At 41.1% G+C, this 71,588-nt stretch overlaps 3 protein-coding genes and 1 long non-coding RNA gene across 6 annotated transcripts; 2 read left to right on the top strand and 2 right to left on the bottom strand.

The window, feature by feature from the left end:
- Positions 1-4,577: 4,577 nt before the first annotated feature.
- On the bottom strand, positions 4,578-7,510 carry ARMCX6 (armadillo repeat containing X-linked 6). Of its 2 annotated transcripts, none has more exons than XM_057717439.1 (4): positions 7,390-7,510; positions 7,008-7,086; positions 6,554-6,683; positions 4,578-6,245 (listed from the first exon to the last, which is right to left on the bottom strand). In XM_057717439.1, exon 4 carries the CDS (start codon positions 6,097-6,099, stop codon positions 5,194-5,196), a length of 906 nt encoding a protein of 301 aa, XP_057573422.1. In that variant the 5' UTR covers positions 6,100-6,245; positions 6,554-6,683; positions 7,008-7,086; positions 7,390-7,510; the 3' UTR covers positions 4,578-5,193. The 2 variants fall into 2 exon arrangements, with proteins under 2 accessions (XP_057573422.1, XP_057573421.1); XM_057717438.1 differs by having other exon boundaries at positions 6,554-6,638.
- Positions 7,511-12,568: 5,058 nt separating this feature from the next.
- On the top strand, positions 12,569-15,978 carry ARMCX3 (armadillo repeat containing X-linked 3). Its single transcript, XM_057717436.1, has 4 exons — positions 12,569-12,717; positions 13,239-13,318; positions 13,617-13,677; positions 14,309-15,978. Exon 4 carries the CDS (start codon positions 14,461-14,463, stop codon positions 15,598-15,600), a length of 1,140 nt encoding a protein of 379 aa, XP_057573419.1. The 5' UTR covers positions 12,569-12,717; positions 13,239-13,318; positions 13,617-13,677; positions 14,309-14,460; the 3' UTR covers positions 15,601-15,978.
- Positions 15,979-40,534: 24,556 nt separating this feature from the next.
- Positions 40,535-45,064, bottom strand: ARMCX2 (armadillo repeat containing X-linked 2). 2 transcript variants are annotated; one of them, XM_057717431.1, is made up of 3 exons: positions 44,988-45,064; positions 43,308-43,390; positions 40,535-42,958 (listed from the first exon to the last, which is right to left on the bottom strand). In XM_057717431.1, exon 3 carries the CDS (start codon positions 42,827-42,829, stop codon positions 40,931-40,933), a length of 1,899 nt encoding a protein of 632 aa, XP_057573414.1. In that variant the 5' UTR covers positions 42,830-42,958; positions 43,308-43,390; positions 44,988-45,064; the 3' UTR covers positions 40,535-40,930. The 2 variants fall into 2 exon arrangements, with proteins under 2 accessions (XP_057573414.1, XP_057573415.1); XM_057717432.1 differs by lacking the exon at positions 43,308-43,390 and having other exon boundaries at positions 44,988-45,061.
- Positions 45,065-49,814: 4,750 nt separating this feature from the next.
- Positions 49,815-50,702, top strand: LOC130841327 (uncharacterized). Its single transcript, XR_009050219.1, has 2 exons — positions 49,815-49,931; positions 50,415-50,702. It is a non-coding gene; the product is annotated as an uncharacterized LOC130841327 (long non-coding RNA).
- Positions 50,703-71,588: the final 20,886 nt, after the last annotated feature.

The following is a 71,588-nucleotide window of genomic DNA, read 5'->3' as shown; positions in this document are numbered from 1 at the left end:
TCCATGTACTACTTAATTTAAAGGCCTGGATAATGAAAAATATAGAATTCTGGATATATAGTTACACACTGACAATTGCTCTTTTTGAGATGTAAATATTTACTCAGAGGGGGGTTGTGTGACATGGTTATTTGGCGTGCTTATTTGTGGTAATAAGTTGAGCCATCAAACTACCTTTCCTTCCTTTAAAATCATCCCACATCCAGATGTCCAAGAACAAAGAACAATAGAATACTGATGGCTAGACTTAATGGAGACCTTGTCAGGGTTAAAGAAACATGATTCAATAAACCCGAAGAACCTGTTTGAATTACTCCACTGCCAGGGTAGAGGGAGGAAGAAAGTATAAATGTAAAATGAAAAAAAATGAAAGGCCTGTAGGAAGAATTCTAAGAAAAGAACATTTGTGGAACAATAGGGCTTAATGCCTTATCCTTTTCCCCTTCCCTCCTCTTTATGAGTAATGATGGTGAGGCACTTGACCATCCCCACTTTTCACTGTTGTTCCAAAGCAGCAGAAACCACAGATATGTCCAGTGTGCTGGCACATGGGATTAGGACCTCAGAGTTGAAGTAGCACAGCATTGTAGAAGAGGTAAAGACCATGACCCTTCACAAAGCAACAAAGATAGACTCAAGAAGAAATGTGAAAGATTGTTACAAAGAAAACTTCACTAAGTGACAAAAAGGATCTAAGTAGATGTGCCTAGATGGGAATATAATAAACTTGCCAACCAATCCATCAACTTAGCACATTTCAATTAAAACATTAAAAACAGAATCTGCAATAAATGACATTAGTGTAATTAATTACATATTCAGAGAAAATTAAGGTACGGGGTTTACCTCAAACCAAATATACACATACACACACACAAACACACACCATGAAGAGGTTAACAAAGGAGCTTACTTTAAAATGGAAACTGTTTGTATTAGAAGCAAATATAGCCAAGCGTTTTCTAATAACCTTGGGCTGTCAAAGGGTGATTTAAGTAAAATAAAAATATAGAAGTTCAACAGGAATACCTTGAAAAACACAAAAAACATAAATTCCTAATTGACCAAACATATCACACAAAAGAAAAATCAAGGGAAGCTTTCAGAGAAACCATAGGGAGTTCAACATGTAGCAGTAGCATTATTTACAGTGTGGCTAATGACTACCATGTAAATTGTATGGCAAGTATATACAGAAAAAATAAACTAGCCTTCTCTCACAAAAATGAGGCAGTTTTGGTGAGGGAAGAAACCAGTCCCGTTTCCTTTGGTGCTAAAGCAGGCAGGGCAGGGGGTACCTACGTTTCCTGTGGGCCAGAGCAGGTCCTGAGAAGGCACCCAGGGCAGACGACCGCTCACAAGCACCAACACACCCACCCTGCCAACACACACACCCCACCTGCCACAGGCCACCCAGTGAGCAGAGGGTCCTCGAGTCAGTGAGGGGTTCCTGGGAGAAAGGGGTGTGCCCCAGGAGGAATTCCACAGCAGGAAGCCACAGAGGGGATGCTCAGCTGGGTGCATGAAGGTCCCAGAATGCACCAACTATACCATGAGAATGGAGTGGTAAGTGGTGCTGGGTTAACAGCTTATCCATTTGGAAAAGGAGTCAGTTTGGACGACAGCTCTCATCGTGCACAACAAGAAATTCCAAGTATATCCCTGAGACAACCCTTTAAATGGAAAGGTAGGAAAGAATTAGGAAACCACGTAGGAGACTCCTCTTGCAATAGGGAAGTGGCGGAGGCCGTCCTAAGCCACATGCAAAAGCAAGAGGCAATAAGGGGAAAATGAGCCTTCGGGGGGAAGAGGAGGTCATGAGCAAAGTGAAGGGGGAAGTGACATAGTGTGAGGTGATCCATGCAGCATGAGGAGCAGACAAGGGACTGGCCGATGCCCCGCAGGACTGCGCTGCAGTACCCATCGCATCTGAGACCAACCAGTGGCCCCTAGGAGGGAGGTGGGTTCAGTGCTCCACACAGCTGTCAAACTCTTAGCCAAAAGGTGCTGTGCCTGTCCCTGGCGACATTTCAAAGTGAGGGGATTGTGGTTTGAGTGGCACTAAGGGCCCCCGTGGGGTTGCAGGGTGTGAGGCTGGGTATACCCTCTGGGAAGCTGGATGTCTGCCACGTTGCCTGCACTTATGGCAGGGAGGGGTGGGGTGGGGTGTCAAATAACAAAAGTCCCAGGAGAGGTAGCAGGCTGGGAGGGCACTGGGAGTTAGTGCAGAAATCAGTACCTACAAGGCACAAAATGTAGACAAGATAATGAGATGAAGAAGAAGGGAATCCAGAGCCCTTTCTGGAACTGGAGGGCAGTCTGTGGAGGCAGTTCCAGATTTACCCAAGAGACAGCTTCGGCTGGGGCAGCCCCCTCAAGGCAGGCACCCCCCACAGAGTGTGACAAGTTCAAGCTTTGATTACCTTGTCTAATGCTTGCCATGGGGAAACCCAGCAAGAAACTCGTTTGGTTGCAGTAGACAGGTGGGTAAGTTTGTGCCTGGTGGTCCCCTGCTGTGTCATTTTTGAATTCAGCATGGGAGGGGGCACCTTAGTCTTTCCAGCGCTGAAAGCCTCTGAATGTCTTCATCGGGCCCTGACTGGCAGGCATGCCCCCTGCTCAAGTCCCCTCCACATCGGCAGGCAGAATCCACGGGGAACTGGGCTCCTGCCCTGGCACAGCCAGCAGCCAAGGGATGAAGGGCAGACCAGAGCCCTGAGCTTCCGCACACAGGGAGTGTTTTCGGGAGGGCAATGCCAGCAAAAGGAGAGGGGGCTCTTGACTTGGGCCGAGACCACACCATGGAGACACTTCAATGCTGGCAGGCTGCCCTGTGACAGAGTTGCTCAGCAAATGGGCAGAAGGTCTCCGAGGCCCTCCCTGCTATAGGAGTCAGCTGTGGCCTGAAAGCGCCAAGTGCCTGCCTCGGAGATGGTGGACCACTGCCTGTGGCAGGGCTCAAACGGGGACCCGGCAGAGTGCAGAGGAGGAGGGATGCACGTGTTAATTTGGGACCCCGAGCCAGGAGGAAGGAGAAATGCTCTGCCTTTACAGAGGCTGAGCAATAATGTGTCGCTGAAGACGCCATCGGCCAGCAGGCTCCGCCGGGACAAGTGGACGCGGGGCTGCCTGCAGGGCAATCCTGCGTGGGAAACAGACTGCCCAGCCCACCTGAGGCTGGCTTGGGAGAAAGGGGGGATCACGTTAGCAGCTCTCAGAAAACAAGGCAGGGCCCCAGAGCCAGCAAACGAAGCCCCAGCGGGGCAAACCTTGCTGGGGGTGTGGTGTCACAGCAACCACAGTCACATGCTGGCCAATCAAGGCCCCAGGGCCTGGGAAGGGGCAGAGTCCCTGGCAGGCACCCATGACTACTAGTCAGCCCAAACTGTGGGGTGGATGAGGACAAGCAGGAGAGTGGCAACCCACTTGCACCCCAAACTCCAGGAGAAGGGAGGAAAAAATTGAAATAAAACTACGCTCTACATGGAGGAGGGCAGTCAGAAGGCAGAGTACTTATACACCGGACTGATGCCCAGGGCGCAGTGGACCAGAGCCGCATCCCAGGGAGACCAGGAGAGGGCACCGGGCTCAGAAGAAGCACACTGCCCAAAGGAAGCTTCTTGTCCCCTCTGGTAGCCAGGGCTTTGAGGAAGAGGGCCATTTCATGACACATCAAAAACACGCAGGGAACCTGGCTTTGGTGATGCAGGGGCTGAGGCTTGCTGGGAGGGATCTGGAAATGGTGGGAGGGGGTGGTGGAATGAGTTGCCGGGATTCATGGAGTGGTTCTGTGTGCAGGGCCACGTTCTTCCTTTCCTCCAAGGGGTGCCAGGAGCTTGGCTGCGTGGCATGAATATGCCTCCTGATGGACGGACCAGCCATGGTCATGCCACGCCCCTCAGCATCTGCCCTCCCACCCCCTCGGGGATTCATGGAGGCCTCCATTGGCCCCTTCCTGGATCCCACAGAAGTACCAGGGATAGGGCAGAAAGGAGGTTCTCCAGAGGAAGCAAGGCCCAAGCCTTCTCACTCAGCCAGGAATTTGAGCTTGGCATCCCAAGGAAGGGAGGGGGCCGGGAAGTAGGTTTCACAGCTGCTTCTCACGAGAGAGAACAACACAAAGCAGGCACTCAGCAAGTAGCAACTGCTACTGCTATAACTGTGCACTAAATGTGCAGGGATGGTTTGCCCAGTGGCCCCCAAGGATGTGTAGACAAACCCCAAGGATACTGACCTTCCTCTCTAGGCCAGCAGGTGAGGAAAGACACCTTCATCGAGGAAAGGACTTCTCTGCATCAGGCACTGTGCTGCCTGCTTCACAGGTGCTGTCTCTTTTAGTCCTCCCAACAGTCCTTCTTAATTCCACCCTCCACCTCATTCCCCCGCCCCATCCCCACCCCTAGCCCCTTCTGGAAGCTTATCTTGAACCCTGCAGCCCATCTCCTCCCCTGCCTCCTGTGGGCGCTGCTAAGCGGGCATCTGTCAGGAGCAAATGCCCCAGTTAGTTGGCATTGATCATGTATTTTTGTCTTTCTCTTCACGCAGACTCTAAACTCAAAGACAAGTGTCGTGTCTCGTTTTTGCCAGTTAAAGCACACAGCTTTATTGATGATACATAAAAATGCAGACTTAGTGGACGAGGTTAAGTCAGTACAGCACACAGAAGGGGAGTGTCCTTCCCCCCCCCCCCCCCGAATAGGTTTACCATCCATAGGCTCGTGAAGAAAAGAGAGTAAATGAAAAAGAATTCAACCTAAGCAGCAACCAATGCATTTTCGGCACAAGCTCCCATATGGGTCTGGTCTCCACAACACGGTCTAGCTTAGACAGGGAGACCACCACAGGCAAGGCATCCCTTGTGAGGCTAGAATATGTTGTCCTTTAACCACAGCTGGCAGCTGAAATGATCCCTTTACCACAAGAAGAAGGCTGCAAGGGAGCAATTTACAATGTGCATTGCCTGCAGACTGCAAAACCAAGAGGTTACTCAAAGCTCTGTGGGAACCCCTGCCTGGCCAATAAGAGTGTGGTCCTGGATTTAGCAAGTGTAACTTTCACCCAGAGAAGTGGCGATTGGCTAAGGCTGGATCTTCAATAGCACCCACTGCAGAGTCTTTGAGAGCACAGGTGTGTGTTCACCTGATCGGGTTTTGATTCGGGGTGGAACAGTCCCGTGCTGTTGGAGGGGGCCATTTAAGAGGCCAGCGTTTCTGGGAGAAGCTGTCTGTTTGCGTTCCTGATAAAGAGGGACAGGAAGGAGAGCAGCATTTGGGCTCCCAGCAACTCCCCCGCCAAGACTGGCTTTTCAGACAAACCCATCAAGGGTTTCACAACCTGCCCCTCAGCACATTCACTTCCCTCTGGTATCAAAGGAAACTTCAAGTCTGAAACGGACTTGGCAAGCATGTTATTAATAACTGTCATGCTTATTAACAAATTTAATCCGGCCTGCTGCAGAAACGAGTTGCAGCAAAGTGACACAGTCTCCCGACACACCTCGTTGATGTACATCTTAATCGGGCCCTGATTTTCAACACTGGCATTCAAGTTATCCGGGGCACAGAAAGCCTTCCCCTCCTCAACAGCAGGGTCAGGAGTGGGGATTGTGTTTCCAGCAATGGAGAGGCTGGCCAAATGACTATTGATATCGTGGCTAAGTGAAAAACCAGCATCCCTGGGCTGAGCTAACAATGTTTTTCCCTGAATGAAAGGGCACTTGGAGAGGCCAAGAACACAACTGAAATTTTTAAAGCTTTGAGCTCTCCAAGTATTTTTATGTTCATAAGGGAATGGGCGCTGTTTTACTGGGTGTGTTCGGTTGGCTTTGCCCCCACCTGAAGGCCTGTTCTCGGTGCCACCAGGGGCCCCAGGTTCAGTCCAACCCCCATCCTCCCTCCAGGGCTGAGCCATAGTTGTGAAATCAAACCAAATCTCGGGCTCCTCCTCATCCAGCTCCTGCTCATCATCCCATTCCTCTTCCTCCTCCTCCAGCTTCTCACTGTCATCTCTTCCTATGGTCAGTTTGTAAACACAGTAGCAGGCACCAGCCCCAATCATCAGTCCTGCCGCCATCCAACCCACTTCCCGAGCCCGGCCCATGCTCAGGTCCTTGCCAGCCTGGGGGCAGGACAGGAGAGGGCCTTGCTCCACCTGAATGAGGACGGTCCTTAAGGCCAGGGTGAGTGATGGTGAAGGGGAGACGTCTGCAGCCTATCCCAGGCTCCTGAGGCTCTCTTGTGATGAATCTATGGGTGAAAAACAATATTAGGGCTTTGGGCAGTCCCTGGATTTGTGCCTCACCAGGAAGAGAGAGTGGAGTTTGAGTTCTGGTTGAGAGAGGTGGATTATCTGGCAACTATTTCTTTGTTCTTTTCTGTCATCCTCTGTTGACACTCAGGATCCACCATTTCTCTTCCAGGGCCTACAGAGGAGGGCAGGAGGTGGGACTGGTCTATGACAGCCAGGAGGGTGACGGGAGAGACTGACCCTCGGGCAGTCTCCTCTTCCACCACACTCCCACCCCCAATGACTCAGAGGCAGTCTCTCCACCAACCTGCACCAAAGTTAGGTAAATTCCTTCTTTTTCTCTTGTCTTCTGTGCTCAGTGCTCCTTCCACAGTGATTGATGGACATACAGTCTGGCAGAAGGACAGATGGAAAGACAGATAGGTGGCTTTGGAGAACTGAAAGTGTAGTGGATGTATCAGCACTGAGAACACAGGTCCCAATATCCGCTTTTCTGAATTTCCAGCCTTTGAGTTTAAAATATTTCTCACACCCTCCTGACTTTCCTAACGCGGGCTTCCCTGCCCCACCCCCCCTTGTCGTCCGCCATTTCCCCAGCAAAGGCCGCCACACCCCTTTCCCTGCACTGAAATGGGAGGGGGGTGTGGAGAAAGAAGGGGCCGGGAGAGGGCGACTCGGACCCCGCCCGCACCGATCCCAGCCCCCTCCGTCATCCCCCACCGCCACCCCCACCCAGGGGCTCATCCCACCTTCACACCAACCTGCACGGTCCCAAGGCACTTTGGTCCTTCCCTCGCCGCGACTTTTCCCGGCGACCTGCTGGCCAACAGATCTACAAACCTGCAGACAGACGGGGAACCGAGGGGACAGAGTGCTTGGTGGACGGAGCAGCACTCGGGACACGAGTTCCCCGATTGTGGAACCTTTCTTTCCTCGGAGTCTCTGTATAACCATTCACTCCCCTCACCCGCCACCCGAAGTCCGCCAGTTCTCTCTACTAAAATGGGCATGGGAGGAGGGGGTCGGCGGTATTTAGAAAGTAGGCGAGAAAGGGACACAGCCCCCATCGGCCTGAACCTGGATCCGTGGTGTTCTTGGCCTTCTCCCACCCCATCTCCCTCCAAGCAGAGCCCGTGCTCATACCGATCTGCACGGTCCGGGGCTACTTTCCTTCTTCCTTCACACGCCTGCAGAGTAATAGGGTGCTGGTACCCAGACGGAGGCGACTAGCAGTACTTCTGCTCTAGGCAGCTCTTGGTCACGTGACGACCACGTCACCAGTGAGCTCTGGCCCCCAATTTCCACTCCCACAAGCAGTGCGGCAGGCGCCAGCCTGCCCTGTACCTCCCTCCATCACACTGGGCCCTGTCACTCTTTTCCTCTGTAACAATACCAGAAACCAGAAGTGACCGTGGCTCTCTGGTGTTTGCATTTGCCTTTCGCTAATTACAGGAAGGGGCAGCATCTTTTCCTGGGTCTATCATTTACCTATACTTTTTTGGGGGAAATGTCTTACCCTTTCCTTGGCTCTGAAATGCCTGTTTCCTCTTTCTTAACTTCTACCCTTTCCCACATCCAGTCTCTGCACCAAAATTAAGCGGAGGGGCAGGAAAAAAAGCCCAAGTAGCAGTGAGATTTTTGTTAGTATTTTTAATATATGTATGTTCTATCCATCCATCCTTCCTCTTTTTATTGACTCAAGCTATACTATTTTGTTATCAGAAAATATATATATAAACAAGATATATATAAACAAATATATATATATATATAAGCAAGATTTCCTAGTTAATAAGGAGGTCTTATCCATTTAAGCTAATTTGTACCACATTGAAAATATTTTCTCCTGACTGCACAGGAAATAGCAGCTTTCAAACAGCATATTATAATTTAAAAACATACCCTTACAAAGCCAGTGTGCTTTCCATATGATTTATAAATTGATGGATAAAATAAATCTATAGTGAAGTGATCAGTGCTTTAATTGTGACCAGTTTAGATAAGTGAACCACTGTCCCTTTTGTCTTCCTGGCTGAACTCATAGTTGCTAGACATCACACGACTGAGATTGTCAGAGAAGACCACTGGATGGCTTTCATTCTGGCTTCAAAGGACAGACTTTCCGCAGACCCCAAATTCAGATGAATCTTATGTCTTCAGATGAACCTTACAAATTAGGAACTTCACAGATTAGCTTGCTTTTCATTCAAAGATCTTTATTTAAAATCTATTCTGAAGCTTCTTGGTATAACCCATAAATCATCCAGAAATTAGAGGATTCCCTACTATCCCATTGATGAAAATGAGACTCAGAAGATGGAATTTTCATTTCATCATGAGACTGGTGAAATATCTCCTGTATCTGTCATTCGTGCACTGTATGTCCCCCTAGCAGCGGCTAGTGGCAGCAGCATTTTCCAGTGGAAATAGTGGTGAGGGTCTGTGGGTGACTGTAAATCATTGCAACAACCCTTGAGATCCATGTCATTTTTCTTTCAGAAAAAGCACAGTTTACAGGATCCCAAGCAGTCGCCAGGAGAAGGAGACCTTTTCATTCCCTGCCTTCTGTTACGATATCACTGCACCACCCATACAAGCCCCTCAGAATAATCCCAGAACTCAGGGACAAAGTATGCAGAAGTTAGTCCCCAGACATCCAGCTGGCCCTCCCTGGGGAGTCATACTCTAAATATAGACTCTTCAGGCAGCCTCTTTCTTAGAACGTTGAAATTTGACACCCTAGCAGGAAGCTCCCTGTGTAAGGGGCCCCAGTGTGGGGGAGGTCCTTTCAGGAGGTGAGCCAGGAAGCCCAGAGTGCCTTGCTGGCGAAAATTCAGAAGTCAAGAACATGTCACAACTTTCTGGTCTTCCTCAAACTTTTACAGTCCAAACACACCAATATTACAATTCGTGTCTCTAAACCCCTATCTCATTTGTTTCACCATCATCTCCTTACACTGTTCTTTTCATTGCCCTTTATTTACTTTTCTGAGGCAAGTGAACTCTATTTATGAAGACTTATTAACAGAACTTACAGATTCAACTGTTTATCATTCAATTTTTGGCTGCTAAGAACTTATATAAGTGGCTTCTATTTATTTTGAATATATACATTAGAAAGAACTAAGGAGTATGTAAAGCTTAAAAAAGACAGGTGCTTGGGTGTCATCGATGTGGCTTTCCAGTATGGAGTCATTTTCACAATTCTTAGCCAGCTTTCAAGGACAAAAGCTCCACTCTTACCACTCCTCATTAGTAAAAAATGATCTCTCCCCTTTGGTATATTTTTCAATTATTCCAATGTATAACCCCTGACCACCATTCTCCCAGGCTGTCAGACCTTTCCTGTTTGGATCCACTCCTCTTAAACCCTCTAAACCTCATGGGAATGATAACGCTTTCAATTCTCTTACTTTGTAATTTTGATCCACAATTCCTACCAAGGAACCTGGGGACTAGCATTTAAAACCTACTTTTCTCTACATTATAAATCCACCAACAAATATTTATTTAAGGGCATGCTATTTGCTTGACATATTTCAACAGCAAAAATGGAAAATCCTTAAGCAATTCCTCAGACAAGGCTTCAAAAGACTATGTGAAGCCACTGCAAAAAGGAACCTTTTGGCTTAAATCAGTACATGGTCACATGTGTTGTGTGATTTATAAAGTATCCCAAAACAGAAAAGGATCAGCAGATGGTAACACTAATGGAATTTTGGAGGGTGAGAAAAATAAATTACAGGATATTATCTTAAAAAGCTATATTACTTTTTGTATTGAGTTATTTGTTTTTGTGTTGTGTATTAGTTAATTTTGTTTGATTGCAAGCAACAGAAACCAAATCTGTTTAACTTAAACAGTGAGGGAATGTTGAAGATCAGCATCAGCTCGTAGGTGACTAGGTAGGAGGAATTGATATATGGTCTCTTCAGGATGCCATACTTCCACTGATTTTTGGTTTTCTATCTCTGCTCAAAGTTTAAATTTCAGTAAGAGAGTATTGAGTCGGTCTGCTTTGGGCACAGTGCCCACCCTTTTGCTGGGGAAAATGACAGAGCATGTAAAATGTAAAATGTACTCCTTTCTTTTCCCAGAGAGAAATGTAAACTGTTTCAGATGTTATTGTTGATTTGCAGGAGCCCTTTAACTACTTTGGATATGAATCCTTTGTTCAGCTGTGACTGAGGTGCTGGGGGCCTATTTGCCACAGCATGCTTTAGTTGTCATTTTCACATTAACTGAACACTAGAGAGGTACAGTTCTGAAATGGTGATGCACAAGGCTGTCTTCTAAGCCAAAACTACCTGGCTTCCCTGACAGGGTTGTACACAAGGTTGCATCTACAGTTCAGAGTTTTGTCCTCTTCCCTTCATGATCAATACCTGATTTTGTCTGTACAATGAGAGCAGATGCCTCTGTCAAGGAAAGACTCCCATTCATAGAGACACAAATAAATCTATATCTGAGTGCCCAAACCCATGGATCTCTACATTCTCACCCTGTAAGAAGGCCACAAGGGAAGCTAAGTCTCACAAGGGAATGACAACTGAAAAAAATTATCCTGAGAAATACAACTGTCAGGGGGTACTAGAGGCTTCTGTCAGTTTTACCAGCCCATTCTCTCCCTGTTGGCAAGCTACTACATGGGAAACCACAACCTCAAAAGGTTGCGTGGTGAGCCTGCAATCAGAGCAAGGACATTGGTGCACTTTAAGAAGTGGCTTTCAGCTAAGAAACTTGAAGTACACTTATGCATCATGGGGATGGCTCTGCCAAAGAAAGCTAATTTTTCCATTCATCTTCGCCAAGACTCCCTCTCCTCCAGACAGTGCTTGGGTGGGAACTATCAACACTTTCCTCTGACTCTACTTTTCATATATTCCTATGCTTGAATAAGCCCCCTCGATGCACATGATCTTTCTCTAAACATAGAATCATATAGTTGATTTGGTTTCTGCTTACTAAATTTCAGTCATATCCTGTTCACCTTAAACTTACACAGTGCTATATATCAATTATATCTCATAAAACTGGAAGAAAACAATAAATTTTAGTTATATCCTGGTACTCTTTTCTAGAAGTTACATTGATATGAATTTCCCTGGAGTTTTGCGGGTTCCCAAACTTCCCAGTCTCTTGATTTACTCCCATGCTGTCTGTGGATCTTAAAATTTATACTCAGATAATAACCTTATATCTTAACTGTTAGGGCATATCCCACTGTATACCCCATATTTTGACATTATTTTATTATTTTTCCCACTCTTAAATAGTTTGCTCATTGCTGACAGGTGAATCGTTGAGTTCATGAAAGCAGTCGGTGAAAAGGTTTCACACTAATTGCTAGATGCTGAGTTCAGCCAATTTTGTCTTGGTCTCAGTGTTCCTCTAACACCTATTTCATTTAAAGATGGTATTGTCTATTTGTATATTTTGTCATGTTCTTTGTACGCTACTCACTTTGTCAGTGTTCATGCCTCTCTATTTGACAGATATCCATGACATAGTTGTGATTTCTACTCAACCTCTTATGTGTCACTGACTTCTGAGGGCTCCATACCTCTTCCTCATTGACTGATGGGAGTGAAAATCTGTAGCTCTCCTGTTTAGAAGACTGGCCTAGTCAGAAGATTTACATATTCTCAGGCACACTGATGAGCTCATTCAGGACTGTGTTATGTGCTAGGCCACAGAAGACTTTAAGATTGCTTTGAGTGAAGTGTGTAACACTCCCTACAAGTGAGAAAATGTGGGACTTTTGGAGGCCATCATCCAACATCACTCTCCAACTCCCACTCTTTTTTTTCCTCAAATGAAAATAGCTTTACAGCAAATTTTTTTTCTCACAAAAAGAATGCAGGCTGGGGTGGGAGAGGGCAGAACTGAAAGAACAAAAAAAGCATTAAGAAAGAAAAAAAAACACACTCACTCCAGATCTTTTCTGATGGCTTTTTCTTTTCAGATCTGGGACTAGATTTGCGAGGAAAAGGTAGACATTTATAGCTGGGAGGCTGGGAGGTGGAAGGAGAGGTTGCTGCTCCAGGAGCCTAGGGAAGGAAGAGGCAGCCCCAGGAGCCTGGGGAAGGAAGAGGCAATTTTTCAAAGAGTACAAGTGGCCAGTAACCCCAGGGGAAGATGCTGTCCCTTTCTGGTAATCAGAGAAAGGCAAACACAACTACAGGGAGATGGGATTAGCAAAGAAGAAAGAGTAACAAGGCCTAAGACGGGGGAGGGAATGGAGGGGGGCGGGCCCTCTTCTGCCGCACTGCTGGTGGGAGGGGAAATTGGGGACCCGAGTTGGTGGATGACGTAGCTCTCACGTGACCAAGAGCTGACGTGTGCAGAAGTCCTTCTTGTTCTGGTCGTTGTTCCCGTCTGAGTACCAGCTCCCCATTGCCCTGAAGGCAAGCGGGCCTGCGGCAGAGGGAAGAAGGAGGAGGAGAAGGAAATTGTCCCGGATCCCTGCAGGTCAGTGCTTGGGAGATTCCAGAAGGTGGGGGTGGCCGAGGGCGCAGGGCGGAGACCGTCGCGGGTCCTGGGGTGCCTCCGTCGTCTCTCACATTCGCTGCCGGCTTTCCAAGACATCTCTCCTGCCCGCAGCCCATTTCGATGCTGCGAAATGGTGAGCAGGGGGGTGTCTGGGGAGGAGCTCAGAGATCCGGGGGTGAGAATCTGGTGGGAACTGAGGCTATAATCTGGAAAGGGAGCTGTGGCCTGGGTGTTGGCCTCCAGTCCTCCAGGACAGTGCCGAAGGGGAAAGGCTGGACATGGGGAGGGGGTGCAACGTGATGTGTCAGCAGAACCCTGAGAGGGGTGGTAGGGGTGGGAAACCTTTGACAACCAGGCCTCCGAATTAGGAAAGAGTTTTCTGCCCTGGGGATCGGTCCGTCCACCAAGCACTCGGTAGCGGCTGTTTCCTGTCTTTCTGACTGTGTCTTCCTGACCATGGTTCTGTGTCTTGTGGGTCCGAGCCTCTCCTGGGTTGCCAGTTTTTCCGTAGGTTGCGGCACTACGCCAGGCTAGAGAAGAGGAAGGAAATTAACCCCGATCGGTGAAGGTCGATTTGAGGGTAAGGCCATCTGGAGACCCTAACAGGGGCGGTGGGGGGTGGTGGTGGTGGCGGGGAGAAACCAGAGATGGTAATAATCTAGGTTAGGTCTGAGTCTGAGTGTGTTTCTCGCACTCTCGGGACTGTGGCGAAATGGCGTGCGTTGTGTGTGTGTATGTGTGTGTGTGCCCGCGCGCGCGTGTGTGTCGCGGGGGAGGGTGGGGGAGAATGACAGAAGGGAAACCTATCAGATAGTTTGTTCATAATCCTCTTCTCTCAACAGCACTAGTCCCCATGTTTTCGATCTGTCATCCTGCAGGTCTGCTGTAGCAGGTGGCACCACTTGAAGCGAGAGAGGAAGTTTCCTCAGATCAGTAGAGGTCGGTGTGGGCGTGGGGGCTGCTTGAAATGGGAGAGGGGCTGGAAATCGCCCGCGGTTGGACGGGCTCACCCGATCCTACCTTGTTTCCCTAACATCCCTCCCATTTCAGGCTAGGGAAGGGGCAGGCATATGAATGTTTTGGATGGCATAGAGAGGTTTTTTTTTTTTTTTTTTTTTTTTTTTTTTTAAAAACCTGATAACCTAGATAGGTGAATCAGGAAAGCAACGAATGAACAGTCAATCCATCAAACCTTTAATTCTGAGTGGCTCTGGTCTCTCTGCGGATTGCAAGGGTTGTTGGGCGTGGCACGCCTCCAGGGGAGGGAAGAAGGGGCAAACCGCCTGTCTGAAGGAGGTTAGTGCAAGGGTGCCACTCCCTGGGAACACCCGAGGTTGGGGTGGCTGAGGGCCCAGCAGATACTATGGGCTCCGTTGCTTTTCATCTAGGCTTGGGGAAGGGGGAGTGAACTGGGGAGGGTAGGGGGAGAGTGAAATGAGGGGAAAAAAGTTAGTTAACAATCTACATTTCTTGCCAAGAACTCGTTTACTTGTCCCTCTGTGCAACTCTCTGCATGGGACAACACAAGGAGAAGAGAAACTCAAACCCCATTTCCTTCCTCCACCCCTAGGTCCACCTCCAGAATCAGCTATTGTGGCCTTGAAGTGGCTTGAAGACGATCATCCTCCGCAGGCCTGCACCCAGGCCAGGCCCATAGCCCTCCTCCCCCAGCCTGAGTGACTACTCTGTTCCTTGGTCCCTGATACCGTCAGGGACGATTGCATGGGCTACGCCAGGAAAGTAGGCTGGGTGACTGCGGGACTGGTGATTGGGGCTGGCGCCTGCTATTGCCTTTATAGACTGACCAGGGGAAGAAAACAGAACAAGGAGAAAATGGCTGAGGGTGGGTCTGGGGACGTGGATGATGTTGGGGACTGTCCTGGGGCCAGGTACAATGACTGGTCTGACGATGATGATGACAGCAGTGAGAACAAAGGTATAGTATGGTACCCACCTTGGGCCCGGATTGGGACTGAGGCTGGGACAAGAGCTAGGGCCAGGGCAAGGGCCAGGGCTACCCGTGCTCGTCGGGCTGTCCAGAAAAGGGCTTCCCCCAATTCAGATGATACTATTTTGTCCCCTCAAGAGCTGCAGAAAGTTCTTTGCTTGGTTGAGATGTCTGAAAAGCCTTATATTCTTGAAGCAGCTTTAATTGCTCTGGGTAACAATGCCGCTTACGCATTTAACAGAGATATTATTCGTGATCTGGGTGGTCTCCCAATTGTTGCAAAGATTCTCAACACTCGGGATCCCATAGTTAAGGAAAAGGCTTTAATTGTCCTAAATAATTTGAGTGTGAATGCTGAAAATCAGCGCAGGCTTAAGATATACATGAATCAAGTGTGTGATGACACAATCACTTCTCGCCTGAACTCATCTGTGCAGCTGGCGGGACTAAGACTGCTTACGAACATGACTGTTACTAATGAGTATCAGCACATGCTTACTAATTCCATTTCAGACTTTTTTCGTTTATTTTCAGCGGGAAATGAAGAAACCAAATTTCAGGTTTTGAAACTCCTTTTGAATTTGGCTGAAAATCCAGCTATGACTAGCGAACTGCTCAGGGCCCAAGTACCATCTTCACTGGGTTCCTTCTTTAATAAGAAGGAGAACAAAGAGGTGATTCTTAAACTTCTGGTCATATTTGAGAACATAAATGACAATTTTAAATGGGAGGAAAATGAACCTACTCAGAATCAATTCAGCGAAGGTTCACTTTTTTTCTTTTTAAAAGAATTTCAAGTGTGTGCTGATAAGATTCTGGGGATAGAAAGTCATCATGATTTTTTGGTGAAAGTAAAAGTTGGAAAATTCATGGCCAAACTGGCTGAGCATATGTTCCCAAAGAGCCAGGAATAACTTCTTGATTTTGTAGTTTAGAAGCAACACACATTGTAAACTATTCCTTTTCTCCACCTTGTTTATATGGTAAAGGAATCCTTTCAGCTGCCAATTTTGAGTAATGAATATCATATTGTATTATCAATGCTGATATTTATCTGAGTTGGTCTTCAGGTCTAAGCTGGATGAATGAATATCACTACCTGTTCTGAAAACATGTTTGTTGCTTTTTATCTCACTGCCTAGATTGAATTATTTTTACTATTTCTTCTGCGTGACAGTGAACCAATTCGTCATAAATAAGCTGCCTCCTGTCATTTGCATTGACTTCATTTGTGTATCATCAATAAAGTTGTGTGTTAATGCTTGAAAAAAAAGAAAAAAGAAAGAAAGAAACCATCCTTGTCTTTCGGTTTATAATCTAGTTGGAGAGATAAGAAACATACAAACAAAAAGATAACAGAATATCTCGAGCATATACTCATTGTCAAATATGCGTGTTTAGAGCACAGAGGAAGCAAAGATTTCTGTGGGATACAAAAGTCAGCTACAGATTTATTGAGGAAGTGGCTATTTAAAATGAGTCTTCAATAGGGTAGGTAGTTAGGGCATTCCACGTGATGGAAGTGAGGTGGGACTGCTGTGAGAACGGCATGGAGGTAGGACCTCTCTTCTTATAACAGTAAGGAGGAGACTAGTTTGTTTAGAGTGGAGACTGTGGGGATGGGAAACAAATAAATTTGGAAAGCTGGCTGAAGCCAGTTTTGTGGAGAACTGTTGAATATTATCCCACTGAACACTGAGAGCCACTAAATAATTTTGACTAGAAAGAATAATTGGAATTCATATAAAAGTCTCTCTCTCACCTACTGTGCAGTGTACACGAGGGTGGCAAAATGAACCCTTTCAAACTCTGGTAGTAGGAATGAACTTACATTGACTCAAGGTTTGTGAAGGGCCATTTGGTAATACATATCATATGCCTTAAAAATACGTAAACCCTTTGTCCTAAGGAAATAATTGAATCATTGGCCAAAGATTGTATGTACAAGGCTGTTCATCCCGGCACTGTGTGAAACAGCAAAAATTGGAAACAATTTAGCACACTGGATTGGTTAAACAAATTAAGGAATATTCACACAGTATAAGATAAATATGTCGATTGCAATCCATATTGCCAGGGAATGACATTCATCATGCATTGTTAAGTGAGAAAGGTAGGTTAGAGAGCAGTATTCATAGTATGAATCCATTTTTTTGAGACTGTAAGACGTTTAAGTAGACACTAAAAACTCTGGAATTACAGACACCCAAATAGTAACAGTGGTTATCTTTGGGTGAAAGGACCGAGTAATCTTTATCTTTTCACTTTTTATTCATCTATGTGTTCTTATTTATCTATAACAAATACTGATTTTTCAAAAATTTTTGAAAAAAGTGTTGGGAATGGAGCAAATGATTGATTGGAGCATGTACTGAGTGGAAAAAATACTTAAACATGACACGTGTTGAAGTTTTCTCTCAAATAATAATAAGTGCTGAAGATGGGGCTTGTGAGGATTAAATGAAGTAATACATGGAAAATACTTAGAATGTTCTGGCACACAGCAGTTAATTAAGAAAAGTGAGCATGCTTAATTCCCTAGAATTCAGGGTCGATACTTTTTTTGGTTGACCTTTGTTTTGCTGGGGGCATTCTGCCACATGTCAGCATCATTTAATAAATAACAACAATAAAGGTTAGCATTTATTAAGTGATTACTATGTAAAGTGATGTCATTCCTGCAAGGCAACTGTTACAATAATTTCTCAAAGATACAGGGTTTTCTTATTTCTAAGGACTCAAAGTGTTTCATCAGACATGATCTCACCCACCCTTACAACATATTCCTAGTCAGTTTGGGGATGTTATCCTGTTTTATACATGAGGCCAGGAAAGGGTAAAATCTCTGTACAGATATGATCTGGTTTTAGCCCCAAGCTTCCATATACTTGCGCTAATGTTGCCTTATAGTAGACAAAAGGACCAAGGACTAGTTGGCTTAAAGTTGTTGGGTATGGTGACCCTATTGAATCATGCACATATGGGGGCTAATTTGACATCAGTTTTAAAGGTGGGATGAGGGTAAAGGGAACTAACATTTTTCTTGCTCTATTATTAGGCAGGAGAAAAAGATTTGCGAAGGGAAATCTAATCTATTTAAAATAAGTTGAGTTTGAGGTATCTGTGTGACATCCAGATGGATACACCCTGTTGTCACTTGAATGTATTGATCTGGTGCTCAGAGAAGACTAGGCTGCAGATACAGATTTGGGGGCCACCAGAGAATGAATGATAATTGAGGACATTGGAGTGGATGTGATCCCCAGAGAGAAGGTGAGGAGTGTAAGAGTGGAGGGCTGCAGAAAGAACTGGGTAAGGGAATGTGGCAGCTGGGGAGAGAAGCATAGAATTGCAACTATGGATACCCTTCCAGACACTTTTACTATCCATATGCCTATGTATTCTATACATCAAATTGGATGATACTGTAGATAAATTTTCAGAGCCTGATTTAAATTTTTTCTATTTTTCTCCTAAAAATTATTCATTGGAGAAACTAAAGAAAAGAGACAAGAACAAACTTGTCCCTTGACACAGATCTGTATCTTGAACATCTAGAAAATATTCACATCAAGCCATGTTGAACTTGGGGCGCTGAGTGACTTTTCTACATGGGTGAAAATGAGGTTAACCTGGGTAATAAAAAGCCAGTGTGTGGCAGGGGCACAGGCCTGACCGGTGTCCATCTGCTCCTGCAGGTCTCTTTTCTCATCCCTTCCTACCTTCCCATTCTTCTTCCCTCTCCCTCCCTCGCACTTCTCTCTTTCCTCCTTCTGAGAGACCATTGGTGGTAGTGCCTTTGTGCTTCTGTGTCTTTTGGGGGTGACTGCTTAATTCCCGTGACACCAGGTCATGCACCTTTGATACAGAATAATAATTGTCGTTGCTGTGGTAATATGGTGACCCTGGGTGTGGCCGGATGCCAAGATTTTGGGGGCCTTTGTTGAACAGAGACTGAGAAGGCACCAGTCTTAGCGTGGCACAGCCCTATGTGCAATGCATGTAATTTTGATGTCCCACACCTGGTATTATTTGGCACGGAATCACCCAGACTCTGGGAAGTGCTGTGTGAGACAGATGTGTGACTGCCTGGTCCAGAGAGGCAACAGGGCCAGCCCAGCCACAGGTGGACGTCCTGATGCTTTCACATACAAGGTTGCCACTCTGAAACATTTTGGGAAGGGCACAGTTCTGTGATTGTGGCGGCTCACCGGGGCAGGGAGGAGGCAGTGTCCTCTCTTTAGAAAGGATGGCAACTTCTGGGAAACCGAGGAAGTTAGAAACTCAGAGGATATTCTGCTATTTTGGTTTTTCTCTCATCTAATGGTTTTAGGAATTTCAGTGGGTCTATTCCAGTCAAATGTGTTCAAAGGCGATATTACAAAGGTGGAGTATAGTTCTCTTATAAATTGTCACCCAAAGCATAACATTTCAAGGCTCAGGAAACTGGTTTTCTATTTTTAAATTCATATTTTACTTGCCTTGTTTCAAAAGAGATTCCAAGTGTAGGTTTAGCAAATTGATGTGGTTCAGGCAAATTTTGTGTTTATGCCTCTGTTTGGTTAATTTCTCTGCTAAGTTTCCTTGAGAATGTTTTTTTGAAGAATGATTATGACTATTTTCAGTGCTATGTCTTTACATTCATTTTACATCACATCCCAGGTTGAAGGTGTTTTTTATTTTTTCTGATTTCTCTGTTTAAACTGTGCCTCTTCCTTGCGTTTAAACCGGAACTATCATGCTGCCATCTCGGGGTGCAGAAGATTAGGATAATGGTCCCTGGGTTGCTCTGTCCTGAGGTGTGGTATCAAGCAGGATAACACATATTTACTTTCAGAGATGTGTATTGCCATGCTTTCTTCTCTCCAAAGGGTCCCTCTCGGGCCTTGTGTTAAGGGCTTAGGCAGTGTTGGGTTTGGGGATAAGCCTGAGGGGAGGAAGAAGGGAGGGTGTGGGAAAGAAGCCTTATTGGATGGGTAACTTTATCCTGACAGGTTCATGCCAGTGGAATTCAATCCAGCACTGACAGTGGGCTAAGGACAACTCTTTGGCCCTGTAGACCATTTACATTTTAAAACGTGTAAGAGTAAGTGTAAATACAAGTATCTTTGGGCATTAGAGCCTTGTGTTTATGGAGCATTTTTAAGTTTGCACATGGATGTAATATGTTATTAAATGGGGTGGAATTTTTTTTTGAAAATAAAAAAACAGAATGACCGTCTATGTTACTATAAGAAATGTAATTACCAAGTAGATCAGATTCTTAGTGTTGGTTGCCCAGAACATTCTGTCCCTAAGATCAATGTACATCAGAAAACAAATTATCATCAGAGGGTTGTTTATTTAGTGCTCAGGGAATCAGGGCAAGCTGACTTAGCTAGATGTTAGTGTTGTCAAAGTACAAGAACCTGGTGCATCCACGTCTGTTATGGGGATTGACTTGTGGCTAAAATCAAATATTTGTATTCAAGGGCTAGAGCATGTTTCTCCCTGGACACGATTAAAAATTTTGTCTGCCTAGATGCCCCTTTGCCAGAGGTGGATCATCAGTTGATGGTAGTTTTATGACTGTTAAGATATATTATCAATTAGCTTTCATACAGAATTTGAGAGATGTATACTTTTACAACAAGAGAAAACTGTAGTATTTGCAATGCATTCTCTCCTACATATTGATTAGTAACTTTCTTTTCTGGATTTTTTTTTGATGAGTAATGATAACTTATTGATTTTTTTGAAACCCAAGCAAAATGAATTGTCACCTCTTTAGTTCTTTTCCCCCCATTTCTATTTCAGTCTTCTGTTCGCTAAAATGTGGTTTAAGTATAATCTTGCTAATTTTTGTGGCTTTCTTTCAATAAGCTGTAATGAAAACCCTGACATAATGAAATGGATCAATAAAAGAAAACTTTTAATTTTTACCTTCTTCAATCATTTAAAATGAATTAAATGGATTCTCTTTTTGATATTAGAAAAGATGGAATCTAGGCAAGACCAAATAAAACAAACAATATTTAAAATATTTTCTAAATCTTAAATCCATTCAAACTGACTTACTTTGGGGAGTGATTCTTTATAATCACTTATTGTTTAATATCAATCATCAGCTCTTGTTATGCTGGTCTATGTGATCTATAGCCAAAATTGAAAGTATTAAATTGCACCATGTTGCTTATGACAATTCCATAAATTCTGGTTGATTTTCTTCCGATATTAAAGTTAAACCTTTATGTCATGAATGTCATAACTTGTGAATGTCTCTCTCTATATATGTCATACATATATCGTCACATTTGTTTAAGTGGAAATGAATATAATTGGGGAAATATTAAGATATTAGTAACACTCCAGAATTGTTTTTCAACTATTTTTAAGCTATCAATAGAAGTCCCAGATATATTTGTTTTACCTTAGGAAGGGGAAAATTAGTACCTGGGGAAGAAGGCCATATTATAGTCTCTGCATTGGTGGACAGGATTATGCATCCACCTGGGCATTTGACTACCACTCTGAGACAGATTTGGAAGTTAACAGCACTCTGAGAGATTATTTTTCATAGTGAACTCTATTTTAATCTTCTTTATTGTATTTTCTTAAACCATATGAGTTCTTCATGCCTATTAAAAACTGAAACAGGTAAAATATAAATTAAAACATATAACTGCTCTCTTCTCACCCATTTTTACAGTTACCTACTACTGTGTTCTATGCATAAACATAAATGATTCTCATATTCATATTTTTATCAGAAAATGAGATCACTGTCCATATACTGTTCTGTTCTGCAACTTTTATTTGACTTAAAATACATCGTGTGTATATTTCCATGCATATCCTACATCATTTAACTTTGTTCATGGAGTCTTTTTCTGTAGACGAGCTACATATTTAGGTAGTCATATCATTCAGGCTTTCCCTTTATGGCTTCTAGGATTCTGGACATGCTGAGGCAAGCTTTTCCTACCCCAAGAAGTTAAAATAATTTTTAATATTTTCTTCAAGTTTTTAAAAATAGCTATTTGTATGTGTGTGTGCTTAATCCTTCTGGTATAAAATTTTGTATGTGGTATGAAGTAGAGATGTAATTTTACTTCTTTTTCCCAGCCCCAGACATTTAATATTCCACCCTTTTCTCCACTTTTTGACAGAACTTTTTAGACATTATTAGTTATAGATTATTTACCATATGTTATTCTTCTCTATATATGGAAACATTATTGCTCTTTTTGCTATCTTTGAAGTATGATGCACTGAAGACTTGGTGAAGTCCTCACAGAACCTGTTTTATGAAAGATGGAATGAATAGCATTGGGTTGTGATACTAGTAATTGATTGTTTACTATTAATTGTTTAGTATTGGGTCTATTATGAAGAAAGTTAAAACACTAAAAGATAAATACAGTGCACTACGGGCTATGAAAATGCCACAATTTGTAAAAGGTAGTCTAGCAAGTGACTTACATGAGTGTGACAACACTTCACTCAAAACATGACAATGAAAAAACTCTGCTAGCTAACTCAGTCTTCCCAGCAGGAGAGTTATTACGTATTGTCACATGTGCCTCGGAACCAAAAATAAGAAACTGATCTTTTTGAAACATGGAGTGAACTGTCAGATCTACGGGGCTTGAGTACTATGAATTAAGACATTTTGATGGACACATACAAGGTAAAGTAATATTCTTATCAAAAAACTGAAAGAAATACAGATTTAAATTTATAAAAGACACGTGTACAAATAGAGAAAATAATATAATGAAAAAACAAAATCAGTGACACATTGACACTGAGACGGTTGAAGTAGCAATTGACTAAAACATTCTGTGGATGAGTTTGAGGATACTCCTTTCATTAGTAATATATATCCTTTTAAGCAAAAGAAATAAGAAAATAATGTTAGCACATGTTAGTTACAATGAGCTTTATTCTTCCTGAAAACTTGCTAGAATAGAGGAAAGCTATTGATTTTTTTGTTTATCTTTGCCTCACCACCTATTCTATTTTGCTTATTGACTTTGTTATTTTTAAATAGTGCTCTGTGTTTTAGATAAATACAGTCATATCAATTGTAAATAGAAATTGGTTTTAACTTTTCCCAATTTTACACTAATTATTTATTTTCTTACCTTACTGCAATAACTAGAATCACCAAAAATACTATTGAATAAAAATGGAGATTGTGGATGACCTTGACTTGTTTCTGATTTTAGTGGAAATGACTTTGGCATTTCATGGTTAGAATGAGGGTTGCTGTTGATTGTTGGTAAAAAGCACTTTCAATATTTAAGTTATTCCCTTCTGTTATTTTTTTTTCCTTCTAGTTAGTACCCATTAGGAGTAGCTGCTGATTTTTTTCTACTCTTACTAGGTCATAGTAAAGCTTTTTTTTTCAAGAACTTTTATTGAGACATAACAAAGCTTTTTATTGCCAAACTTCTGGGTTCTGTTTGTTTATAAGTTTTATAGTTTGTTAATGCTTTATTTTGATTTTTATATTTATTATTAATATTTGTTTATAGTTATCTTTTACGTACTATCTTTAGCAAGTTTGGGTCATAGCTTTGTTAGCTTTATAAAATTCATTAGTGAACTCTCAATTTTTATCCTCTTTTCTGGTAGAGTTTGAACAATATTGGTATTATCTCTTCTTTAAAGTTTAGATAGAACTGAACTGCAAAACCATTTGATCCTGATTCCTTTTTTAGTGGTAGGTCTACAATCACATTTCCAATCTTATCTCTGGTAATATGTTTACTCAAATTTTCTATTTCTTGAGTTAATGTTGGTAACTTCTGTTCTACTGGGAAATCATCCATTACCTTTAAATTTTTAAATTTGATGTCAAAGATGTATATGTAAAATTATAACTTTTAATCACGTCTATTTTTGTAGTGAAGTCCTTTATTATTCATAATTTGTATACTTTTGCTTTTTTTCTGTTATTCCTTAGTTTTACTTGTGAAGAGTTTATTTTATTGGTCTCTTCAAAGAGCCAGCCTTTTATTTATCATTTCTACAATGTTTTTTCTGGTCATTATTTTAACTTTACTAATTTCTTCTATCTTTGGATTTGTTCTATTGTATTTTTCTAATACTTCAAGAATAGGGGAATAGGGCTTATTTCTTTTATTTATGGTCTTCTTGAATAATAATGGTAATTAAGATTATGTGCTTTTCTCTGAATACAGCTTTAGCCAGGCCCCATAAGCTTTGATATGATGTATTCTCCTTTTCTTTGCTTTCTTTGTAGCTTGCAATTTTACTTTTAATTTCCTCTTTGACCTAGGGGTTATTTTGGAGAACAGTGCTATATTGTCAGGCAGTTACATTTAATGGTGATCTTTTATTATTTATTTCTAATTTTATTTTGTTAAGGTAAGAGCATGTGCCTATAAATTCCTTTTTAGAATGTATTTTCTCTTTCATTTAATCCGAGTTTTTAAATTTGAAAATCATGTCTTTCAATACCGGAAATTATTTTTTCTGCTTTAGTTGTATTCCTTTCAGTGCTGTTATTACTTATTTTGCTAAATATCATATCTGACTCCTTAAGTAGTTCTGTTTCAGTGGGAGATAATATGTTTTGAAGTGCACAGACAATGAATATGAATAGTCATCTATGGAAGTAATACAGGGGACTGGAGAAATTTGGAGAATAGAAACTCCAAGGAAGGTCTTCTGGGAGATATCCCTTGGAGGCAGGACTGGGATTTAATTGAATAAATTTTATGATTCTGCCTTTATTCTTCACTATATGTGCATTTCTTCAAACATTGTTTCTTTTTTTTTAATTTTATTTTATTTTATTTTTTTGGGGGGTACACCAGGTTCAATCAACTGTTTTTATACACATATCCCCATATTCCCTCCCTTCCTTGACGCCCCCCCCTCGATTCCCCCCCACCCTCCCTGCCCCAGTCCTCTAAGGCATCTTCCATCCTCGAGTTGGACTCCCTTTGTTATACAACAACTTCCCATTGACTATTTTACAGTTGGTAGTATATATATGTCTGTACTACTCTCCCGCTTCGTCTCAGCTTCCCCTTCACCCCCCGCCCCCTCCCATACCTCGAGTTCTCCAGTCCATTCCCTGTATCTGCTTCCCTGTTCTTGTCACTGAGTTCATCAGTACCATTTTTAGATTCCGTATATGTGAGTTAGCATACAATATTTGTCTTTCTCTTTCTGACTTACTTCACTCTGTATGACAGATTGTAGTTCTATCCACCTCATTACATATAGCTCCATCTCATCCCTTTTTATAGCTGAGTAATATTCCATTGTATATATATGCCACATCTTCTGTATCCATTCATTTGTTGATGGGCATTTAGGTTGCTTCCATGTCCTGGCTATTGTAAAGAGTGCTGCAATAAACATGATGGTACAAGTTTCTTTTGGGATTATGGTTTTCTTTGGGTATATGCCCAGGAGTGGGATTACTGGATCATATGGTAGTTCTATTTGTAGTTTTTTAAGGAACCTCCAAATTGTTTTCCATAGTGGCTGTACCAACTTACAGTCCCACCAACAGTGCAGGAGAGTTCCCTTTTCTCCACACCCTCTCCAACATTTCTTCAAACATTGTTTCTTAGACATACCTAGTGATGCCTACCTAAGTGGTAAATTAAAGATTTTTCAGAAAGTATCTTTAGACTGTTACCCATAATTCATTTGTTTTCTCACTCTCTCTCCTACCTCTTCCAGATTTGCAATGTATCTCGTTAACGCAGTGCTCCAGCTATCATTATTGTATTGTATTGTATTTTTTTTTGTATTGTATGTTGATTACCTTAGTTGAGCTTAAAAAAAGCTATGCTCAGAATTTAGTGTGATAGAAAGCAGGGTGCAGGCAGATAAGCTGTGTAGAGACTGTGGCTTGACCAACAGCTGATACCATTTCCCAATGGGCTAATCCTACTTATGTCTCCGAGGGAAACCTCTGAATAGTCAGAAAGAAAAAAAGTATACAATAATTTACTAAGGGATGGGGTGACAGACACCAAAAACTATTGAACATTTCCATGTACTTTTTCATTGGAATCCTGGAAAGAAAGTGCAATCTCCTCCTTTCTTTCAAGATGGATTCTTATTTATTCTTAAAACAGAGATTTAATATTGCACTAGAGATGATAAATATACACATATTTATGTGTATGTGTATATGATATAATGTTATGTTTTAGATATAAACTTATATTCTGGTTTTTCTCTCCCACAATATTTCTTACTTTTTCATTTTCCCCAATCCTTTCTTCAGGAAAGGTTTATGGAAGGGTTTTATCATTTCCCAAAGCCCAAATGTATGAAAGTATCATGCTAGGTGTAGTTGATTCTCTACACTAAGATGTGTCTAGTTATGGTTTTATTTGTATTCAACCTGCTCAGGAGTCAATGTGTTCAATATGAGGATTCATGTCTTGTTTCAGTTGTTGAAAATTCTGTTCCACCATCTCTTCAAATATTTCCTTTTGCTTATTCTCTCTCGTCTTTCTTTATGGAACTTCTTCCAAGCATATTTTGATACTTTTCATTGTTTCTGCCATGTCTTCTAGCTTCTTATTCATATTTTGCAACACTTTATATTTTTATGCTGCATTCTGGGTGATTTTTTTTTGAGATCTATCTTTGACTATCTTAATTATCTTCTTGGTTTTGAGTTTGCTTCTGCTAGGGTCATACAAGTTTAACCAGCTCCAGATTAATTTTTATGTTAGTTTGTGTCCTTTAGGTTTGCTAACATGTAGGAACTGTGAATTCAATCCCACACCTATGGGTGCAGCTGGCCTGGGTTCTGATTGTTCCCAGGGGTCTCTTTATCCACCCATAACCTCACATAAAATACAGACTTTCCTGTTATATATCTTTGCTGTGAGAAAAGATTTTCTAGTCGACATTTTAGGTACTGGTTGTGCTTCTATGGATCTGGATTTAGACAGGAGCTCAGTACCACCCTCCCATCTTCCACTGCCTAGAGGCATTGCCTCCTGTTGCCACGTGGGATTAAAACCCTGTTCCTCAGCCCTTAAAGCCAATATACATCTCTTTGTCTTTATCTCTTGCTCACTGTTGTTAGTTTCTTTTTTGTTTCTTGGGGATTTCCATTTCATGATTATCAGCTTGACTATATTACTACTTTTAGAGGGGGGTTGCATATTCTATCATTTCTGTGAGTTTTAAGTGGAAGAGGTCAGTTCTGAGTCAGTTAAATCTGCTATTGACTGGAATTTCCTCAGATAGTTTTGTTGGCTGGATTGTGTAGGTGACTTTTGTGATGCCTCTTAAGAGACATCTCGAGGAAATGCTGTTTTATATTTCTTCCAGCTGGATAGTATAGGGTCTTACCAAGCTTTCTGTATCCCCAAATGGCAATGGCAGGGAAGCAGCAGAGAAAATCTTGATCATTCAATGAAGACACAGAAGCAAATAGAGAGCCATCTTTTCTGAAGGGGCCACAGGAGGGAATGAAAGTGATGAATTATGTAGAACAATACTAGAACCACATGGACTCCTTCCTTCCAAGAACTCTAAGGCACTCTATAAGCATCCTTGAACTTAGACACACCATAGAGAAAACAGTAGATCTTGAACTGATACTGTTTCAGTCACCCACATGGAATGAGAAGACAAAATGAAAATTGTGAGTATTGCTATGGAAAATAAAAGTTGGATGTCTTACACCCTTCAGTTTGTGGACAGATTTATTCCAGTTACACATACATATTCCAGTTATACATACACATATATACACATTCATGTTTGTATATGGATAGTAAACAAGCTGGAAGGATATACCACAGTTATTAGAATGGTGTTCTGTAGCAGTAGGATTACAAGACATTTATATTGTCTTCTTTGCCTAGTTAACTACGTTTCCTTATTTTAGCTCAAATTTTACTCCTTGGGGATTTTTTTCTGTCCTCTTTCTACCCCCTCAGAGTGTTTTCATATTCTGTTATATATTCTTATATATCGGTGTCCCATTCTTTCTTTGTACTTGTGTGGAATTATAATTATACATGCACTTATGTGATTATTTGATTAATGTATATCCCCCGCTAGTCTGTGAGCTTCATAAATGCAAAGACCTAGTTTGTTTTTCTCACCATTGTATTCTCAGTACATTGCATAGGCACTCAATAAAGACTTTAAATGGATAAATGAATACATTTCTGCATTGTTTGAATATTTTACAATGATTGTATTAATTTCATTATTAAAAGAAAATAAAGATTATCCTATTTAGAACAAATATAACAGATCTTCTGGGCCAGTGATTATTTGAGGGTCACACTTCCTATTAAGAATGTATTGGTAATTATAGCTTCTCTCTTTTGAAAGATCTACATACATCCTCCTTTCATTCCTAATACACAACTTTACATATACTTTAGGTATTTCTAGACTTGGCCAGAGAACACCTGGTCTAGGTTTATCACTATGATCAGTGGGTGAGAGTTCCTTGGACACTGGCTAAGCCTGGCTGAGGGGCCACCAGGGAGGAGGTAGACTGGCAGACAACAACCCTGCTGCAAGGCTCGGCTCCTCCTGTGTGTGTTCCCTGGAGTTTGGGGATGAGAGGTCTACCAGACCCTACTCCTCCGGCTAAATGGGAAGTAGTAGACACGAGCCAGGGAGGCTTCTACTCAGGGAGAGAACAAGTGGGTCTGGGGGGCTCTCCCCACAGCAATCACTTCTCTAGTTGCATGGAAACCCTCAGTTGCAGGGGTCTAGGAGAGAGGGATCCCATTCTGGCATCCATTGGTGGAAACAGTGCTCCCATCTATGTTGAGGCTGAGTTATCTCTATGGAAATTTGAGAGCGGGATGGAAGGGGCCAAAGGCATTTACTCAAGTTACCACCTTGGTCACCTCTTCGTGTATATTTTTGAAGTGAGCAACAGAGTCAGATGCAAAGGAGAGGCTGTGGAATATGGGAAGGGGTTGGAAGATAGCACCTTATGCCCATCTTGATGGGAAAGGGAGAATCAAGCCATCTTTGCAACCCTTACACTCTCATCTGCCTCGGCCTCACAGCTCTTCCCTTTGCCCAGTGTTGAATCTCACTGTTTAGAAGGATTCAGTCGAAAAGCTTATCAAATACTTTAAGCATGTTTATAACATTTCCTATGTAGAAAAATGGTACAATTGTAAAATTTAATTGGACTAAGGCACTTTCATAAAGCAAAGTCTCCCTCTTAAGTTGGAAATATTTTTTTATATTTTTTTTCTTGAATTGATTCCTTGCTAATTTTTCAGTGAAAATAGTTTCATTGCCTTTTTTTCTGATGGTAAAAATGATTGCATGCTGATGCTTATTTTTATTTTTATTTTTTTTTAAAGAGGTATTTTTTATTTTTATTATTTTTATTTTTTATTTTTTTGGCACACGGGCTTAGTTGCTCCGTGGCATGTGGGATCTTCCTGGAGCTGGGATCGAACCCGTTACCTCTGCATTGTCAGGCAGATTCTTAACCACTGCGCCACTTAGGAAGGCCTGATGCTTATTTTTAAAGGCTGCAATAGTACTAGAAAATATGAGGAAGTAAGTACAAATCTCATGTTTACTCTCCGCCTCTATTACTGACATGCCCACTCTCTAACCCCAGTCCCCCCACCCCATTTGGTATATGGATATGGTTGCAGGGGAAATGGAAGACATTACTGCCTGGGGGATTGAAGGTGGAGGGAGGGGGCCTGGGGATCAGGCCAGTCTTGTGAAATATATCAAGGGAGCTGAAAACATTTGTAAGCTGTTACCCAGGGTCAGAAAAAGCAGCCACTGAGACCAGCATTCTGGATGATTAATGTCTTTTAATAACATTTTATAATTCCTTCCACAAAGCTCTTGCCTATTGTGGCAGAGGCTGTTTGTACTCCCCAATAGTCATGTTGTCTTCTTCCTCCTGGGTATCCAGCTAGATGACAATGGTAAGTGTCCCTTTTGATTGAATTGCAGCCATAAGTTTGATTCTGGGCCAATGAGTTGTGGCAGAAGTGATGTAAGTCACTTCCAGATTTTTCCACATAAAATGTCTCCATGCTTGATCTGTGCTCTCTCTTTTCCCATCCACCAGCTGAATAGATGTGCAGCAGAACCTCTCTGCTGACCTGAAACATTAACTTGAGACTCTTTTGTGAGTGAGAAATAATTATTTTTGCATTTAAAGTCATACTATTTTTGAGTCTTTTGTTATAACAGTTTTAGCCTTTTATGCTACTATGACATTGATGGATTTCTTTTCTTCCTTTTTTTTTTATGGACCTCAGATGATGACGATTATACTAATCAAATTCCTTCCTTCATATCATACCATTTGCATTGGTCTAAACAAAACCTTTTTCTCTTTTCTTTATTCATTCATTTACTACTTGTTTCTTTCATCTCTATTCCTCACTTTCATCTTCCTTCCAACAGGCAACTGTTCTAATGTATTTGATGTATATATTTTTGTTTGTCTGAGTTCTTTTAGAACTTACATTATTTTGTATGCATGAATTTTTAATCTAGATAGTGTTATGGTGCTGTGGTTCTTGTTTTGTTTTTTTCCCACTCAGCAGTATTTTTTTTAATGTTATGTGTTACTCTGTGTACATCTAACCTGTAGTTTGCAACTTTTGCATGATGTACCAAAGAGTTAATCTACTCTAATTTACTTCCTCATTTTCCTAGAAATAGAATCTAGACTGCTTCCAATTCCTTACTACCTCAAACACTGAGATGAATGTCCTCATATATATCCCCTTATGGACCTGTGTGAGAAGTGTTCTGGAACACAAAAATGGAATTTTAAGGCCATAGGGCATATATATAATTAATTTGATTAAATACTGTCAGATTGCTTTTTGGAATAGCAGCTACAGTCTAAAATCTAAATAGCTGCCAGTACATGTAACAGTTCCTATATCCTTGCATGCTTACTAACAATTGGCATGTCCCAGTTTTTGAATTGCTGGACAAATAGGTGTAAATGTACAGGTATCCCCCCTTTTTGAAAGTTCACTTTTAGAAAAGACTTACCTTAGTAACTCTTTCTGCTAATACAAAGAAATCTGAAGGGGATTTTGCTTTTATAAAAAAAGGAGAAAAGTGAAAATAGCAGTTCAGGGTTTGTTTTGCAGCAAGCCATTATAGAGGCAGCATGCACCCAAAGCAGCAGGAGTAGTGCCATCAAGCTCCTTTTCCTGGAACTACGCTCAACATCAAGCCACCATAGCTTTGAACTGTCTGTGAGCATTTGTGTTTTATCTCGATTTATTTTGTGCATGTTAGCAAGATGTGTCCGAAGGTAATTGTTTCTTTAGACCATTTCTGCTTATGAAACACTCTGCTTTTGGACAGTGGGGGAAACCTATTTTTATAATTATATTTTAATTAGCAATTATCTGATTAATAATGAGTTTGAGCATTTCCATGTATTTTTAAGCATTTTGGTTTTCCTCTTCTCTAGGTATACCTTTCATGTATTTTTGCCAATTTAGGGTGGTGTGTTCCTGTCTTTTTGTTTTGGATTTGCAGGAGTACTTTGCATATGCTAGAAATTAATCCTTTGTTAGATAGACCTAGAGTCTGTCATACAGAGTGAAGTAAGTCAGAAAGAGAAAGACAAATATTGTATGCTAACTCACATATACGGAACCTAAAAATGGTACTGATGAACTCAGTGACAAGAACAAGGATGCAGATGCAGAGAATAGACTGGAGAACTCGAGGTTTGTGGGGGCGGGGGGTGAAGGGGAAGCTGAGACCAAGCGAGAGAGTAGCACAGACATATATATACTACCAACTGTAAAATAGTTAGCCAGTGGGAAGTTGTTGTATAACAAAGGGAGTTCAACTCCAGGAAGGAAGATGCCTTAGAGGACTGGGACAGGGAGGGTGGTGGGGACTCGAGGGGTGGGGGGAGTCGAGGGAGGGAGGGAATACGGGGATATGTGTATAAAAACAGATGATTGAACTTGGTGTAGCCCCAAAAAATAATAAATAAATAAATAAAATTAATAAAAAAATCCTTTGTTAGTTTAAGATATTGCAAATATCTTTTTTTCTGTTTGTCATCTATTAACTTTGTTCATGGTGTCCTTTATTGAATAGAAATTCTTATTTTTATGTAATAAAATCTATTAATCCTTTTTTGCCGTATGGTATTTATTTCTGAGGTTTTGTTGAAGAAATTGTTATCCAATTCTAGGCCACAAAGATATTCTCCTATATTATCTTCTATTAACTTCATAATTTTAACTTTCATATTTAGGTCTTTCATCCTCCAGAGTCCAGATTTATATTTGGTTTTAGGCAGGGGTCCAGTTTTATTTTTCTCCAAATAGAGAGCCAGCCTTCCCAATACCATATACTAAACAGTCCATTCTTTTCCATTGATTTGTCGTGCCAATTTTATAGTATATTAAGTTTTTATATTTACTTAAGTTTGTCTCCAAGCTTTTACATTTATCTATTTATCTCTTACATATTTCTTGTATCAGTATGTTATGGCAGGGACAGCTAGTACTCACCAAATGATCTTTGTTTCTTCCTACTCTCCTACCTGCCTTGTGTTTATAATAATTGAGGCTATATGACTAAATCTGGACAAGGTACTATAAGCAAAAGTAATGTGAATTACTTCTGGTCGAAGGTAGTTTAAAATCCTGTATAAAAGGCCACATTTGAGATGGAGGAGCCACAAGATAGAAGAAACCACAAGATGGAAGAGTAACTGCATGGAAGACTGAGAGCTGCCCAACCCACATTAAATTTTATGTAAACGAGAAATAAACAGGAAATAAATAGGCAGAATAGCCTATTGTTATCCTGAATAATGATATAATTTTGTAGTATATCTTACTATCTGGTAGAATCAGTCTCCCCTCTTTATCCTTATTTTTCAAAATTGGCATAGCTCTTCTTGAGTCTTAATACTTCTTATATACATATATATATGTATGTATATGTGTTAGAATGTATCAATCAAGCTTTGATAGCTTTTTTTCATGTTAAGCCAATTTTGCATTCCAATGCTGATCATGAAAACAAATTTTTATACATTGCTGGATTCCATTTGCTGATAGTTTGTTTAAAACTTTTACATCTATGTTTATAGGTAAGACATCTATAGTTTTCCTTCTTCATACTTTGTCTGGTTTTGATATAAAGGTTAGTACTACTCTCATAAAATGCATTGGATAGTATTACTTATTTCTGTTCTCTGGAAGAGTTTGTACAAGATTGGAATTATCAATTCCATCTGAGCCTATTTTGGGGAGCAGAGGGACTTTTAAACTACTGATTTAATCTCCTTTGTGGTTATAGGACCCTTTGGGTTTCTGTATCTTTTTGAGTCAGTTTTGATAAGTTCTAATTTTCAAGGAATTCAAACGTTTCATCCACATTTTCAAATTCATTGTCATAAAGTTAATCATAATATTCTTTTATCTTTAAAAATCTCTGCTTACTCATCACTATGTCCTCTTGTTCATTGCTAAGATTTTTTCTTAACATCTTTTTTTCCTTGATTAGTCTCAACAAATGTTTGCTTTTTTTTATTATACCATTCACAGAACCAACTTTTGGCTTTGTTGATACTGTGTAGTGTATTTTTTTAAATAAATTTATTTATTTATTTATTTTATTGGCTGTGTTGGGTCTTCATTGCTGTACACGGGCTTTCTCTAGTTGCGGTGAGTGGGGGCTACTCTTCCTTGTGGTGCGCGGGCTTCTCATTGCAGTGGCCTCTCTTGTTGCAGAGCATGGGCTCCAGGCACGTGGGCTTCAGTAGTTGTGGCACATGGGCTCAATAGTTGTGGCTCATGGGCTCTAGAGCACAGGCTCGATAGTTGTGGGGCACAGGCTTAGTTGCTCCGCGGCATGTGGTATCTTCCTGGGGCAGGGATCGAACCCGTGTCCCCTGCATTGGCAAGCGGATTCTTACCCACTGTGCCACCTAGGAAGTCCTGTCTAGTGTATTTTTACTATTTCATTTATTTCTGCTCATCTTTTTCATTATTCTGTCTTTAGTTTATTCTGTTGGTCTTTTTCTAACTTCTTAATTTGGATGTTTAGCTTATCAATGCTTAGTCTTTTTTCTAGTCTAACATAGGATTTCAAAAAATAACAACTTTATTGAGATAATTCACATATTAAATTCACCTATTTAAAGTGTACAATTCAATATTTTTTAGTATATTCACAGGGTTGTGCAACCATCACCACAATCAATTTTAAAACATTTTTATCACTCTTAAAAAAACCCTGTACCCTTTAGCTGTCACTCTTCATGTCTCCTTCACTGGGCTTCCAGCCCTCTTCCACCATAATTCTACTTTTAGTCTCTATAGATTCACCTATTTTGGACATATTGTATAACGTTAAGATTTAAGGCCATAAATTTCCCATGAAATACCATTTTTACTCAACCCCACAAATTTTGATCTTTAGCATTTTTATTTTTACTCTGTTCTCAGTATTTTAAAAATTCCATTATGCTTCTTTTAAAAAAAACTACATCTTTATTGCAGTGTAACTGCTTTACAATATTGTGTTAGTTCCTGCTGTACAACAAAGTGAATCAGCTATGTATATACATATATCCCCATATCCCCTCCCTCTTGAGCCTCCCTCCCACCCTCCCTATCCCACCCTTCTAGTTTGTCGCAAAGCACCGAGCTGATCTCCCTGTGCTATGCAGCAGCTTCCCACTAGGTATCTATTTTACACTTGGTAGTATATATATGTCAATGCTACTCTCTCACTACGTCCCAGCCTCCCTTTCCCCTTCTGTGTCCTCAAGTCCATTCTCTATATCTGCATCTTTATTCCTGCCCTGTCACTAGGTTCATAAGTACAATTTTTCTAGATTCCATACGTATGCATTAGCATACAGTATTTGTTTTTCTCTTTCTGACTTACTTTGCTCTGTATGGCAGACACTAGGTCCATCCACCTCACGACAAATAACTCAATTGTGTTCCTTTTTATGGCTGAGTAATATTCCATTGTATATATGTGCCACATCTTCTTTATCCATTCATCTATTGATGGACATTTAGGTTGCTTCTGCGTCCTGGCTATTGTAAATAGTGCTGCAATGAACACTGTGGTACATGTATCTTTTTGAATTATGGTTTTTGCAAGATATAAGCTCAGTAGTGGGATTGTCAGGTCATATGATAGTTCTATTTTTAGTTTTTTAAGGTATCTCCATACTGTTCTTCATAGTTACTGTATCAATTTACATTCCCACCAACAGTGTATGAGGGTTCCCTTTTCTCTACACCCTCTCCAGCATTTATTGTTTCTAGACTTTTTGATGATGGCCATTCTGACCAGTGTGAGGTGATATACTTCACTGAGGTTTTGATTTTATGCTTCCTTTTTAACCCACTGATTATTTAGAAACATGTTTTAAAATTTTCAAACACATGGATTTTAAAATATCTTTTTATTATTTATTTTTATTCAAATCCATTTTTGTCAGATAAGGTGAACTTTATGATACTGATTCTCAAAAATTTGTTGAGACTTGCTTTATGGCCAACTACGTGATCAATTATTGTGAAATTCTTATGTATGCTTGAGAAGAAAGTGTATTCTCCCACTATTGGGTGCAGGATTTTGCTTATTTTCATTGTCAGCTTGTTGATTATATTGTTCTCTATTTTATAACTTTGCTATCTTTAGTAAATACTTGTCCTTTAAATATTTTAGGACAGTGTGTTGAATTCTCTCATGTGATTGTTGATTTGTTCATTTCTATTTTTTCTTTATATATTTTGAGGTTACTTTATTAAAGGCCCATGCATTTAAAATTGTTATTTATTTTTGTGAGTTGAACCATGTATCATCATTTAAAAAATCTTATTTTGAAATAATTATAGATTTACAGGAAGTTGCAAGGGATAATACACAGAATTCTTCTGTACCCTTCACACAGTTTTCCCCAGTGATTACATCTTACATAACTATAGTGTGATATCAAAATTAGGAAACTAACATTGGTACAATGTGTGTGTATAGCTCTATGCCATTTTCTCTCACCATGGCAACCAAGATTCGAAACTATTCCATCACTGCACAGATTTCCTTTGTGTTATCTCTTTCTAATCACACACACTCTCCCCCTCACCATCCCTAACTCTCTATTCTCCATTTCTATAGTTTTTTCATTTCACAAATGTTATATAAATTGAATCATAAAGTATGTATTTTTTTTGAGACTGGATTTTTTTCCCCAATAAGTACAATGCCCTTGAGATCCACTCAAGTTGTTATGTGTATCAATAATAGTTCATTCCTTTTTATAACCAAGTAATATTCTGTGGTATGAATGTACCATGGTTTGTTTAACCATTCACGTATTTTTTATCTTTAATAATGCCCTGTCTTAAAACCTATTTTGTCTCATATTAATTTGGCTATGCCAACTTCCTTTTGGTTAGTGTTTACGTGGTATGTTTTTCTAACTTTTACTTCAAAAGTTTCTGCATGCTTATTCTTTATCAAGTAGCTTGATTTTTTAAATCTGACAAAATCTTTTAACTAGTAAATTTAGCCCATTTTTACTTACTATGATTACTAATATATATGAGCTATATACTCTCTCTTTTTCTTGCTCTTTTCAAGCTTAACTTTTCTCCTTTCTCAACTTCTTTTGGATTAAATTACTCTCCTTAGTGCATTTTCCCTTTAATGCATTGGACATTTTACACTCATCATTTCAGTGGTCACTCTTGCAATTTCATCATTTATATCTAACTTAAGTCTAGAGTTAATTATATTAAGAATAGGTGAGAGTCCCAACTGTGATTAATTTGCACTGATGTAAACTTATGTTCTTAGGCACACTCAAAATCTATAATTCTTTTCTTCTTTATTCTGATAATGCAATATCACCTTCAGGCCTAAGGTGTTTTCATATTTGAAAGTATGAATCTCAGTGAAGGCATGAGGCAAATTGCTATTTATTTTCATTGTAAGCAGGGCACAGTGGTAACTATTTTTAAAAGGCCAAGAAAGGCTCAGAATTTCCCAGATCACCTTCTTAGGTTACCAGTGTTCCCGGTTTTACTAAAGAAATCTGATTAAATGGTGCATTCAACTGATATAATAATTAAGTAGTGGAAAAGGCCAGTTTCTAAACTCATTCTTCAAGTTGTCTCTGTCTGACAGCTTTAAGTGGAGAAAGATTCATGCAGTAGGATTTCGTAATTGCTCTATTTTATCTTTTACATTGAATCAGGTTTTCCACAATTTAGTTTACTCATTGTTTTCACTGGAATTTGCTCAATAATTTTAGAAACAAACATCTGATCCCACCCAAATCCTCTTCTCCAAGAAATCATCCTATGGGAACAACAACCTTGTTACCTAGAACCTATTGTCAGTGGGAAAGGACACAGTTAATTGTAGGCTATTAGTTTTCAAACCTAGATTGTGGAAAATATCCTTATTTGCATTTTGCCCACTTCGATGCAAATACCTCACGTTTTCTTGAGACTCTATTGCTTACTACCCACTTCTGGTCTCACTCTTAGTCTGTAGACTTTTATTTAAGCACAAAAAGGGAATTTAAGGAAAGATATTGTGATATATGATACAAGTAATGGAAAAGTTGAATACCTGGCCTAATAAAGGAAGAAAACTAGTGCAGCTCAGGGACTCCAAGAGCAGGAGTTTGTATCACTTCATCCTTGTGCTCTACCACTAAAATGGCAGCCCTGTATTCTCAAGTCTTGCATTTTTCGGTTCATATTTTTTAAAAATAATAAAAATACCATGATAACTTATTGATCAAATTGTTTACCCAGACCAATAAATTGAAGCAAAGAAGGCAGAACTATTCAGTGCAAACATGGTTGTGAGAATTGCCCCAACTTCAACCATGCCCTGAATACCCAATGTAAAAGGTAAAAACTCTAGTACCACAGAATGTCTAAGGAATGTTTCAACAATCACACTTCAGTAATAACAGAACACTGTATAGCTGGTGCTCAATTCCTCGTGCCTATTGTCATAATTTTACTAGGTTAAATATTTCCAAAGAACTACCTTTTTAAATCTCAGCACCACCTGGACTATGCTGTTGATCATTCTCATGATGTGATTTAAGACACAAAATCCTAGACTCTAGGAAATGGAATATTTGCCTATTGTGTGATTGTTAGCTCATTCATAAGGCCAGACTACATGTCTCTGCATGGCAATAGGTTCCATCTGAAGGCGATGGAAATTTCCACTGCTAATCAGAGCAAAGGAAGCTGGTTGGATTACCTTCATATCTGGAATCAAGCCAAGAGACATTAATGCATCCATCTTCAGTATATGAGCTCAGATACCATCTCTATTTCATCCAGAAGAAGACATTACTGTTTCAGGATTGACATCTTTTCAGATTCTCCTTATTAAGGGTTCAAACAGTCTTGGGTCTAGCCTCACCCAGGGTCACCTCGTTACCACAGCAATGATATTCTTTATTAAATGACCATGGGTTTGATGTCATATGGGTTACAATGGTCACAGTAAAACTGAATAAGATCAACAGTAGGCCCCAGAGTCCTCCATAATTTCTCTCCTAAAAGGAGAAAAAGAAAAACGGCTTTCACCTTCATTATTATCACCACCAGTCTCTTCAGAAAATCCTTAAATTATGAGCTGTCAAGCCTATGGTAGTGGATACAAGCTTTCCAAAATTCTAATTTTGCTTGAATGCTCAAATTTTATTGTTGATGGCAAATACTGTCAGTTGTTTTCCTTGAGGGTTCACCTCATTAATTTTCAAGAAAATGTCTGTCCAATACCCAAGTCTGAAAAACCAGTCTTTCTGCCAGTCATTCTTTCAAGTAAATATGGTGTTCCATGTCAAAAGCAGCTAATTCAGTATACAACTCAAATGATTGTGCAAACATTTTCCTTTGAGACAACCACTGTATTAAGCTATGCAGCAGAAATGCTTTGTGTGCATTTCATGTTACACAGAAATTTAAAAAGATATGCACTTAAGCATCAAGATTTAATAAAAAATATAATTTTATTATAAATAAGGACTCCATTAAAGACATTTTAAAATGAAACTGGATTACAAAAATTTGTTGACTGTGTGACTGTAAAGAATTCAATCACTACTAGTACAGTTTGGGGACACTGCCTTGAACTATGCTGAGGCACAAGCAGTTTTACCCACCATTGCTTTGTTTTGAAAATAATTTTGACCTTACAGCTTCAGGGACCTGTAGTGGTCTGTGAATTACACACTGTGATCCATTGACGTACAATATGATTCCAATTCTGTGTAAAAATACACTGAGATGACATAATAAACATCCAAAAGAATTTTCACTGACTTTTTAAACTGATGCCACAGACTTACATACGGTGAATGTCTTTTCATGCCAGTAATATAAAAGTACATTGCAGTTTTTAATAGTTGCATAATATTTTACTGTGTGAACATACCACCTATTGTTTAGCCAATTCTATAGTGTTAGACATTCAAGTTGCTTCTATTTTTTCTCTCTTAGAAACACTGCTCAATTAAATATCTTTGATATTCCTCTGTAAACAATATTTGAATATTTCTGTAGGGGAAAAAAAATCCTACAAGTGCAATGCTTGACTGAAAGGCAGGTACATCTTTAAAGCTTTTCATGTAGACTACCAAATTGCCTTCCAGATAAGTTGTACCAATATATTAGGCCAACCTATCCCTTTTTTATGTCCCCAGCCCCCACCAGGAGTCCCTATCTCTATTTCTGCCACAGCCTACCATACACTTGCACCAAAATGAAGATTTCATGAGAGGTGTCAGGAAAGCAGGCTGGGTTTGGAAAATCTCTGCAACTCCTTCCACTTTCTTCTTTCATTGCTTCAGTGGGCTAGGAAGCAGAAGAAGGATCTTCCTGCTCTTAAGTGAACGCAGAGGTACGGGTAGGGTTCCCATAAAGGCCTCACCACTGCCCCTCTTCTAAAAGAAGGCAGACCTAGACCACTAACCTGAGGGGGGGAAATTACTCTTTGCACCAAGAGTCATTCTTTTCGTCACACTGCTCTTTCTCATCATTATAAATGGTAACAAAAAAAAAAAAAAAAGGAAAGAAAAGAAATGGCAACTCACTTTGGCATTACTTGGTTGCCAGAATTGACCAAGAAAGAGGGCGTTTTTTTTCAGAACCTGCACAAGATCATACAATCCTTCCTCTCTGTTGACCTATAGCCAAGACAGCAGATTTTGGTACTTTTTTTGGTAGGCATCTCTTATCATCATTCCCTAACATTTCCCATAGTCACCGCCCTATTTCAGTTTTCATCATCTCATGCTTGGTTTATCATAACTTCCTAACAAATGTCTCCACACCTAACCTCATCCCAGCTCCAATTCATTTTGCACATTGCCACCAGACTATTTTTCCTTTTGCCAAAAATGTCCAGTAACTCCCAGAAAACGACAGGATCATATTTCAATATTTCAGCTTGGGGTTCAAGATGTTACCCAAACTTTTCTCACCCTATATTCCATCCTTATCTCTCATCACTTCTCTTCCCACATTTTCCATTCCAGGCAAACTGGTTACCTTTCTGTCACTGGAACAGATTTCCTGCCTCTGTGTCTTTCTTCAAGCCATTTCCCCTCCTGCAAAACCTTCTATGTTTTCTCATGCTGTCCTTCAGGGCGCACCTTAAGTATGCCCTTCCTCCTTGAAGCTTTCTAGCAACTTCTACTTCATTTAAACAGATTGCATATATTTGACAATGAGCATATGCCCAGGTACTGTTAGTAATCTTTTTGTATTTATGTACCTTATCTCTCCAGCTAGATTTTAAATTCAAGCAAGAGAACATTTTTTTTTGTTGGTCAAAACATACAACTTTATTAATGATACACAAATGAAGTCTTTGGTGAATAAATTCAAGTCAAAACAGATGACAGAAGTGTAGGGTATTCATGTTGGACAGGTTCACTGTCAATTCACATAGAGGAATCAGTAAAAATATTTCTATTCAAGCAGCATGATTAAAGTCACAAATGTGTTTTCAGTACAAGAGGACTATTTATTTGGTATTCATAAAATAGTTCAGCTTAAAGCTGGAGACTGTCACAGATAACATCACTCTGGATGATACAGTATTCAAAACTGGCAGCTCAAAGGATCCCTTTACTATATAAGCGAGTGGAAAAGCAGTAACTTTCAATTTTCATTGTTTCCAGACTGCAAAACCAGACGTTTCTTCAAGTCTTTGAGAGCACATAGCCAATCAGAATTTGTCCACTAGTTTTATAACTTTCACTTTCACCAAGAGGTCATGGTGATCTGCTAAGGCTCGAATTTTCTTAACGCACACTCCAGATGTAGTGCATAAGTAAAAAAGGGAGCCTTTGTTGAATTCTCGGTAGTTGAATACTTCTGCTCTGAGATTGTCATAAATGATCTCAAATAGAGTCAAGGCATTAATAAGAATTTCTGATTCCACATAAGAATTGTAGAGGGAACTAAATGATGATGGCACTTGGGTACTGAGCAGTTTTTTTAACATATCTGGATTTTCAGCAAAATTTGAAAGTATTTTCAAAATCTCAACCTTGATTTTTCCACCTCCCTGAGATAACAAACGGAAGAAGTTTGCAATGGAATTGACAAGCAGGTGCTGGTAGTCATTAGTAATAGTCATGTTTGTTAAAAATTTTAGTCCAACTACTTGTACTGCTGAGTTAAGGTTAGAGGCCATGATGTCATCCATTACTTTATTCATGTATACCTGAAGCCGGCCCTGATTTTCATAATTCTCACTCAGGTTATTCATGGCCATTAAGGCTTTTTCCTTAATGTGGGGATCAGTTTTGTTGATCATGTTTGCAATAATCGGGAGGCCTCCCAATTTGCGAATTGTGTCTTGGTTGCATGAATAATTGGCATTGTTGCTCAGAGTGAGCAAAGCTACCTGTTGAATGAAAGGATCATCTGATTTCTGAAGCAAAGCAAGGACTTTCCTGAGATCTCGGACACCCAGAATCTCATCAATTTCATAAGGAAAGGGGCGCTTCTGCATGGGGACAGGTCTCCTCCCTCTCCCTCTCTGCTGGGTCTCAGGTTCAGAGTCTGACTCCGATTCTGTGTCCGTCCACCCAGACTCCCCTTCCTCAGAATCAGGAACCTCTGCCAGGAAAGCCTGTCCCCCATTAGCGGAGGCTGCGGCAGCTGCTGCAGCCCCATCTCCAGGGCGGAAGCCCAGCCCCAATTCATCTACTTCCACCTTATTTTTCTTGCCCTTGCCCTTGCCTCCAGTCCGGGATCTGGTTCCACCCTTAGCTCCACCTTTGGGTACAGCTCCAGTAGCTGACCCGGCCTTAGGTATAGCCCCAGTATGAGCCCCAGGGGTTGCTTTCTTGGTGGCTGCTGCTGTTCTAGAGGTCCCCGAAGTCCCAGGAGCCTCTGCAGCCCCAGTAGGTGCTGCTGCCCCGGAAGTCACTGCAGCCCCGGAAGCTACTGCTGCCCTGGAAGGTGCTGCTACCCCAGAAGGTGCTGCTGCCCCAGAAGGTGCTGCTACCCCAGTAGGTGTTGCTGGTATGGGAGCCTCCACCACCTCCGTAGGCGGTGCTGCTTCGGTAGGAGCTGGCGCCCCATGAGGCACCACTGGTGCCCCGGCAGCCATTGCTGTGCCAGGGGCTTCTGCTAATTTAGGAGCCTCTGCCATTGTGGGGGCCTCTGCAGCCCCAGAAGCCTCTGCCTCCCAGGGAGGTGGTGCCATTGCAGAAGCCACTGTGGCTTCTGATTCAGCTTTAGGGCCAACCCTGGCCCCTTCTGCCTCCTGGGCCTGACCTCCTGCCCCACTCTGAGCCTCAGCACTGGATGCAGCTGGGGCCACTGCTTCAGCTCCAGCCATGTCCAGAACAGAGGCTTCATCCTGGGCCCTGACCTCTGCCCCAGTGCGGACTGGGGTTGGAGGACTGAATCCGGGCCCAAGGTCAATTGTGAATCCAGCCCTTAGTCCAGCTCTAACCCTGGCTCCAGTCCCAGCCATAGCCCTGGTCTTGGGCTTGGCCAGTCTCTTCTTCATCTGGTTTCTTCCCCTGGCATATTTGTAGACACAGTACCAGGCACTGGCCCCGATCACAATCCCAGCGGCTACGCAGCCAGCATCCCGAACGCGGCTCATGATGCAGCTGGAATAATTCTCTGATCCAGGGTGTGGAGCTGGTGTGCCCAAGTGGGGTGTGTGCACCTCCAGGTGAGGTGCTTCAGCTCAGGCTTGAAAGTTCTGCTGAGGCTGCAAGGCAAGCAGGACCTGGGGTAAAGGATAAAAATGCGGCTTAGGGCTCTGATTGACTTCATGCCTAACCAGGCCTACTTAGAGGAGAGTTTGGGGACATAATGCTTGGTGGATGGGCTAGTACCCAGATACAAATGTCCAGGTCTCTGTGTGCTGATTCAGGACTCTGGTTGTTGGATGTTTTCTACATCTTTATCCCTAGCCCACCCTGCCCAATGTCAACACACCTAATTTCCCAGCACCTAAATGGGGAAATGAGAGGCCATATAGGCTTCAGGAAAGCTGATGGAGAGCCAGAAAGAACTCCAGATTCTTCTCTGATTCCCTCACCCCCACCCCAAAGGTCCCCAGATGATGCTCATACACGTAGAAACTTGCTGCGAGCAGAAGCAATTTACTCTTTTCCACCAGGCTTGTAGTTGTCCAGGGCCCAAAAGGCAGACAGACCTGTGGAGAGATCCCAAAAAGGGGCTTTAGGGGGCCTTTGGTAGATGCGTACTCTTCTTTTCTTGATTTGAACTCCTGTGGGCAAGTTTCCCCTCTCAGGGCTCCTCTTTCCCTCCATATCCCTTCCTCCTCAAACCCTTATTTAAGAAGGCAAATGCCACACCCTTTTCGCTGCACCAAAAAGGACAGCCCCAGGGCAAGGGTTTCTCGCAAAAAGGGAGAAGATAGGGGAAGAGGAGCCTCTTGCCCTAATTTCTGCTCCAGTTTCTGCCACACCATACGATGGGTGCCCGGAAAGTTCCCACCCCCCACACTGACCTCCAGTGATTCAGGGCTGTTTCTCCTGCCTTCAGTTCAGTTAGAGCTTCATCCTAATGACAGACTGAAGGGCAGAAATACAGACAGCAAGACGTTGGAGACTGAGAGCCTGGTGGATGGAACCGACGACTCAAGACCAGAGGCCCCAATTGCTTCTTAGCATTCACATACCAGAATGACAGATGGTTCCAGGTCTCAATTCCCTCAACTCTTCTCACCCCTTCCCTCTCACCCCAACCCCTCCCCCTGCGCAGACTCCCCAGGCACTCAACCTCTCCTTCCCTTTGCCCCGCCCCCCCGTCCGCCATTTCTCCCAGACAGACAGCCACACCCCTTCTCCTGCACCGAAGCGGGAGGGGGCGGGGCGAGGGTGCAAAGAAGGCTGGATGGGACGCGGGACTGGGGATTACGGCCAATCTAGCGCCTCCCTCCTGTGACCACCCGTCCTTCAGTCCCCAGCCCCCAGGCCTAGCATCAGCCTGCACAACGGGGCCCCAGTATTTGCCCTTTCTGTTTGAGGATCGTGATTTTCCACTGTTTCTCCGTTCTGGACTCCGCCTCCAACACCCCATCGCAATCCCCAGTTAACCGCCATTTCTCCCGCCAGGGTACCCGAACTCTTTTTTCAGGACTGAAAAAACGGGGGTTAAGGGCTGTATGCGTCAGAGGTGTCTGGAAAGCAGCCTGGCACTTAGCACGGTTGTTTAATACCAGATTCTCTCAGGGTCTCCCCTCCTGTAAAACCCAGAGCCAGATCGCCACCTCCCCTACAAAGGCTGTCACACCCATTTCCCAGCACCCCCAAAGGACTGGGGGCCGGCCGGGGGAAGGGGAGGGTGCGGGGGCGGTGGTTGGGGTAGGTATCTGCAAAGTGAGAGTGGGAGTGAATAAGCCGGACTGTTTACTAATTGCGTGCCGCTCCGATCACCCTTTCCCCAACCTCCCCACTGGCCTTGTATGCGCTGCCACGTTTATTTCTCTTCCCTCCTCCTCTCAAAACAGGACGGGATGTGGGGTGCGGGGCCTGAGTGTCAAAAACAAAACCAAATAAACACTGGCTGGGAGAGGAAGTAAGTGGATTCTCCGCAAGTATATCAGCGTCCTTATGTTCCCCCCTCCCCCACTCCCCGCCGCCCACCAAAATGAGCTGCGACTGAGTGCGGGGGTCTGGAGAGCCGGCCAGGGACGGGCGAGGTGGAGACACCCGCGGCCTCAGACTCCCGCATCTCTGGGCTACCCCTATTCGGGGGTGCCAGGCCATGCCCACTCTCACACCCACCTGCCCGGATCTGGGGGAATTTTCTCCTCCTCCTCCTCGCCTGGGTTAAACGCACGGCAGTGCGCAGCGCAATAGAGTTGGTACCCAGAGGAGGACGGAGGACGGCGGTCAGGGCTTTAAGTACCTTTGCCAACGTCAGCTCCTGGTCACGTGAGGGCTGCATCGCCAGTAAGCTTGGGTCCCCAATTTCCACTCCCACCAAGAGCAGGAGCCCCCTCCTTTACCCTCACTCGCACCTCACCCCACCACATCAGGTCCTGTCACTCATTTTTTTTTTTGTCTTAGTAGTCCCAGAGGCCACAAGTAGCCCCTTCTCCCTGTGTTAGAATTTGCCTTTCTCTGGTAACCGGAGAGGGGATACATCTTCTTGGAGGGCTATTGACAATTTTTGCTTTCTTTGTTGTTGTTTTTGGGGAATTGTCTCATCCTTTCTTGGGCAACTGGACACTTTCCCCTCGCTCTACCTCCAATCCCCTATGCACTAATGTCCACCATTTACCTTGCTGTTGGGCCCCTGCTCCAGTATAGGTAAGGGTAGAGTGTCATAAAGGAGACAAGGTATGGTAGTGGGGTCTTCACTTCTGTAACACTTCTCTGTTTTGTTTTTAACGGTATCACCACCCTTTATTATTATAGTAAGAAAATACAACAAAACAAAAGTTCAATGTGGGAAGCAGCAACAACAACAAAAAGATTAAGCATGTTTTAGAAAAAAGATTTCCCACTAATATTGGAAGGGACCATTAATTTTGGTTAATTTTTACCGCATAGAAAATTGTATTGGCTGCATAGGAAATAGTTTCCAAAACATGCTACGGTATTTGAATATCTAAAAATGGAATTTTTCTCAAGAAGATAAGCATATTTCCATATGATCTGTAAATTGATCCATGGAGGATGTTCAGTTGTCTGATCTTATTTATTTTGGACAAATAATATCCCACTTTTTCTCCTTCTGGGACAGCTTTTAAGTTGAATAAATAAATGATCCTGCCTCGTTCTGTTAGAGAACCACATTTATTTAATGTTCCTAAACCACTGCTGACTGCTGTGTGAACCTCTTGTAATTTGATGGCTGTAACCATGACAGTTTTGAACGCCTGTCCCTGGATTAGGTTCCAGTTTTGTGATTCAGCTCTGGGCAAAAGAAAGAGCTGTCGGACTAAGGAAATGATGGATATGAGGGATGCAGAGATGGTCAAATCTCTGAGGTACTTGCCCTCCCACCTCTCCTATATTCCAGAGTCTCTCATCCCCTGCATTCTGGCACCTGACTCTTGCTCATCCCAAAAGTATACATGGACAGGTGACCAGGATGATAAACACCACCTTTACTCAGATGACCAGCTTCAGTAAATGCCCTTGGCTCCCCCCACGTCCCCCTCCTTGTCCTTCCTCCCTCAAATTCCCACAGCAGTAACTTAGGGATGCATAGAAGGGAATGCTGTTCCCACCTACTCCTGCAGCTGTGGGTTTCCATGAAGCCTAGAGAAGCAATTGCTGTGGGAAGCACCCAGGCCTGCCTGCCCTGCTCTGCCCTTATTCATGGTGTGGCCGAGTCACCCTTGTTCCTGACGCTGTCTGCTGCTACCAGCTGGCCTGAGAGGTGCAGCCTGTTGGCCTCTCACCTCTGGCCTCCTTACCTCAGGGCACCCAAAGAGAACCCAGCCTTGCTGCAGGGTCACCGCCCGCAGCCCACACCCACCTTGGTACTTCCTCAGCCAAATGTATACCTGGGACCCAGGGACTCTCCCCACTGACCATACTGATTAACCTAGAGTAGGTGTTCTCAACTGGCTACCTCTGTGTTCTGTGTGAAATTGTATGCAAGGTCTTATGTGTGATTAAGTGCATTTTTGGGGGGGAAAGGGGAATAAAGGTCATTGACCTTATCAATTTCTCAAGGGGTCTGGGATCCCTGCCCTAGATATTAAGAACCAATACAATTGCCTAGAGAGTCTGTGTTATATAAAGTAGCCCAGATTAGGACTACCTTGTTTTTTATTTTTTCTGGTAATAAAAGTTATATATATATAGTTAAAAATATTCAGAACAATAAGGAAATGTATAAAGTATGCAGGGAAAGAGCTCCACGACATCTTTTCAACTGCTAGTCGCTGCTAAGGATTTCCAACTTTCTTTTTATGCACACATTAGTAAGTGCACTTATGGTTATTAATTAAGTTCTGAATTCAACAATAAACAAATAGTAAGCATTTGGAATTTGTACTGTAATTGCAGTAAATCTGCAGGTTAATTTGAGGAACATTAGCATCTTAAAATTGAGACTTCCCCTCCAGGAATATGATGTATCTCCATTTTGCTCAGATCTATTTTTATGTTTGTTAATCAAATTTTGTAAGTTTCTTCAGCTAATTCCTATTACTTGTTAGGTTTTTCCTAGGTATTAGTAGTTTATGTTGCTGAATACTATTCCTTCCTCCAATTATAATTTCTCATAGGTGATTTTCTGCTTAAGGAAAATGTTGTATTATATATTTATTTTGTATCTGCCAATTTCTGTGACCTGTCTGATTAATTCCAATTGCTTTCATGTGACACATTTGATTTTTCCAGGTATGTATACATAATCATCTTCAAATGGTGATTTTTTACATTTCTTCCTTTCTAATATTTATAACTTTTTTCCTCTTTTTTTTATGCATGTGTTATATTGACTAGAACTATGTTGAGTAATGGTGGTGCTTGAGAACCTCCTGATCTTGTTCTTGAAGAAAATGGGAATACCTCTTATGTTTGATCGTTTAGTGTAAGTTTTGCTGTTTCTGATGTATTTTATCTGTTTTTCAAGGTTACTTTTACTTATGTTTACCAGTACTGCACAAAAAGTAGTAGAAAGAAATAATATCAGTGAGTAGAGGTAAGTCACAAGTTCTGTGGTCTTGGTAGCCCACAAAGAGTGAGGAATCTGCTAGGTCAAAAGAGCCTCTGAGTTGATCTCCCTGTGTTATGCAGCAGCTTCCCACTAGCTATCTATTTTACATTTGGTAGTGTATATATGTCAATGCTACTCTCTCACTTATGTACCTCCCAACCAGTGGAGAATTGGTGATGACTTAGAGGGGTGGGATAGGATGGGTGGGGAGGAGTCTCGGGAGGGAGGGGATATGGGGATATATGTATAAATACAGCTGATTCACTTTGTTGTACAGCAGAAACTGGCACAACAGTGTAATGCAATTATACTCCAATAAAGAGCTTAAAAAAAAAAGAGCCTCTGATATAGTCTTCATCAGACTAAGGCTATTTTCTTTTATACTTAATTTAATTTAACCAAGAATAATTCATTAAATTATACATATATAATTCTTTACTGCATAAGCAAAGTTTCCACTATTTCTATTTTAATAATAGTTTTTAAAAAAAATTTAGGACTGGCTAAGTTTGTCAAATGCTTTAATTGTAAGATTCATTTTCTCCTTCAGTTTGCTGTTGCATTGAATGATGTAGGTAAATCAGTCTCCCTGTCACTCTAGTCTCCCTATAGTTTATTCTCAACACCTCCCCCAAGTTCAAACTCACCACCCACTTCCCCTGTTTAGAGTAAATGCAAATGTCCTCACTACAACTGACAAGGCCCTTCTCTCTTCAACCTTATTACCTTTCTGCCTCTTCTTCTACTGCTCTCTCTCTCTAGCTCAGCGGTCCAGGCCTCTTTGATATTCCTGGAACATACTGGGTTTGTTACTTCCACAGAGCCTTTACATTTGCTTGTCCTCCTGCCTGGAATATTCTTCCCCCAGATATCACTACACTTAACTCCTTCACTGGCTTCAGGTCTTTACTCAAAGGTCACCCTTCTAGTGATGCCTTCTCTGGCCACCCTATCTGAAAGTTTGACCTGTCTCGACTTTTCATATCTCCTTTTCCTGCTTTTAATTTTTTTAGTATTATCACTAACAGTATATTATATATAGTTTATTTGTTTATTGTTTGTCTATCTCACTACAATGTAAGGGGTACATGATTTAGAGACTTAGGTCTGTTTTATTTACCCTTATAACCACAGCATGGAGAACAATGCATGGTATGTAGTTGGTGCTCAGTAAATATGTTGAATAAATGAAAAAATAAAGGAATGGCTTTCCAGCGTTGCACTTGCAACAACTCTCTTGCAGTCCAGAAATAAAGCCAGTTGGTTATGCTATATTAACAGATTTGTAAACTCTCAAATAAATGATTAGCTAAATCAAGGTCTTGTCATGTGACAAGATGTAGAAGACATTAAGATTGCTTTGAGTGGCATGTATAAAACTCAGTATGCAGTGAGAATGATTGCTTATGAAACATGCCTTTTAAAAAATAATCTATTTTTCTTAAATGCAAATAGTTCTATCATTATTTTGCCATAATAACATTTTGGTTAAAAAGAAAAAGAAACAGAATAGTGCTAACAAGAAAATAACAATATCCATTCCTACTCTTTGCTTCCTTTCCTGACATCCCTTCCCCCACCCCCATTTCCAGGTATTTTCAGTACTGCAGAGATGAACATTAGTGATTCCAAAGAAAAAAGCTGCACGGAGCAGGGGAAAGGACGGGACCATTCCTCAGAGAAGCAGAATTGGCCAGCAGCCCAGGAGAAAATGCTGCCCCTTCCAATAATCAGACAGCACGTTTGTTGGATGTGCAAAGACTAAAAAGAGTGACGGTGTTCTGTGTGGTGGCGGTGGGGGAGGGGGACTAGGAAGGGGGCTGGAAGGGGGCGGGTCACCCTCTGCTTTGCTAATAATAGGAGGGGAAATTTGGGACCCCGAAATCACCAGTGACGTAGCTTCACGTGACCAGGAGCCTGTGTGCTGGTCTGTCCAGATAGCGGTTCTTGCTCAGGTAACCGGCTCCCGATTTCGTTGGAGGTAGCGTGACTGTGGGCAAGGAAGGAGGAGGACAGGAGGAAACCCGTCCTGATTCCTGAAGGTTACGGTGAGAGTGGGTATTGATTGGAGACTGGAGTGAGGGTGAAGGGTAGCAGCACGATTTTCGAGTTTGGAGGCGCTTCTCTGTTTCCCGCGGAAACACCCGAACCCAGCCTCTGTTTCATGTCGTGTCTTGTAAAAGGCAGCTGAAATGGTTGGCGTGGCTTACTGGAGCCGGCGGAAAGGAGGGGAAGAGGCGGTTATCGGGGGAGCGGGGCGATGGGGGACTGTGAGGTGAGAGACAGGGCTGACCACCTGGATGGACAGGGAAAGGTCCCTGTTTGAACCCACATTCGGGTGTTGGTGCGTTCACGTCGTTCACTTGAGCACTGAGTCCCCATTGTCTCCTGTTTGTTCCTGTCTGGTTCTGGCTTTGGTCTGTCCCTGTCTGCTGGTCCATCTATCAGTGGGTTGATGATGCAAAAGAAAAAGAAGCTTAACGCCTCATTTCCTTCTTCCCTCCTCCACCCCCAACACCCCCGCCCCCTAGATCCAGCTTGACTGCAGTTTCAGACTCTTGCGTCCAAGCGGCTGTCATTAGCCTGAGAGTTCCCTGAGATCCTTGCTCTAGCTGCAGCATGGGCCGTGCTCAGAATTTGGGCTTGATGGCAACGGGCCTGGTGGTCGGGGCTGGCTCCTGGTACTACATATACCGACTGACGTTGGGAGAGCAGAATAAGAAGAGACCAGCTGATTCCAAAGACATTAATCCTGCCTACAAAAAGTTTAGAAAATACAGAAAACTGTAAGGAAGAAAATAAAAATAAGCCACCAATAACTACTATTCCTTGTCTTTCTATCTGTGTAAGAATGTGAATATGTGTCTTTAACATTATTGCAATTGTACTGTGTATGATATCCTGGAATTATTTTTTTAGGTTACATTGCAGGGCATGCCTTTTATTAGTTAATGAAAATGCTTCATAAACAGTCTTTTAACAGATTGTTTCATAATAACATCATAATCATAATCTTATCCCTTTGCTGGCCTTTCATATGGGAAAGAAATACTAGGTATCTTAATTTTCTAAAAAATAACTGTACATGGAGAAAGTCTACATACACTTACGAGAGGATGTCTTTCCACGCTAGTTATAGCTGCGATATCCATCGTTCCAGTTTCCAGAAGGACCAGTTAGGCAGCTTCTGCGCCATACTTGGCATAGAGGACATAGGAATTTGGTGAGGCTGGGAGCCCTGGGTGATATCCAGAATTCCAGGGGCATCATATGGCCACCAGCTTTGAGTTCCTCCTCTTTTCTTTGGGCTGTTAGGGAGCAGGCTAGTGGTCTCATCTATTCAAGGGACTCAGAGAATTCTCTTTTTTTCCATCGAGTGGGAGAAGGAATTTCTTTTTAGTGTGAGGGAAATCCTTCACTCCCTGAACTTCATTTTTCACAATGGATTTGGGGTTTGGGGGAAATAAAATCTGGAGAGTCCTGCTACAAACTTTCTCTGAGGCAAAGAAGTACAGAATTGGCTGGACTGAGAAATGGAAAGCAGAGAACATAGACAGCTATAGAGATGAAACATAAATTAATTTCTTTGTCTTAAATGGGGTTCCCTAGAAGCAGAGACTGACATGGGGATTCTTTGAAAGTGGTTTATTGAGGGAGTGTTCTCAGATGAAACGTGTATGGAGATGAGGGAAGCAGGATGGGACAGGAGAAGAAACTAGGCATAGCTGTAGTTCAGCTGAAATGTAGCCTCAGCCTGAGCCCAGGGCAGATCTAGGATGTGAAGGGCACCACAGAACTGATTCATGATGAGACAAAGGAGCCAGGCTTTTGTATCCACTGATTGAAGGCCTTGGTGTATGGGTGAGTTGGTGTGAGAGGAAAAGTGTTTTAGCTCAGAGGCATCCTCTGACATGGGTGTAACAGTGAATCTTTAGCAACCAATGCTCACAGCAGCTTGGGGAGATGGATGTAATAGCCCAGTAAGTGGAATCTGGACAGGGCATCAATAGTGTCTACTACCTCTACTATAACTAGCCAGTCTGCATTCTTGCGATGAAAATGTGCTTCCTGTCCATGTGATTTTCCCATCAGGAAGCCTTAACTTCAGCATTACTAGCTGTGGAGTTATTCCATGGGTGCGGTCTATCAGGAAATGCCCAGCTTCTTCATTAATGAAACAAAAATAGTAGAGTGCTTGTACTTCTCTAATCTCCTAGTGGTTGTCTCAGAAACACTCTCCCTCAAAGGCTAATTTTCTCTCTACAACTTGAATAAGAATCAAATCTCGTCCTTCAATGTATGGATTTTGGAGGGTCACCACGTAGCACATAGTTTAGCACCTTGCAAAAATGTGTTCTGCTTATGAGGTTGGAGGCTAGTACAAAGGTTGAGGGATGTTTAGATATAGAATGTATGGCTCTGGCCCATTTAAAATATGCTTTGGCAGGTGTTAAATTGACTGCCATACAACTCTATTCCAAATTCTTGAAACTAATGGAGAAGTTGCTAGAGGAAGGGAAGGTGTTATTCACCTAGACCAGATGACCCAAGCAGAGGTGGGAGGGTGTCAAGGCAAAGGGACATTGTTAGCCTGACTAATGGGCTGCCTATTAATTTAACATCCATGTGCTGGCTCTGGGCTTTTGGGGATAGAAGGTTCCTTGGAGGAATTTAAACTTTGAGCCCTCATTTTGCTAATATGAAAGAAAAAGCAGTGTCATTTATTTTTGTGGTTCCCTTACTCTTCGAGTGTTGTCAAAATTTGGGAACCAGAGCATCAGAAAGGCAGGCCTATTCACATAGTCTGCTGAGACACACATTGTTCCAGATTGCAAACCCATTTCAGAGCTGAAGGCTCTGGTGCTTCTGCTCTATGCTAGAGGAGCATAAATCTTTGTCAAAGCTGGAGTTGCTGAGCATCTCATCATGGCTGTCCTATTTGAGCCTTGCCACATCATTGAGACACTCTTGGGGCAGGGCACAGGTATCTCCTTGTTTAGGAGTCCCTCATTTCTTCATTTTCACTAACAATTTCCCAGAACAGAGGAATTTTTTTTGACTAGGGAGAAATTCCTATCTCTTTAAACCATAAGTTATCTTGCTTAACGTGACAGATGAGGTCAAGAGAGGGTAAGTAAATTAACCAAAACCATATAGATACTTATGGGCCATTGGATAAGTTCTTTCTCATATTAAAAACATGTATCTAGTTAAAATAATTAAATTTTGAGAAATTGTACTATAATTCAATTTACTTCCTTTCCTATCCCTAACCAGTTTCACTTATAATTAAAAGTTATACCTTTTAATGTTGGGAGATAATTAAATATTACTGCACTTTATAGGATATTATGTAAGAGTCTGTTAAAAATGTCTACATGACAAGGATTCCCAAGTCCCAGCTAATGGCCTATTTTTATTCAGTGTGCACATTTCTCATACAACCAAGTTTTCATTATTCAAATTGGATACAAGGTCTTTGATCAATTAGGAAACCTAATTTACATTATGTAAAGAGTGGTTGGTATTAATGCCATCAAAATCAGGAGCCACTATCACTTGTACCTTTTTTTAAAGAACATACCAACTTGGTTGGGATACCTTTAAATTTTGTTTATCCTAACAGTGCTTGAAAAAAGTGATAAAAATGGATAAGAATGTGTAAGAAGGTTTGTGCTAATGATAGAGCTTTTGGTGATGAGGAAAAGAAAAGCCATTACTCCTGAACAAATGCTCCATGTAATCAAACCCTGAATTTGTCATTGGAAGTCTATGTTTTATAGCTATACACTTATAGCTCAAATAAAACCTTTGTTATTGAAATTCCTGCTGCAAATATAAATTTGCTATTGCAAGTCTCAACTTTTCTAGACTTAATTCCATTTTATCCACTGAAACAAATGTTTTTAGAAGGGAATTTTGAAACTGGTTTCCTTTGAAATGCAAATACTGCTTCATAAGAGAGCAGGGTGTACTTGTGAGTCTTGTGAACCATTTGGTAACCATGACAATCCTGACTACTAAGTGGAGAAGAGCCTTTCTGTTGTTTCCATGTAGGGTCCCCCAGGGATCTGAAATCCAGAAAAACATGTTTCACCTACTTTAGTTTTATTTTAAAGAGTGAGTATACAACTCGTTTACTGGTTGACCATCCAGTCAAAATCTCATTAAGAAAGATGCTGGGACTCCAAGCCAATCTGCTGGAATATGAGAACTTCCTATGTCATATGTTGTAGTAGATGAGATGGTATCTTGGGAAAGGGAATCCTTACCTTGGGCTATCAGAATAAACACCCAGAACAGCCTCATATGGCTCAAACTAGCTCTGTGGCTTTCTCTTCATCTAGAAAGTACAAAGTTTATTATAGTTCATGAATACTATATGCTTCTCAGGCACTCTTTCTTCCTCCTGATACCTGGCATAAAAGCCCTAGGAAGTGAGGCTCCAGAATGTCCCAGAGCAGGAATAATAATAATAATAATAATAATAATAATAATAATAATAATAATAAATGTGATGAAAGCTTTCTATGTGTTATCTTTCAATTTTTATAAAATCTCATTGGGGATAGGTATTAGTTAAGAGATGAAATAAAGGTTCAGAAAAGTTAATCAACTTTCATAACGTACACAAAGGTAGAAATTAGTGAAGTTAGAGTATGAACTGTCTCCAAAACCTATGCTATTCACTGACAGTTTATGTTACATCTTAATGTACAAGTCCCCGCCAGCAGGCTGTGACAGACAGAACCGCACAAAAAGCCTGGAAGAGGAGGGGGAGAAAAGAAAAAAGAAACTGCCTTCCTCGAAAGAGGAGAAACACCAAGAGCCCTCAAATACAGCCCAAAGAATACAAGGAGAGAAAAAGGGATGACACACCCTTCCCCAGGCCACCCCATCTCCAGAAACACAGATACACAGTAAATAGGAAAGCAAAGTAGTGAGGAAAGAAATGATATTGACTTTGGGTTGTTACAAAAGTCCTTCTTCTTTTCCACACCATGTGATGTTCGTTTGGCCTGTGCTGTCTGAGCCTCCAGTTTTCTCCTGGTTCCCATTGCCCTTCTCCTTCCTCTAGCCAGCTGATCCACCCACAGGGCCTGAGGCTGATGATACCTACATCTTTATCTCCAGGGCAAACATCACAGCCCAACTCCAGATCCATATCATCAACTGGTCACTGAAGAGCTCCATTTAGACAACTCACCGACTCCTAAAACTCAACATTTCTCAACCTGAGCTCCTCCGCTTCCTCCTTGAACTGTTCCTCCTGCTTCTCCTCCTCCTCCCCCTCTGCCTTTCTCCCTCTGCCTCCCCCTCCTCTGAAAGGTCTCACTTTCAGTGAAGGCACTGACAACCCACTCTGCTGCCCAAAGCAGACCCCCTCCTCTGCCTCACCACCACATGCCATCTCTCTACCTCTGAAATATCTCCCATCGGTCCCCTCCTCCCAGTCACCACTTCTGCCAACCTTGCCCAGCCATCTCTCTCCTGGATGACTGCAGCAGCTCCTAACTGGTCTACCCGCCTCTGCTATGCGGTGGGGTGGGGAGAGCTCCAACACACTCTGCAGCCAGAGATCTCTCTCCAATATGTGTTCCTCCATGCCTTCAAACACCTCAGTGGCTGGCTTCCCACTGCATGGGGGTAAGTTCCAATCAGCCAAGCTTTCCACAGCCCTGCCTGTGCCTACTCTTCCTTCTCTGCTTTGGCCATACTGAACCTTTTCACGTTCTCTGAATGCACCATGCTCTCTCTCATCTCCTAGCTTTGGCACATGTTGTCCCTTCTGCCTGGAACAAGCTCTTTTTTCCCCTTCATCTGGCTGGTCCCCACTCCACCTTGGCTGGAGTGTTGGCTGTGTGTGTGTTCTGCTGTTGTACCTGGGCAGGCAATCCTTTGACTGTGTCTTACAGTCTGCTCTTTACATCCACTGTGACTGGGTTTACTTGTTTAACTTTCAGACGGAAACCTCATTTCTAAGCTCTTGAATGGGTATATGTATATGTGTGTGTCTATATTTCCCTCCTTAAAAAAAATCTTGGTTATAGGACGATTTAATAATTTATTGCTAGAAACTGAGTTTAACACTTTGTCTCTAGTCATCTATTCCTTTAATCCTCTAGTGTACTTTCTCCTTACTGGTCTTTATTGATGCCCAATAATATCTGTGGCTTTATATTTTTTATCAGAATTGCATAATAGTTGTGGATTTGGGCTCTACAGTCAGACTGCATAGGTACAATTCTTGGTTTTACTGCTACATGTATGACTTTGAGCAAGTCATTTAACTTCTTTGTTTTTTTCATTATGTGAAAAATTAGGATAAAAAACAGCCTTTCTCATAGGGTATAATTGAATGTAGAATGTTTAGAGCAGAGCCTGGTACTTAGTAAGTGCTCAGTAAATTTAACTAAAATTGTCATCCTCTTTGCTGCTTTCTCTTGCATATGCTTTTTCTTCTCAGAGAGCAGAACAGCTACTCTCTCTGCATTTTAGAGTCTGTAGCCATTAGGTCTCCTCCAACTTATTTTTTCAAACACACCTTACTCTCTCAGCTGCTCTCCCATTTATAAATTGAGAGTTAAATATATCCAAAGATTATTACAGCTTCAAATACCACAAAGGAATTAAAAAGAACTGGTCAGTGCTTAATGGAGAAAACACTATAATTTGGGAATTAATTGTTCCTATGATTTGGGACATGAATCTAATGTCTGTCTGGGGTGGGAGAAATAAAAATTCAGCCTTCAAATAAAATTGTGTATGTGGTATGTTTTTGGTTTATTTTATTGAAGTATAATATTAATAATCACAGTGAGGTCTGATAATAAGGTCTAAGTACTCAACCAAAATCTCTCCCTCCTACCATCTCCTAATAAGCTGACATTTTAAGGTAGGATGCTTTTGAATGACCAGCCAACTGCAAAATAGGTTTCCTTTGTTCCTTTCATTCCCTGCTAATTGAGTTAGAATAATCACATCATTAAAAAGCTTCTCTGTGCAGCCAGCTCACAGGAGGAGGTGAATGAAGGTGGGCCACAGGATGAGGTGTTGGAAGCATGGACATTTAAACTACTTCCCTTATCCTGTGCTTCAGTGTATCAAGATGTCAGGATTCTCTGGAAACCAGGAAACCCTGTCTTCAGGATATACCTTAGTTCATCAACAGCCATATTTATCAAGAATAAACTCTTGATATTAAGAGAAGAAAAGATAAAGAGTGAAGAGAGAGTGAGAATGAGAGGGGGAAGGGAGGGAGAGTGCTGAGGAGAGAGAGAGTAACTATAGTTAAGTTCATGCTGTATACTTTTCTTTATCCTAAAATTTGGGCCTGTGCCTTGTCAATACCTAGTTAAAATAACCTGATTACCTTAAAATTATGAATTTGAAATATTTAAAGACTTTTATGGAAGTGGCTGGTAACAGAGGAGCCTGGAGTGATATTTGGGGATACAGTGGGTAGATCTTGAAGTGGGATGTTTCAATCAGGAAAGACTGATATTAAGACATGTCCTGGGGCTGATTGAGTACTTGGATATTCATTGAGTATGCAATTCTCCACTTTTGTTTGTCTATGGAGTGGGAATGATCGAGACCAGGTGGGATCCTGGGGCAGCCAAGACCTCTTGCACTCTGTGCTGCCTATTTTATCTCTTCTGAATATCTCTGCAATCTCTGCTGCCCTACATTCTGTTTGTTTGTCTTCCCAGGGAGTAAGGACCAGCTCAAAGACTGGATTCTCAATCTTGAATCACACTCTTTGATTACTTTCCTATTTTCAACCAGTCTACCTCCACACACCCCTGATTGTACTGTTGGGGGTGGTGTTTCTGGTCAGTGAGATGTATGAAGGGAGACAGTGGTAGGGGAGTTACTAAAGGAATAGACTTCCAAGTAGGAACAGCTTGGTAAGTATAGCCACGAAAAAAGAACCACAAGTATTTGTCCTTCCCTCAAACATTTAATACTCAATATTTGTCTAGTTGTCTCTCAGGGGAGGGGCTGTTTCCGCTTCTCTCGTTGCTCCTTTTTCTTTTTTTCTTTTCTTTTCTTTTTTTTGCCACAAGGCATGTGGGATCTTAGTTCCCTGACCAGGGTTCAAACCCGCAGCCCCTGCATTGGAAGCCAGGCATCTTAACCACTGGACCACCAGGAAAATCCCTCATTGCTCCTTTTTCTATGTCCTTGTACGATTACACTTTCTGTCCATACGTTGATCTGTGGAGAGAAGGAAAATGTAGCTAGGAACAGGTGTCATGGAATCACCTAAGAGCAAGATCACAAAGTAGAAAATAGTGGAAAACCAGGGCCCTGCATCAGGAATAACAGGCATTGGCACTGATGGCCAATGGTGGTCAGTCTACAAAGCAGTCTTCAATGTCTCCTGTTATTTATGCAACTGTAGGTGAAGAACAGTCTGGACGTCTCTACATAGCTTCAACGAGTGTTTGGAACATCACCTTGCACATAAGAAAATAGAACCATGACTCCAGCTGACTGCAAGTCTCATCAGAGCAGTAAATTAGGACTGAATCTTAATCCAGGGTAGAGGATTTAGGAGGCAAGAGATGAAGACAGAGGTTCAAGGGGGAAGGGAGTATGGACAAATTGGGTTTTGTCTGGGTGCCAGGTCCCATGCTAAGTCCTGTCCTATTAGGACATTGAAAATCTTGATAACCTTCAAGAAGACTCCTGGTTCACACCCCAGATAGCAATCCAGCTGTGTCCTCAACAGCTTTCTTTCCATTTAGGAGCACTAGATTTGCTTCTCCATTTGAAGCTCCCCTATTCTGCCATCCTGCCTCAAGGAAAGTCTTACTGATATTCACCTGGACTTGCTTTTGTTTTTCTTTTTACCTACAGCTTTGAACTTGAATATTTAGATCTATTCTGGTTCCCATTTGCTTAGAGACCAGCCTCAAAGACTCAACCCAGTGACAAGGCAATAGGATACTAAGGAAGTTTAGGAAGTATAACTGAGTATAAAGAAGAAGAAATGAATTCCATTTTACTCCACTAAAATCTAGAGACCTTTTTATGTAGTTGAAAACATCCTGTATAAACAGTCTCAGTTTCTCTTTAACTGGAAACTTCCTGGGCTTCTGGTTGGGTAGAGTGGAGACCAGACATTACCCTTGCAGTCATTTATAACTTTGTGTGTGTGTGTGTGTGTGTGTAGGAAGGCAAGTTATAAGAGGGGTAGTAATGGGATAAATGTTTGAAGACCACTACCCAGAATCAGGAACTATGAGTTTTGAGATCAGTGTTCTGGGCTGATCTTTTCCCTGCTTCTGATCTGAGTAGCATGGAGACAGCTACTCTACTTTTAGGGACTGCTGTCAATGAATTGCTAAGGATGTGCAGGTATAAAGAGTTCCAACCCCAGCCAAGTCCTTAACAGTTCATTTATCCACAGGCACCAAGGAAAGCACCTGTTTCATAAAAGACCGACTGCAGACCTTACTGGGGCCTTAGTTCAGGGTTGAGTTCCAATTAGGAGGTGGGGAGGTTGAAATCAGAGCTTCTAGAAGGAAAGAAATAGCTTTTATTGAGCCTCAGTTGGACGCCAATTCATCACATCAGGATACATAATTCCTTCTTAATCCCCAAGAAAATTACTGATTTTAACAAATTCAAGCAACAGAGACTTAGTGGGCTTCTCAGGAACTGCAGTAATAAAGAAAAACTTTCTTTCCCTTGTTTTCTAGCTGGTTTTTATTTAGTCACAGGAAAGCTATTAATTTTTATGTATTTATCTTGTAAATGGTCACTTACTGAACTGGCTCATTGCTTCTAATGGCTTTCCAGTTCTTTTTCTTGGATTTTTTCCAGGTATTAAATCATATCATCTATAAATAAAGATAAAACTTGCTTCCTCCTTTCAGTATTTATATATCCTTTTTTTCCTAATCGCACTGGGCTGGTACTTCCAGAACCATGTTAAAATATAATGACAAAAGCAAAGTTATCTTGTTTCTGATTTTGCTGAAAATGCTTCTGTGGTGTTTCCTCATTAATGACTGTGGCTTTGACTGAAAATACAGTTTTCAATTTTATAAAGTCTTTTTAAAAGTCTGGATTAGGTGATAAATATTAGCACATTCATTTTCTGCATCTTTAAGAATGATCATATGATTTTCCTCCTATAACTGATTTTGATTAATGATAGCAATAGATTTCTTAATATTGTTACAAGTTTACCCTACTGAAATGAAACTTAGCATTTTTTTTATTTTTTTGGGCGTACACCAAGTTCAATCATCTGTTTTTATACACATATCCCCGTATTCCCTCCCTTCCTTGACTCCCCCCCCTCGAGTCCCCCCCACCCTCCCCGCCCCAGTCCTCTAAGGCATCTTCCATCCTTGAATTGGACTCCCTTTGTTATACAACAACTTCCCACTATCTATTTTACAGTTGGTAGTATATATATGTCTGTGCTACTCTCTCGAAACTTAGCATTTTTAATGTAATGTTGGATACTATTTGATAATTTTTTTGGAGATTTTTGCATTTTTTATTTTTAATTGAAATGCAGTTAATTTACAATGTTATGTTAATTTCAAGTGTATAGCAAAGTGATTCAGTTATAAATATATATATATATATTTTTTTTCAGGTTCTTTTCCATTATAGGTTATTACAAGATATTGAATGTAATTCCCTGTGCTATACAGTAGGTCCTTGTTGTTTCTCTATTTTATTTATTTATTTATTTATTTTCACACTACAAGGCACATTTATTAAGCAAAAACCTGGAAACAAGATAAGGATAAATTCCCAGAAATGTTATTATATTTTCAGACTCCCGTACTTTTACAATTTTTAAATGATACCCAACTTCTCAAACATATTTACATGATGTTTGGGAAATATACTCAAATTTTAAACTGTGTAAAATAGAGATAATTATCAGAAAAAATAAAAATCATGATCACTGCTCCTACTCAGCAATAACCACTCTTTTATTGTTCTTGTTATTGTGAGGATTTCTATATATGTGTGTACATATATTGATATATATGTATAGCAGTGGTATATGTATATATACAAATGTCACTGGCATGCATTGGGTAACTTCTCTTACTCTGTGCTGAGAGTCTTGGCAGATGTAAGAGTTCTGGGGTCAAAAGCAAGAGTCCAGCATAGTGTGTGGGAACTTTGGGACCCCACACTAATGATCAGAGCCACAGACTCCAATGTGGAGGATGGTAAAAATACAAATGATATCCTCTCCTTTTCCCAACACCCTCAGATGTCACCTTACCATCTTTTTTTTTTATCCGTTTTTTTTATTATTATTTTTTTGGGGGTACACCAAGTTCAATCATCTGTTTTTATACACATATCCCCGTATTCCCTCCCTTCCTTAACACCTCCCCCCTCGAGTCCCCCCCACCCTCCCCACCCCAGTCCTCTAAGGCATCTTCCATCCTCGAGTTGGACTCCCTTTGTTATACAACAACTTCCCACTGACTATCTATTTTACAGTTGGTAGTATATATATGTCTGTGCTACTCTCTCGAAACTTAGCATTTTTAATGTAATGTTGGATACTATTTGATAATTTTTTTTGAGATTTTTGCATTTTTTTATTTTTAATTGAAATGCAGTTAATTTACAATGTTATGTTAATTTCAAGTGTATAGCAAAGTGATTCAGTTATAAATATATATATATATTTTTTCAGGTTCTTTTCCATTATAGGTTATTACAAGATATTGAATGTAATTCCCTGTGCTATACAGTAGGTCCTTGTTGTTTCTCTATTTTATATATAAGATTTTTGCATTGTTATTCCTAAAGAGGCCAAGTGTTTGATTTTGGAAGATGCATTGGGAAAATACATTTATAACTTCTATAATTATCACTAGCTTTGTAAAAAGGAATAAGAAAGTTTTAAAAATTTCTTCCTGCTTTTAAATAGTTTAAATAACATGGGAATTATCTGCTTCTTAAAGAATCATTGAAGTTTTAATCTGGGAAGTGGCTTAATAAAAAACTATCCCAACAGCAATGTGCAAAGGAGAGACACTGGAGACAGGAAAACAGTCTGAAAGTCATTGTAATGGTACAAACATGAAATGAAGAAAGCCTGATACAAAGAGAAAAAGGTGAGAATGCTGGAATTGGAGGCATGGTTATGGAAGCGAAAGACATTTCAATAAACGGAGAGAGAGAATTTGGTAACTGATAGTGTTGCCAAATAAAATACAGGGTGCCAAATAGTAATTGAGTGACAGAGTGGGAAGATTGTATGATCCAATGCACATTTTAATAGGTAAATGCTGTTTCTCTTGAGCTACCCCAGTGATTGTGTAACTGAAAAAATATTACCATTTTGAATAATGAGAAAAGAGCAGTGGAAGAAAGAAGAACTTTTAGAGTTCACACATGATTTGTTTTATGAGCTTAGAAGTTTAAGTCTGTTTTCTTTTAGAACAGGGACAATGGTAAGAAGTTTTATGACACCACTGAGTTTATTTAGGAAAAAATGCAAGTTCCTTTTCTCCTTTCCTGCTCCACTGAAGTAATGAAAGGATGGTAAGAAAGTAGAGCAAATGAACATAATTTAAAAAGTTGAAATATTTTTTCTGAGTAATTTGGTTTACACAAAGGCCTTCCTTATGTAGAATTTCTTTATAGAAGGAGATTTTGATACTAAAATGCTTAAGTCATTTGTTCTAACTTTGTGACTCTTTGAAGAATGATGAAAATTGTGAGTGTACAATCTATATTCTTGACTAGAGCCATATGATATTTTTTAAATATTAAAGGTGAGTTTTGAGCCACAAATTATTTTCACAATATTGATTAACTTAAAAATAATTTGTTTAAAGGAAAAATGCAAAATTCTCTGCAAAGAAAACTGTAATTTTCTGAAATAAAAATTATGGGTCTTTGTAAAAGAAATAGTTTAATACTTATTAGTAGCTGCATCTCATTGTAGAGTTGGAGATATTTACTCACAACTTCTAATTGATCATTTGGGTTTTTTTCTCACTTCTTACATTATTTTATTCAAAGATTACAAGGAAAAGAAATTCAAGCATTCAAATTTTTTTAGCTAAATACACTGAACAGTTTTGTTCAGTAAAACTATCTTCTCAATTTAAATTTTTATTATTCATTTGTGATAGATTTATCACTTAAGTCCAGTGTGGTACAATTAACTTTTCATACTAAGTAATTGACCTTTTGTTTATTTGTAACTTCTCTGTTATTCCTATCCAAGATAGAAATGTAGGTTTACAGAGACTGCAATAAGTTTCTAATATTCAGACTAAGAATGTTGAATATTTAGTCCTTTTGAGATTTTATACTTCATTGAGTCACTGAAACAAATGAGCTCAAGTGATTTCCATGTATCTTTTATTATCTTCTCAAGTTTCATTCAGAGAAGACTAAGAGGAGTGCTTCTCTGCATTTAATTTGGAAATCAATTAAATTCAAAACCATTTGGAAAATAAAATCCCAAATAAATGTTTAGAGACCCTGACTTGCTGAGAAAAGAGAGAGAGCAACAGAGATCAGAGATGGCACTACTCTTCGTTCAAACACATGCATCTTGCTCTGCCTAAGGGTGACTATGATCAGCTCTGATTTGTTCTGTCCACTAAGTGTCAGCAGGACATTCTGAATGGAATTCCCCCTCCTCTTTCTTAGATGCTTTCTGCTTCTACTCTTTACCAGCCTAGTCAGTACCAACGATTTTATGAAGTAAAATAAGACTTTCGAATCTTCCAAGCTGCAGAAGCTACCTGTTGTGTGAGCTGAACTCCTTAACAGAAAACCAAAACCAGTTGCTCTGACTGCGGTGTCCAAGAGAAAGCTGAGTACAGACCAATGATCTAGACAGATTGTTTCTCCTCCAGCAGCTATTCCCCTGCTAGAGGTCTCCTGATACAGCCCAGAGCCCAGGGAGTTTCCCTACGTAAAGTTCTGGATAGTCTCAGGAAGGAAGAAATACCCAGTATGATAGCATTGGATTAAGGGAGTAAGAGGTGATGGAGAAAATATTACTCATTTCCAAGTATTCTTCCTTGAAACTTGGAAAGAGAAAACCATTTCCTATATTGTTAGAGGATAGTCATTTGATTGTGAAATGGAAAAGATTATTGCAGTGGAGCTAATAAACTCAAGTGCCAAAGAATATTCCATCCAGTAGCTCCTACTAAAATATAACTTATTCATAGCTCTGCCCTTGCATTTTAAGGAACAGAAATATTAATCCTGTTTCACCGAAACTGTACTAATAGTGAAAATGTGGCATGTGACGCTGGTCAAGAGACTGACTTTCTTTAACAAACATGAGAACTTAAAATGCAAACAAGTACTGACCTTCAAAATAGTTACCTTTGAAAGAAGCAATATGCCTCTGTTGTCTTTGCTTACATTGGGAATTCCTTTCAAAACTGGTTCCAAAGCTATACAGGCAAAACAAGACAAGTCAAAATGAAACAAAAAACATTGTTATGCCTGTATAGATATATTTCGTAGTATAGCTATGAATTATTTTATAGTTTACATAAACGACTTTCCAACTTTCTGCGCTGCTGAATCTTCTATTTAGAGGGAATGTTATAGTAATCTTCATATTCAGATAATAGGGAAAGAAATCTGGAGAAATCTGTGCTGGGGGATGACCAGACTCCTGCCAACTTGCTATCCCCTCAGTCTCTACCCAGATCCATAAGAAACTATAGAACACAGTTTGAAATCCATTACTTTACATGGCTGTCAGTATTATATTAAAAATATTAGCAGTGGAGAGAAAGCTCTACGAAAAAGCAGTGCTCACAGACTTGGGTGTGCAAGACATTCACACACTCGTCTGCAAATGTTATTTTTTAAGAATCCAATGTAATGAGCCAGAAACAAAACTTTTTTTAACTGATTCAAACTAATTTCTATTCTGAGCCTATCACTCCCCTGGGATAGCAATAATTCAATTCCCATAAAGTTTGGGTTCTTCCTTTTTTGCAGGGTTGTGTTTAAATTCCAGTGCAAAAAGGAGATGGGAGCAAAGATATTGGTTGGGGTAGATATCTGATCCTTGAATCATACGTCACACAGGTCTGGGTCATCGATCCTTGGAGACTGCTGCTGAAAGTCTCTCATTCCTGTCTGATGGCCCCTTCAACTCCAAAACTTCTGTAAGATGCTTCCTCTCCATGGCAAGGCACAGGAACCCTGTAAGGTTGCCCAGGGCCTCATTCACCTCGACACAGCTTGCATTCATTTCCTCCCTGGAATCTCTGCTCTTATCACTTCCTTTCCTTCTCTCTCCTTTCCACTGGGTTGGGGGAGGGCTCTTTCTCTAATCTGGGAAAAATCCTCCTCCCTACTATTCTTGTTTTTTGCCTCAGAGGCTCCTAGAATAATGGGCTCAGGTTTTTATAGAAACACAAAAACCAGGAAACCCTGCTACAAACCTTCACGGATATCTGCATGAATAACAGGAAGGCAAAAGAGCGAAATGCCCAGAGGAGCCACAAGAATATATGTTAATGTCTCGAAAATGTTATTTCACACACAGCTAAGGTAAAGGAATGCATGCAAAATTATGCATGTTGTTAACATCAGTGAGGGGGCATCTGATTCAGTAGCACAGCACTTGGATCAACTTTTGCAAATCATCATGATGCAATCATTTCATTTGTGAAACTCCAAGTGCTCTGTTCTCCCATAGACCACAACATGGAGAGATGACTAGGACTAAGTAAAGTGGCTGTAGGATGGGACAGAGAGCCCAGCTGAACGTTGGGCTCATGAATGTATAACTGAAGTCCCTGAGCACCTTGTCAGGATTTTCTCCAGTGACAGCAACTGCAGCAGTAGTGGAGTCTGGAAGCCCCTTGGAGCAGCAGCAGAGAAAACTGATTCAGGGCTAGTGAGTGGCGGAGTAATGTGGATTAAAATGACTATGAGCTCAGAGAATTGAAGGTACTATTGAGAGGACCATTACCCATGAATCCAGACTGAGTCAAAATTAAAGCAAGATAGGAAGTACCTGCAGTCATGTTGGATTAATGGGAGAACATCCTGGAGAGAAAACGTTGGAGATGAGTTGTAGGATTATTCCTTAAAGAGTATCTGTGGCTTCTAGGGCCTTTGGGTAATATAAATTAAGAGAGAGAGATTGTTGGCAAGCAAATACTATTTACTGTCAATATAACATCCTTCCAGGCTACAGAAGTGAAGTCTATTCCCAACCCAAGTGGCCTCAGAAAGGAGTTACCATAAATATTCTATTAGGCCTATTTTTATCAATTCCACTGCCAGGAATTCTGTCTTCACTATAGCCATGCAAATGATCAAGTGGAATAAGGGTGGGAAGAGTTAATGAAATATTATCAGGAGACACCAAAGAAATTAGTAATTGCTACAAACTTTGCCCTTTTTCTTGAGTGTGTAGGGATGATGGTCTCTGATTTTTTTCTTGCCCAGTGAATGACTGTTTCACACTTTTATATTCCATATAAGCCATGACCACACAGATTCTTTGGTCCTTCTGCCAAATATAAGTTACTAGATATTTTCTATGTAATCACTATAAGACTAATATTTGTATGGAACTTACTGTGCGCCAGGCCCTGTTCTAAGTCCTTTCCATATATTAACTCATGTAATGCTTGCAACAGCCCTGCTGAAGTATATACTGCCATAATTGTCACCATTTCATTGATGAGCAAGTTGATGCACACTGAGGTTAGCTACCTTATCCAACACCACACAACTAGGAAAAGGTGGTTCTGGGATTTAAAAGCTAGGCAGGCAGACAGGAAGTTTCGCTCCAGAATCCACAAATTGAACCACTTCACCTTTACTACATAGTGTACTTGACTAACAAGAGGGCTGTAACCGACTCCAAAGCCTGAGGCATGTTTGCTTAACAGAAATATTCCAACTCCTTTAACCGGGAAGTAAAGGAACAAAGGAATGCCTTCCTTAGATGACTGACCATTCAGAGCTATCCTGCTTTAAGTGTCAGCTAATGGGGAGTGAGTAAAATTAGAAAAGTTTTCTTCTTCAGAGTTCACTGCCAAAATCATATTATTAGCAGTCTTCCAAACAATGATAGTCCACCTCAAATCATGTCAAGTGCTAAGAATATATATTTTAATCAAGATAGAGATTTCTCTATATCTGTGTCTCTATTTCTGCCTTACAAACCAGTTGATCTGTACCATTTTTCTAGATTCTGCATATATGCGTTAATACATGATATTTGTTTTTCTCTGCCTGGCTTATTTCACACCAAGTGGGGAGAGCAGGGGGCAGGGGGTTGGGGTGGGATGAATTGGGAGATTGGGATTGTCATACATACATTACTAATAAGAAAAAATATCAAATTGTACACTTTAAATATATGCAGTTTATTGTATGTCAATTGTATCTCAATAACAGTTTTTTAAAAAATAAGATTAAAAATAAATAAATAAATAAATATATGCAGTTAATTGTGTGTCAATTATAACTCAATAAAAGTTCTTAAAAAAAAAGACGTTAGAGATTTCACCACAAATAGTTCTATGTGGCTGTTAGTGTGAAAATGGCGTGGCTCAGCCAGATGCTGGAGGTAGATGCCTGTACAGCTGTTGCTGGCAGGGACATTTGCACGGGAAGAGGGTGGGTAATACATCAAGGTTGTGTGTGGAATAAGAGGTTCCTAGCCAGTGCTTTATGCAAACACAAGTAGCTTTGGCTTTTTGAAAGCCTTGATTTACTTTGAAAATTGTTTAGGACACATATGCAAAGGGATGGGGAAGAAGAGCAAGGAAATGGGAATGTGGGCAAGCTCAGCATGAAGTTGGAATCTGACAAAGGTTGGAAGAAAAGAAGAGAAAGGGCAGCAAAAGGGATAGGGGAGAAATTTACCATTTACATTATATTCTTTTGCACTGTTGAAGTTCTATCACTATGATTACTTTTGGAATTTGAAACAATAACAAACGAAAATATTGATAATCAATGTTCTTTTTAAAATTTATTTATTTACTTATTTATTTATTTTTGGCTGCATTGGGTCTTCCTTGCTGCACACGGGGTTTCTCTAGTTGCAGCTAGCAGGGCCTACTCTTCATTGCGGTGCACGGTCTTCTCATTGTGGTGGCTTCTCTTGTTGCAGAACATAGGCTCTAGGTGTGTGGGCTTCAGTAGTTGTGGCATACAGGCTCAGTGATTGTGGTGCACGGGCTTAGTTGCTCCACAACATGTGGGATCTTCTTGGACCAGGGCTGAAACCCATGTCCCCTGCATTGGTAGGCAGATTCTTAACAATTGCACCACCAGGAAAGTCCCTCAATGTTCTTTTTTAAAGGGAGAATTAAAAAAAAAAAAGATTGCCAGTATAAATTGTTTCTCTTGGATTTTTCCCTTTTTCCAACTGTAATACCAGTGCCTAACCAAACACTATGTTTTACATTCTGAATACACCTTGGTAAGGGCAGGAGGAAGTTGTCCCATGGCAATTTTACATTCCTGAGTTTGGTTCCCTGCACCACCTCTTCTCCCCAGTCTCCTATTTCTAAGTTTCAGACTGATTGCCTTTTCTGTAGTGTCTGTTTTGCTGTGTGGGCTAGGCTGAGAGAGGGAGTCCAAAGCCCAGTGCTCTCCAGGCAGCCATGTGAGAGGGGCCCAAGACAAGACTTGAGCCCTTACAGCATCTCAGAGAGACTCTCAGCTCTTTCTGTTGCTTTGGATCCTCTAGCAGGGCCTGGGGTTTTGAATGTAGCTCCTAACAGTTCTGAAGAGAAAAGTGTCAGGTTTACAGTCCCACTAAGTGAAACACCTTAAGTTTTGAAGTGAATGTAAAATTACAATGAAACACCCATTTTAAGGATGAAAAAAATGGAAGAAGGGACCTCAGTGATGGAGACTGAAACAAAAATCATTAAACAAAACTGGGCTGAATCACACTCATTTTCCCAGATGGCTTCACAAAAGAATTCTGCCAAATGCTTAAAGAAGAATTAACACTGGTTTTAGAAAATAGAAGAGGAACGAGTATTATCCCAATACCAGAACCGATACAAAGACAGTACAAAGAGAAAAAAACCCAACAAACCAATATCCTTCATGAATATAAGGACAGAAACCTTTACCAAAATATTAGCAAATAGAATTCAGCAATGTATAAAAAGAAATGTACACCATGATCAAGTGTGGTTTATTCCAGGGATGCAAGTCTGGTTCAACATTCAAAAACCAACCAATGTAATCCACCATATGGAGAGTCTAAAGGAGAAAAATAATAGAACAATTGACAGAGATAAAGAATTTGACAATATTCAACAGGCATTCATGACAAAACTCTCAGCCAGTTAGAGAGAAATTCCTTTGTTTGATATAGAACATCTACAAAAGATTACAGCTAACACTGTATTCAGTCATGAATGAATGAATGCTTTTTCCCCTAAGATTAGGAACAAAGAAAGATTTCTGTTCTTGCCACTCTTAATTCAACACAGTGCTGGAAGTTCTAACCATGGTGATAAGGCAAGAAAAGGAAATAAAGACATTATGATCAGAAAGAAAGAAAACTTGCTATTTGCAGACGACATGATTGCCTATGTAGAAAATTCCAAGGAAATTACATTTTGTTATCTTTCACCCTCACGTGAATTTGCTAAGTGTATTTCAAAGAAAAATATCCTGAACAAAATAAAAGAAGACCATTATTTTCTGATGTGTGAAAAATTCTTCTACTCTATACAAGTGTGTCATCGGGCTACTTATGACATGTTAAGAGGCTTGGTTGTCTTGACTCTCCACCAGGCTGCAGCCTCGAAGGAGTTCATGTTAAGCTAGGGGAAATTTGAAGCAGCCAGGTCATGCCATCTCACCAAGTTGTACCTCCAGGACCACAAAATACTGTCATACTCTCTGCCCACCAGGGAACACCATAGGGGTTAAGAGTGCGTGTCAGGGGTTCATATGGTGTGTGTTTGAGTCCCAGCCTTGCCACTTATAATTAGCTGGTGCTGCAGACAAACCCCTTCAGCCTCTACTTCCTCTTTGGTGAAACAGGTATAAAAGTGGTACCTACCTCAAAGACTTGTGCTGAGGATTAGATGACACAAGTAGAGCGTCAGGACTTAAAACAATCCCTGTCACCTAGTATAGGGTATTTACAGTAAAGGTTACTTACAAAACCTGTACAAAATGAGAAACTTCAGGAGATAATGACAAAAACATGCAGAGGCAGAGGCAAGGAAACTTGTTGATGTTTATGTTTTCTGCTCTTATGTTACATGGTGTGGAGATCCGTGGTTCTTTGAGTAAAGCCAGAGCCAGCTATTCAATACCAAAAGGTGATGGTAATGGACTACATGATCTTCTCTTTTAGCCTGGTCTTTGTTCTTTTCTCTTGAGAGCTAGAGACACCAATGGAGTCTGAGGATCTTTCATCTCAGAGAGGCTGCATCTCCTGGAGTTAAGTTGTCCAAAGTTGTTTCCAGGTTTGAAAGGCCATGCGGGACACTAATGTAATGAGGAGCAGAAGAGAGAGGATCAGCTGCAACATGAACCAGTGATAGGGAATCATGTCTGACCAACTACCCATTGTGATGGACAGATTTTCACTCAAAGAAGGCCCTCTCTTCACTCTGCCAACAGCAAGGAGTCCATAGTTTTGAAGTGTTGCAAGAGGAGCCTTCCCACAGTCACAAACTCTCTGGGTTGTCATCTCTTCTTTCACTCAAAGTTCACAGTGATGGGTGATTTGGGCAAGAGGCTCAAAGGGAGTCTGACCAGATGAGGTCAATGTCTGTTGTCCTGGTAACAGGGTGGTTTCATTATTACCTGCCTTTTTAGCCCTCTGAAACTTCCATTATTACCCTAGCATTCAGAGCTGCTCATCAGAGCCTTGGGTTCCAATTCAGCCTTGGGTGGAGGAGCTACTGCTAGTTTTCTTAGAAACTTTATTCACTAAGTTATTGGATGTTTCCCATTTTGTACTGAAAAATGACTTGTGATTCTTTTTCTGCCAGTACATCAGGTGGGAAAATAAATGTAGCACTCATCAAAAGTGTCCAGCCACTGCTTTGTCCCATGTAGTTATCTCCTTCTGGGCTTCACTATAAATCCTTACTCTTGTTTTGGGTGCATTATGCTAGAAATGGGGTTCTTCGTCCCCCAGGGCCCTCAAGGAAAGACCTCATCCAGGGATCCTCTTTCCGTCTTCCTCCCCAATTAGTATCAGGGAGAGGAGGTCATTTCTCAGAAGCCCTTTGCCTGGCCCTCATCAGAGGCATCTCCCTTCACTTTGCCAGGAGGCCTAAATTAATTCCTTTAAAAGAATCTACCACATGAACAACCTTACTCTGTGACTCTCTCCATGTCTAAAACTGCTGGAATGAATGAACAGAACCTGTGAGTTCTAATTCCTGCCTAGAAACAGCCTTCTCCCAAAGGAGGGTCCTGCCACCTCCCTGCTCTCCTGGAGTGATCCACCGGGATCAGAAAGATGCTCATCAGGAGGCATCCAGCGCCCTGGGAATGTGAGGACGGTGCAGTCATTGTCTGACTTGGGGCCTTGGTCCCATTCCCTTCTAGCCTCAATGTGCCTGTGAAGACAGAGGCCAGGCCATACATTCAAAGGGAAAAGGAAGAGGGACTCGCACTTTTTGAGGACAGATCTGCTGAGTCAGGAATCTGGTGGAGCTTTACCCTACTAGTAGTAGAGGGGCAGGAGAGTA

This window comes from Hippopotamus amphibius, chromosome X, assembly GCF_030028045.1.
Source record: "Hippopotamus amphibius kiboko isolate mHipAmp2 chromosome X, mHipAmp2.hap2, whole genome shotgun sequence".
NCBI lineage: Eukaryota > Metazoa > Chordata > Mammalia > Artiodactyla > Hippopotamidae > Hippopotamus > Hippopotamus amphibius.
The sequence above is the reverse complement of the archived record's forward strand: the minus strand, read 5'-3'. Positions and strand labels throughout refer to the sequence as shown.

What these genes read in the sequence shown, in the direction of transcription:
- ARMCX6 (XM_057717439.1), bottom strand. Translation starts at nt 6,099, where the DNA reads ATGGGCCGGGCTCGGGAAGTGGGTTGGATGGCGGCAGGACTGATGATT.
- ARMCX3 (XM_057717436.1), top strand. Translation starts at nt 14,461, where the DNA reads ATGGGCTACGCCAGGAAAGTAGGCTGGGTGACTGCGGGACTGGTGATT.
- ARMCX2 (XM_057717431.1), bottom strand. Translation starts at nt 42,829, where the DNA reads ATGAGCCGCGTTCGGGATGCTGGCTGCGTAGCCGCTGGGATTGTGATC.